This window comes from Lactuca serriola, chromosome 8 (genome assembly GCF_051521515.1).
Source record: "Lactuca serriola cultivar US96UC23 chromosome 8, Lser_US96UC23_V15, whole genome shotgun sequence".
NCBI classification, from domain to species: domain Eukaryota; kingdom Viridiplantae; phylum Streptophyta; class Magnoliopsida; order Asterales; family Asteraceae; genus Lactuca; species Lactuca serriola.
In genome coordinates this window covers 28,390,947-28,461,763 of record NC_136415.1, presented here as the reverse complement: position 1 = coordinate 28,461,763, position 70,817 = coordinate 28,390,947, and the positions used below count along the sequence as shown (strand labels likewise).

Here is a 70,817-nt window from a genome sequence, read left to right as displayed (position 1 = left end):
CGAATGTTCCTCCAATTCACTCAAACCAAGGCTCTGATACCAACTTGTAACACCCATAAAAATTCAAGTCAATTTTAACTTTTAAAAATATTTCAAACCATTAAACATTACAAACTTGTTTTCAAAATGTATCATATCAGAGTATCCCATAAACAAATTTATAAAAAGTGAGGAGTTGTACGATCACGCCTTAGCCTTGCCCCGATCCACTGATGTACCTGAAACAATAAACTGAAACTGTAAGCCCGAAAGCTTAGTGAGTTCCCCCAAAATACTGATACACATACAGTCCACATAACCATGTCAGCAATATTATTGATGGGTTTTGAGCATTCTAACACTTCCTAAGTGTACATGCAACCCTAATAAACCTTGGATCTATGTTTTTCTAAGATACATGCAAATAATTATTTTTCCAAGGTTCATATCCTAACTAGCATGGCATGGGGAACATGAATCAAATAAAGCTAGTATAAATACTTACCTTGTAGTTGTAGTTGATTGCTTGGAGTTTTAGAGCCTAGCACCAATAGTGTGGATGCCTCAAATGGAAATCACAAATCACCACAAACTTGGAACTTTGAGAGAATAGTCACTACTATCTTGAAATCGGCCCTCTTGCTTTACTCACCTCAACTAGTGTGATTTCAAGAACCAAAGCCTCCTTTATATAGTGTGGTGGATTAGGGTTACATCCATGTAAACCCTAATACCCATGTCTCTTCATTTCCATGAGATCCATGGGTTAAAGCTCCATGGAGTATCCATGGACTTTCCATGCAATCCTAGCCCATTCCAAATAAGCATTAGCCCACACTATATAAATATAGAAGCCCATATTTAATTAGTAATACTTTAGATCATTAAATAATCCTAGATTAATTATAGATCAATACTAATTAAATAATATGATCTTATATTAATATATTAGAACTTATAATATATTAATAAATCATAACTTATACTATTCTCAAAAGATTATCCATAAATTGTTCAGGTGAAGTGCAACCCAAATGGACCATGCCGGGTCGGGTCAAGTACATACCAAATATAGTTATGGACTTAGACACTATATCCAACAGTCTCCCACTTGGATAAGTCTAATAACTATAGTTGCAAGTATGACTTTAGGGACCGATCAACAATCGTAGCTCTTTAAACTCTGTTGAACTAGAATGTGCCATTTTAGATAAGTGATCATATAATCCTCTGTTCTAGATATCAGCCGAACAAATACATGGAACATGGTCTTACTTATTGTCCAGCATTTGTTTCCCGATTTCCGATTTGTTTGACAGAGAACTTAACTGAACACATCAATTTAGTTCTGACCGGGTCCGGTACATAGGTCAAAACAAAATCATCGAAGGGCCCAAATATCGCTTCTAATCCTAGAAGGAACATATATACTTCGACTCATATGTTTGTTCTACTACTCATTGAATTATACACAAAGGCACGTTTTATAACATCGAGTTACCAATGCATTTTCGTACAATCAATGCATAACCAACTCGTAAGTAACAAATCATATCTCTAGGTTTGAAGACTTATATGATATTACCGTCTCACGATCACTCGAGATAAATTCCATGAAGTGATTCCAGTGAGCGTGGGTTGAGTCCAATGCTCAGAACTTATGAGCACTCATAATTGTTGTAGCTATGTCCAACACCTTAGACCTCTGCAACCAATCATGACAGTCTTGATTCATACCTACTTCCGACATATGACCGACTGTGGAGGTTTAAATAATATGATATACCAAACATAATTATTCTGGAAGTCAAAACATGCAAAAGAAATATAGTAAACGATCGACAAGAGATAGCAACACTTTGCTCATAAATAAAACACCTTTTATTCATCATCTAATGTCAATTACACTTTACAAATTTCGAGATTATCTAACTATTAAAACTAATATCATCCTTCAGCCCTATGCTCCGAGCATGTTGGAGATGCTTAGCCCGAGTCAGTCCCTTCATGAGGGGATCTGTTGGGTTCTCATCCGATGATACCCTCTTTGCCACGAGGATTCCTTCTTCTATTCGATGTCTAATGAAGTGATATTTTCTGTCAATTTGTCTAGATCTTCCATGATCTCTTGGTTCCTTGGCTAAGGCAACCGTACTATTGCTGTCACACAAAATCTCCATTGGCTCCTTTATAGCTGGTACAACTCCAAGGTCTCCGATGAAGTTCTTTAGCCATATAGCCTCCTTTGCTGCCTCGCTTGCTGCTATATACTCCGATTCACAAGTGGAATCAGCCACTGTCTCCTGCTTGGAACTTTTCCGAGTAATTGCCCCTTCGTTTAGGGTAAAGACCCAGCCCGAATGAGAGCGGAAATTATCCATGTCAGTCTGAAAGCTAGCATCACTGTACCCTACAATTCTCAAGTCATCACTCCCACCAAGGGTAATGACCCAGTCCTTAGTCCTTTACAGGTACTTGAGGATATTCTTTACCGCAGTCCAGTTTGCATTGCCAGGGTTCCCCTGATACCTGCTAACCATGCTCAAAGCAAAGGCTACATCAAGTCGAGTACACGTCATAGCATACATGATCGATCCTACAACTGAAGCATAAGGTAGTCGACTCATTTCTGCTATCTCAGCCTCAGTACTAGGGCTTTGTGTCTTACTCAATCTGGCGTTACTCTGAATGGGTAACTCACCTTTCTTGGAGTTATGCATGTTGAATCTTTTCAACACTTTTTCCACATAGGTGCTTTGACTAAGTCCAATTAGTCTTTTACTCCTGTTTCTCTAAATCCTTATTCCTAGGATATATGCAGCTTCACCAAGGTCCCTCATAGCGAAACACTTCCCAAGCCAGGACTTTACTTCCTGCAGGGTTGGGATGTCATTTCCTATGAGTAGTATGTCATCCACATACAGTACCAAAAAGCTGACTATGCTCCCACTAGCCTTGATATAGACACAAGATTCATCTTCACTCCTTGAAAAGCCAAATTCCTTGACTTTCTCATCAAAGCAAAGATTCCATCTGAGAGGTGCCTGTTTCAATCCATAAATGGATTTCTCGAGTTTACACACTCTATTGGGGTACTCTGTACTGACAAAACCCTCTGGCTGAACCATGTAAACATCTTCAGCCAACTTTCCATTAAGGAAAGCGGTTTTGACATCCATTTGCCATATTTCATAGTCATGAAATGCAGCAATAGCTAACAGAACCCTAATAGACTTAATCTTGGCCACTGGTGAAAAGGTCTCATCATAATCAACACCCGGAGTTTGAGAATAACCCTTTGCAACCATTCGTGCCTTATAAGTGTGTACATTACCATCCATGTCGGTCTTCTTCTTGAAGATCCATTTGCACCCTACTATCTTACGATCAGGTACATTGTCAACCAAGTACCAAACTTGATTGTCATACATGGACTGTATCTCGCTATCCATAGCCTCCTTCCATTTAGCAGCCTCAGGGCCTGCCATGGCTTCCGTGTAGCTGTTAGGCTCATCCAGATTTACCAGTGTGTCATCACTGACAAGTGTCTCACCTTCTGCAGTAATATGGAAACCATAATAATGCTCAGGTGCATTCCTAACTCTGTTGGAACGCCTCAGAGGTATAGATTCTTCAGTTGGCTCAACAAAAGTTTCCTCCTCAGGTTAAGGGCTAGGGTTTGAGGTTCCTCCATCACTTGACTCTTGAATTTCCTCAAGGTCAATTTGCCTCCCACTGTCTCCTTGACTCGTGAATTCTCTCTCTCTCGAAAGAATCCTCTTCTTGCTACAAAGACCATATTATCACTGGGTCTGTAGAAGATGTAGCCAAAGGATTTATGTGGATAGCCGATGAAACTACACATTTCGCTTCGAGGTTCTAGCTTATTGTGAGTCTCGCGTCTCATGAAAGCCTCACAACCCCAAATCTTGATGTGGTCTAGATTGGGAACTTTTCCAGTCCACATCTCATGAGGTGTTTTGGCAACCTTCTTTGTAGGGACTAGATTAAGGATATGGGCAGCAGTCTCTAAGGCATACCCCCAAAATGAGAGTGGTAGCGAAGCTCGACTCATCATGGAACGAACCATGTCCAACAAGGTCCGATTGCACCTCTCAGCTACACCATTCAACTGTGGTGTCCTAGGAGGTGTCAATTGTGAGATAATCCCACATTCCTTAAGATAGTCAAGGAACTCAGTACTAAGATACTCACCACCTCGATCAGATCGAAGCATCTTAATGTTCCTGCCCAACTGATTCTCCACTTCTTGCTTAAACTCTTTGAATTTCTCAAAGGTTTCTGACTTATGCTTGATTAAGTAGACATATCCATATCTACTAAAATCATCAGTAAAAGTCACATAATACCGATTAGCATCTCTTGTGGCGGTTCTGAAGGTTCCACACACATCCGTATGTATGAGGTCCGACAAACCTTCACCCCTAGCACAAGTGCAGTAAAAGGTGACTTTGTCATTTTACCAAGCAAACAAGATTCACAACTATCATCTGACTTTAGGTCAAATGACTCCAAGACTCCATCCTTTTGGATTTGGCCTATGTGTTTCTTGCTTACATGTCCAAGACGACAATTCCATAAAGATGCTTTGTCTAAGCTAGTGGAAGAGTCAATATACAATACATTATTTCCTAGATTATCTACAACGGATACAGTTTCATACACGCCATCACAAGGTAATGCTTTAAAATAATGAACATTATTAAAGAAAGCATCAATACTACCATTATTATTATCAAAATAAAAGGTAAAACCTTGTTTATACAATGCATGAAAGGAAATAACATTTCTTGCCATTTCTGGCGAATAATAACACTTATTCAAATCTAATGTAAACCCACTATTTAGCACTAAGGAATAAACTCCTATCTTGGTGACAGGTGATGTTTTCCTGTTTCCCATGATCAAGTTTATCTTTCCCTACTCCACATTCTCACTTCTTCTTAGTCCCTGCAAATCACAACATATGTGAATACCACAACCGGTATCAAGGACCCAAGACTTAGAATGAGGTGAGTTATTAGACAATATAGTGTATATACCTGCATGGTTGAGTTTTACTTTCCCATCCTTCACATCTTGCTGGTACTTTGGGCAGTTTCGCTTCCAGTGCGACTTTTCATGACAATAGAAGCATTCAGCCTCATTAGGGTTAGCAGAATGTAACGCCCGTAGATCAGGGCTAGTCAATTTAGAGACGATAAGCATCAAAAAATGACTTTTTGATAGAAGATTATTTATAATGAATAATCTTAACTAAGTTGTAGTATATTTTATAAGGATTCCGTACATATAAAGAATGTCGAAATCCGACTTATAACGAAGAAGTTATGACCTGTCGAAGTTTCGCGACAGAACCGGCACGACACAGCGCGACGTAAAAACCGAATTTACGTTAGAGCGATATTTAGCCTTAGCAATCTAAAAGAAAGTCGTAGAATATGTTAAACCGTGAGAGTGCATAAAAAGAACGTCCAAATCTGACTTCGTATGAGGAAGTTATGATTTTTCTAAGTTTCGACTTAGCGGTATGCAGCCCGAATACTCGATTTGAGATCGAGCGGTTTTTAGCCGAAACAATCTAAACGAGAATCGAAGATCTCGTTAATTGTAGTGAAACGATAAAAAGATAGGCAAAAACGGACGTCGGATGAAGAAGTCATGAATTTATAACGGAGTTTTCCTGTCCCGGCCTACTAAAATAATATAATAAAAATAAAGTCAAAATTAGACGACGGAGTCTAAACGAAAGTTGTAGAGCGTAGTCTCACCTACGCGTGGATATAAAGAACGTCGAAAACAGAGTTCATATGAGGAAGATATGTATTTTTGAAGTTTATTAAATATTTTCGATATTAAATTTAATTATAAAATTTTGATATTATCCAAGGGGGGGAGTCACCGGGCTTATCCAGGTTACGCCCAGCGTAACCTAAGATTACGCCCAGCGTAATTCGAAGTTCTAGACCCTATAAAAGGGAGTCGAGTGCAGCCGATTCATTTGCTCATTTCTCTTCTTTCTCTCGCGTTTTGCATCGTTTTTCGTGCAAGAATTATCCCGAAGCCCCGATATCATTCCCGAGCCCCGAAGCAAGTCCCGAGGCCCCGAAGATCTCGAGAAGTGAAATTCCCGAGCCGAAGCTCTGCCCGCGAGGAGCCCGGTTTTTGTAAATATCGTCCAGATCTACCGAAGAATACTACTTTTAGAAGCCGTAGTGCTGTCCGATCATCTTCTGATCAAGTGAGTGTGTAGTTACTTTCTTCTAATGCATAAATATTAACTATTTGCTATGAAATACGTGTTATGTGTATAATATAAAGTTGTTTATATGTGTGGGTGTATAGTCCCTTTCATAAACACGATTTTAATACAAGTATTGTTTGAAAGTATATGTTTGGTGTGAGTGTGTAGTTACTTTCTTCTAATACATAAATATTAAGTATTTACTATGAAATATGTGTTATGTGTTTATATATTGGTCTTGATTTGAAGGGGGTACCTAATCTCTTTCAAATGCACGATTTTATACAAGTATCGATTAAACGTACTAAGTATATGTGTTATGTGAGTGTATCAATGTTATCTTCTAATCTCATAGATATGATTTATTCTCTATGAAATATGTGTTACGTTTATGTGCCTCATCTTTTATCTAGAATGTGTTTTGAATGAACATACTATACAGGTTTTAAACTATGTCTAAAAATGTATATTTTATCTAATAAAATGTTGGGTAGAACATGGGTAGATAGTTGTCTTGTGATAAAAGGATGATATGCATCGATGTCATTGTAATCCAGTCATCTAGCGGAATTTAGATGACGACCACGGACTTTTCTAGACGGTCCAGTGGAACTCTAGCAGGCTCATAACATGTAGGTGTTAATGAACTTGGGTGTTCATTCGCTGTATTCCATCCCCCTCATGGTTGCCTTATTTGACTTATATTGCTGAGGAAACCCCGAAGCATGTGTTGTCTCCCCGATGAAATATTCTTAGACTAGGTCCCTTGTGTTAGTTGTCTTAGGGACGTAATGTGAGAATAACGGGAATGTGTAATTGGGTTATTATCGGTTGATGAAATTAAATTAATTATTTATTGTGGGTTGAAAACCCTATATGCTCACCAGGCTCCCAAGCCTGGCCCACTCAGTTTTCTTTGCATTACAGGTAATGACACAAGAGTATAAGTTGGTGGACTTGACGAGAGATTTTGGAATATAAGGTCTATTTTATACTGTTTATGCTTTTGGTCTGTATCGAAACATGACATCCCGAGGTTTTATTATTTAATGAAAATACGTTCTCTTTGAGAATCATTTTGATAAATTTTATCATATTTTGTTTGGGAACAAATTCCGCAACTCTTTAAATCAAAGGATTACTCTGAAATCATTTTAAAAGCATAAATTAAACTGGTCTTTTCTGGCCGTGAAATTGGGGATGTCACACAGAAGGAGTGACAGAACCTTTCTTGGTTTTGCTTGAAGAGGAGCCTTCAAGGGTCTTACCCTTGGTACCCTTAGAAGGGTTCTTTCTCTTCTTCCCTTTGCCATGCCTGATTGCCAAGACATTGGCCGCAGTAGGAGTAGGAGTAGGAGTAGTAACAACCGACTTACCCTTTAGACCACTTTCCGCGGTCTTCAAGAGTCCCTGAAGTTTACTGAGGGTGACTTCTTCCTTGTTCATGTGATATGTCATGCGGAATTGATCATAACACGATGGTAAGGAGTGCAAAATGATGTTTGTTGCTAACTCCTCGGGGAAGTTCACATTCAGCTTCAGTAAACGGTCCACATACCTTTGCATTTTCTGCATGTGGCCCGTGATGGGTTCACCATCCTTCATTCGGGTTGTTATCATGGAGGAGATTATTTCATATCGCTCTTGACGAGCACTCTGATGGTAACGGTCCAGCAAGTCCCGGTGCATCTCAAAAGGATAATAGTCCTCATAGGACTTTTGGAGCTCGGCTGTCATGGTGGCCATCATGATGCATGCTACTTTTGTAGCATCCCTTTCATGTACCTCATAATCAGCAAGCTCTTTAGGAGTAGCAGTTAGCTCGGATACCTTTAGCTCCTTGTCGAGAACCTATTCTTTGTTCTTATACCGAGTGACCATTCTGATGTTCCTGATCCAATCAGTAAAGTTGGATCCATAGAAGATGACTCTCCCACAAAGATTCACGAGAGAGAAAGAGCTAGTAGGGTTAGAGCCAGAAGCATTGTTATTGGAAGACATCTAGAAAGAAGAGGGAATAGATTAGATTAGATTTAGAGATAGTCCTTAATAAAACAACCAAATGTAGTATTAAGGCTAGGACCCAACACAATATTTTATAACTTAGAAGAGGGATGCCATAATCTAAGCTATAAGATATTTGAAGGTAGGTGAATGACGATTCACCAATTTCCACCATGAAAAACGAAATTTTAATTAGGTTTTAATTAGTTTAGAAACTCCTAGATTCTTTGAGATTCATTGAACTTTCTTCAATGGCATGTTTCAATCTCGAGTGTGCCCTTCAGGTTTTGTAACTGGGATGCCGAGTATCACAAAACAAAGTGTGAAGTAACCATGCAAATTACTTGGTACCCTTAATGTACTACCCCTCAATCGATGTGCCGGTTAACCACACACGCTCCATCGGTACTATGATAAACATTAAGTCACCCTTCACCTACCTTGTTAAGTTCAAGTTAGTGTGTCGGTTAACCACACACGCTCTACTAACGACTTAAACAAAGTGTAAAGTGTAATTCCATGGATTAGCACCTTATTCACATTTTTCCTAAAGTAACTAAGATTGGGAATTTAATAAAACAGTTAGTTACTTTATAATTATCATTATACTTTTAATGAGACCCGTTCGGCTAACGACCCTCCACCAGTCAAGCAAGCAGTGGGTGAGAGTGGACACCCATTAAGTTGCCATTTTATAGGCAACAACCTTATACCCATCTTATAGACTAGCTTCATGAATAAGGCATACTAGCGGTAAGACGACTTTAATCTTATACATATATATATATATATATATATATATATATATATATATATATATATATATATATATATATATATTAACTTATAATATTATAAGTATAAGGGTTGAATTTTAACTTTTAAAATTTGAAGGGTTGGAACTAAAGTTTTTAATATGACTTTACTTGTTCCAAAATTTGAGGGCAAGTTTTGTAAACTTTCAAAACTTTTCATTTCTTGTAACTTATGAGTTAAATAGAGTAATAAAAATGAAGACTTTTCATTTTTCTAACTCTTGAGTTCTTTTAATGGTTTTAATTCAAGTGTGACTCTTGGTTTTTCATAACTTGAGGACAAGTTATGGACTCCATTAAAACACATTATGATCAAGAATTAAACTACCAAGTAGGTTACAAACAATTCCTATGATCATCTAATCTTCATAAGTTCAAGAACATGAATATGAACATTTCAAGAATCATAAATTACTCATAAATCTTGTAATTTTTTATTATAGCCATTGTAAATGGATTAGCATAAATATTACACCATCTAAAACAAGTTTTATAACACCAAAACAGTTTAGGTTAATGTTTCTAGTCCATTTCCAGCAGCAAAAGTCGAAAATCTGCATTCTGTGGCTCCTACTCGTCGAGTGCACGAACCTACTCGCGGAGTAGGATGAAGATACACATGAACTCGGCGAGTCCCCCCATGGACTCGGCGATTTCATCAGCCAGACAACAAGTTTTTCGACTTTTTCCAATATTTTGCATCAAGCATCAAACAAACAAGCCTAGGCTCTGATACCACTGATGGGTTTTGAGCATTCTAACACTTTCTAAGTGTACATGCAACCCTAATAAACCTTGGATCTATGTTTTTCTAAGATACATGCAAATAATTATTTTTCCAAGGTTCATATCCTAACTAGCATGGCATCGAAACATGAATCAAATAAAGCTAGTAGAAATACTTACCTTGTAGTTGTAGTTGATTGTTTGGAGTTTTAGAGTCTAGCACCAATAATGTGGATGCCTCAAATGGAAATCACAAATCACCACAAACTTGGAACTTTGAGAGAATAGTCACTACTATGTTGAAATCGGCCCTCTTGCTTTACTCACCTCAACTAGTGTGATTTCAAGAACCAAAGCCTCCTTTATATAGTGTGGTGGATTAGGGTTACATCCATGTAAACCCTAATACCCATGTCTCTTCATTTCCATGAGATCCATGAGTTAAAGCTCCATGGAGTATCCATGGACTTTCCATGCAAGCCTAGCCCATTCCAAATAAGCATTAGCCCACACTATATAAATATAGAAGCCCATATTTAATTAATAATACTTTTGATCACTAAATTAATCCTAGATTAATTATAGATCAATACTAATTAAATAATATGATCTTATATTAATATATTAGAACTTATAATTTATTAACAAATCATAACTTATACTATTATCAAAAGATTATCCATAAATTGTTCGGGTGAAGTGCAACCCAAATGGACCATGTCGGGTCGGGTCAAGTACATACCAAATATAGTTATGGACTTAGACACTATATCCAACAATTATAACATAACAAGCTGAACAGGATGCATCGGGTCCACAACTTACAGACTGGATTACCCCTTGGGCCCATAGTGTGAGTCTGGATTGCCTTGTAGGCCCACAGCTCACATCTGGCTTGTCGTCGAGCCCACAGTACGAGTCTCTCTTAGCCCGTAACTAGAATGCTCCCGGGTTTGTTGGATTACCACACGAAGCAGTCTCACCTCAACCCATCCCACATAACATATCAACATATAACATAACCACTAAGCATGCAGATAAACATATAACACAGGTAGTCCTACATATCTACCTAACTGGCATAACCACTGAGCATGCAAATAATCATATATCAACACAGGTAGTCCTACCGATCTACCTAACTGGCATTACCACCGAGCATGCAACATTAACTTCATACACAACATACTAACACTGCTAGGATAACATATTAAATGGGTCGGCCTTGGTGCCTTAGATCTCTTAGTATAGTGAGGATAACTCACATTGCAAATGTCGGCTCGGTAACTAAACTCCAACTCTCATATCACGACCGCAACCTCCACCGCCTATTATCATAATAGAACCCTACTCATAAGTTCTCAACCTTTCAAGGTACCCCATAAGTCAACTAGTCAACCCCTTGTCAAAGTCACAGTCAGCAGTCAAGGTCAACAGTCCATGTTGACCCCTACTCGTCGAGTACCCTCGGCTACTCACCGAGTTCCTTGAGATACTCGTCCACTCGCCGAGTCCCTGAAGTGACTCGTCGAGTTTCTAAGCTTTGCGATTGAAACCCTAAGGCCACTCCTCGATTTTTCCTTTTGCAACTCGACAGGTTCACACGCATTCATCAATTTGGGGAAACATTAGCCGACTCGCTGAGTTGTTCATCCAACTCGTCGAGTTCAATGCCGATCCTCATATGACTCGCCGAGTTGACTACGTGACTTGCCGAGTCCCTCTAGCCCTTTAACCGTGAAAACACTTTTTAGGCCATGCTAAGGCCCCAAATTGCAGATCCAACTTCCTTAGGCATGCTTATCACGTAAAATTGCAAACGTTACGGGCATGCAAAGAATTAATACCCTAAAATGGCACAACTAAGCTTGCAATGAAGTCACATCCTTGAGAGAAGGCTCCTACTAGGCAAGGTTGATGGCTTTATGAATCTAGAAGCCAAGGGGAGTCCAGATCTGAAGTTACAACTTCAGATCTTGGCTTAAACACAAAAACCTTTTCCTAAACTTATGCACCAAAGGGTTTAGGAGAAAATGAGCCAAGGGAAAAACGATCTAATACCTTCAAGAGAGACCTTTCTGATGCAGAACTCGAAACCCACAAGTTCTTGCTTCAACTAGCTTGCTTCCCAAGTGATCTCTTCACCAAAACTTCCCTCCAAGCTTAAACCTCCAAAGAATACACACACACGAGTTAGGGCCTTTCTGGACTCTCAATGGACTGTAGGGAGGCCAAAGGAGGCTTGTGTTTATTTAAATAGGGTGCAAAACCCCGGGATTTAGGGTTTCATCTGCCAGCTCCTACTCGTCAAGTCCCTTCTTGGACTCGGCAAGTAGGCCACTAAACTACGAGGACCAACCTGCCGCTACTCGACGAGTAGGGCAACCAACTCATCGAGTAGACCTTGGAAACAAAAGAATTCTTATTTAAATCAATACTTGAGAATCGGGGTGTTACACATATTGATGTGAGTTAACTATCAAATGGATACGTTAAATCACATGCTACGAAGGTTAAATAATCTTAGAGTGAAGGATTTTGTCCTATTGCACAGCGCTTGTCTGAGTTTAACCTTTGTAGGGTTGAGTCTTTTAGTCGTAAGATTATTTAAGTTTTGTTACATTCAATTGTATTCATGAAGTGGTTATCTGAAACTAATATGGGTTCTTCAGCAACTGATGGCAGGGGAGGTGAGAATCCTAGGAGAGACTAGGAACTGCATTAGTGCAGTTGCTATTCTGTTTAGCGGGTGTTGGAAGTACTATTATGAGTAGGTCATGGGTTCCTTAGAGGACGCGGGATGAATCTTAAGGAAAATATGGATAGGTGTGGAAGGTAGTATTGGGCCCGTACTACTGGAAGCACAAGATCCATACTCGAATTGAGAGAAGTCACAAGGATTCTAAGGAGTTGGTTGATGGTAGATCACGTGGGTGATACCATGATTCATGACAATGATGATGTATCTGCTGATCTTTTGGTTATGGTTGTTTAAGAAGAGGATGATCTTGGTGATTTTTTGGGCTTTAGTGGCCAGTTCAGTTTGGGTTTGAATGGTGTGGACCTAGGTGAGTTAGTTGATTTTGAAGTCCCAAGGGCCTTGCTCAACGTAGTGCAAGTGGAGTCTCAGGACTCAAGAAAGAAGTGGTTGTCTTCATTGGATCGAGGATTTCGGTTTGAGAATGGGTGATTGGTAGATGGATTGGAATGTCACTATCTATCTAATCAAGCATAAGTCAGAAACCTTTGAGGTGTTCAAAGAGTTTCAAAACGAAGTAGAGAACCAATTTGTGCAGAAAGATCAAGATGCTCCGATCCGATAGGAGTGGAGAATATTTAAGTCTTGAATTCTACGATCATCTTACGAATTATGGAATAGTTTTACAATTGTATCCTACCAGAACAACTCAGTTGAATGGTGTGGTTGAGAGAAGAAATCGAATGCTATTAGATATGGTTCGATCTATGATGAGTCGAGCTACACTTTCGATATCTTTTTGGGGGTATGCCTTAGAGACAGCTGCCTTCATCCTAAACCTCGTACCCACTAAGAAGGTTGCTAAAATACCCTCTAAGATGTGGAGTGTGACACGTCCTTCGCTAGCACATATAAAATTTTAGGGTCGTGAGGCTTTCGTTCATCGCGAGGCGAATGATAAACTTGATCCTAGATCAGAGAAGTGTTACTGCATTGGCTATCCACAAAAGTCCTTTGGATATTTGTTTTACAAGCCTTCTAAGAACAAGGTGTTTGTTGCTCGAAGGGGATTCTTCCTCGAGAGGGATCATATTTCCAAAGAGGAAAGTGGGAGCCATATTGACCTAGAAAAGCTTCATGAGTAAAGTGAAAAAAGAACCTTTAGTGGATACTAACACTCAAACTGAGGTGCATCAACTTGTTCACAAACTTTGACCTGAGGCATAGTAGCTTGTTGAACAAAATGTTATATATCCACCTCTGTAACATCCATAAAAATCAAGATAAATTTAAACTTTTTAAAACCAACCCAAGTTCACAAATGTTTTACACTCATAGTTTTCAAAACAATTTCTACATCAAAGTCTCCCAAAATCATAAGTGAAAACATAAGGATGTGTACGGTTATGCCTTCTCCTTCCAGCAGTCATCTGAAGTACCTAAAACATAACCCAAAATTGTAAGCCAACGCTTAATGAGACCCCCCAAATACTAACACATAAACAGATAACAAATACAATAACAACAAGTCGGGTCCAATCAACCATCAGGTTGGAATACCCCATGCCCATCAACCATTGTGTTGGAATGTCAATACCCTATGGGTCCAGTCAACCATCAGGCTGGAATACCCCAGGCCCATCAACCATCAGGTTGGAATGACATTCTACAATGGTTCTTGTCATCCTCAGGATGGAATACCCTCGGGCCCATTCAACCATCGGGTTGGTATGCCCCCGGCATGTTGGCTTACACACAAAGCTGTAAATCCTTAGCCACCAACCAAATATGTGCACATATAACAGATAATCATATAACAGTCTACACACAATCAGACAGATCTACAGATCACTAAGCATAGCATCATCCTATAAACCACGATATTGATCTAACAGATCACTACAGAACAATAGCATACATAACATGATATCGAATCCAAAGGGCAGGCCTTGGTGCCTTCGACCCGCAAGTATAGTGAGGAAACTTACCTCGCAAATTAGACAAAGTTGATGAGGTCTCGAATCTGAATCTCAGCTCTCTAACCAACACCTATTCCAACCAAATGACCAATCTCCATCAAAATCCCAAAATTTCCCAAAATACCCTTAAGGTCAAACTTGGTCAAAGTCAAAGTCAACTAGTCAAACCAACTAAGTCAACCCAACCGAGTCAACTCAACCGAATTGACCCAATGCGAGTACGCGGGGCATACTCCGATGGTATGTTGGGCGTATTCCGTCTTCGCATGTTGACCACCATCGGGGTGGTTGATCTTGTACACATGGCATACTTCAAGTACACGGGGCGTATTCCCAGGAACTTCAAAACCCATTAAGTGATTAATGGATTAAGAACTTACGTCCATATTTCATATCCAAGGCTAAAATACACTCAATAGCCATAAAGATTACAAGTTTATGACTTTGCATGCCCATTAAGTGCTTAACTCAACTTCTTTATCCATTAAGACATTCGACAAGATGAATGGAGCAAAAGCAACCATTTGAAACCCATATTTATGACTCAAGACCCTCCCAAGGGTCTGAAAGGACAACTTAATGGGTCAAGAACATGTTTTTTTTTATGAAACACCACATTTGGGACAAAAAGAACCTAAAACTAACCAAAAACATGATCTACAAGAAACTACACCAAGTTCAGAACTTGATACCTTAAAATGGTGCCAAAAGGTGATCCTGGATCTAAAGAGCTTTACTCCTTCAACGTGGTCTCCTCTTCCTTCCTTCTTCTTCAAGAGCACTAAAACACACACATATACACACAGGCTTAAAAATGGCTCCTCAAGATGATACTACGGTTGCAAACACATATGAGAGGGTTAGAGGCAGTTGAGGTGAAGGAAATGAGGCCATAAGGGTGCTATACGAGCCACACCCTAAAGATTAGGGTTTCCTCATCTGCCAAGTATGCCCCGCATACACTAATGTACGATGAGCATATTATGGCGCACCCTAGTATGCTCAACATACACACGTATGCACGGCGTACTCCCTCAAGGCCAATATTACGAAAATGCCATTAAGGTCCTTTTCAATACATTTCTTGAACTTTGGGACTAAAATGCAATATAAATGAATTAAAGGGGTTAAAATCATAAGTACCTCACATTGGAATGTTACAAACTCCCCTTTGCAAGTCCAATAGAGTTTGTCTTCCTCCTAAGTTCTATGCTTTCCATATAAGCATAGAAGGAGACATATTGATTAATGATCGTACACTGGTTGATATGGATGAGCCATCCAACTATAAGGAAGCAATGACAGGACTTGAGGCTTCCAAGTGGAAGGAAAGCATGGAGAGCGAGATTCGGTCCATGTAAAATAACTAAGTTTGGAATTTGGTTGATCCTACACCTGGCACCAAAACTGTTAGGTGTAAATGGATCTTCAAGAAGAAGACCAGCATGGATGGGAATGTGCACACGTTCAAGGCTAGGTTGGTTGCAAAGGGTTATACTCAAACTCAAGGGATTCATTATGAGGAAACTTTCTCAGCAGTAGCCAAAATCAAGTCTATTAGGATATTGCTTGCCATAGCTGCTTTTCAGGATTATGAACTATGGCAAATGGATTTGAAAATTATTTTCCTTAATGAAAAACTTGCAGATGAAGTGTATACGGCACAACCTGAGGGTTTCATAGAGCCAAAATATCCAAATAGAGTGTGTAAGCTTGAAAGGTCCATATCTGGACTAAAACAAGCGTCTAGCAGCTAGAACCTTTGCTTTCACAAAAAGGTCAAAGATTTTGGATTTTCAAGAAGTGAAGGCGAGTCCTGGGTATATATCAAAGATAGTGGGAGTATTGTAGTCTTTCTAGTGTTCTATGTGGATGACATACTCCTTATAGGAAATGATATTCCGACGTCTCAAGGTGTTAAGACGTGGCTTGGGAGTTGTTTCACTATGAAGGATCAATGAGAGGCTACATATATACTTGGTATAAGGATCTATAGAGATAGATCGAAACGTCTAATAGACTGAGCCAGAGTACATACCTGGATAAGATCTTAAAGAGGTTCAAGATGAAAGACACCAAGAAAGGTTTTCTACGTATGCAACATCGCACCAAATTGAGTAAGACTCAATGTCCTAGTTCTAGTGATGAACAAGAAATAAAGAGTCAAGTCCCATATGCTTCTGTTATAGGATCAATCATGTATGATATGACATGTACTCGACCCGTGGACGTCTCATTTTCTCTAAGCATGGTGAGTCATTTCCAGGACAATCCAGGCGACAGTCGTTAGACAACAGTAAAGAACATTTTGAAACACCTAAGAAGGACAAAGGACATGTTCTTGGTACATGGGGAAAAAGATGTGTAACATCCATAAATTTTACACCAATTTTAAACTTTTTCAATCATAAGTGAAAGTCAAATAGCATTATTTACAAAAATGTTTTCAAATCAATATCCATCAGAGAGTCCCAAAATCATAACATAAGGATGAGGAGCGGTACAGTCACGCCTTCGCCTTTCCATGATCTCCTGAAGTACCTGAAAAAATAAACTGAAAACTGTAAGCCCGAGGGCTTAGTGAGCTACCCCCAAAATACCAATACCACACTGACAATGCCATATCAGTAACAATCAATCAATCAACATGAATATTGGCCATCGGCCTGACTCGACCGCCCTACTGGGCCTACAGTCTATCTAAATCAATCCCGAGCCTTCGGCATGACTAGTCCGCCTCGTGGGCCTGCAGTCTCCCCGAACCGCTCATAGGGTATGTTGGCCTTCAGCACAAAGCAGGACCGCCTCAACCCAACCAATCAAGCAAATAACCATGTGCACATATCTATCATATACTGGCATATACAAACATCAAACATGTCTATCACATTGATCATCAATCATAGAATTCTCTCGTAACTAGAGTACCGACCTAGCAGGTCACTAACATACCAATCCTTACGGATCATAAGAGCATAACATACTGTTTACCCTGATTCCGATCTAACAGATCATAACCACATGTAGCATACCATACAATAACAACTAAAGGTCCGGCCTTGGTGCCATAGACCCTATCGATATAGTGAGGATAAGTCACCTTGTAATTGTCGACTCGGAAGATACACTCCAACTCTCGGATCACTCGACACAGGCTCCACCACCTATGATCATAGTACAATATACTCATAAGTCCTTAACCTTATAAGGTACTCCATAACCCACCAGTCAACCCCTGGTCAAAGTCAAATTCCTCAGTCAAGGTCAACAGTCCATGTTGACCCCAACTCGCCGAGTACCCTCGGCAACTCGCAGAGTTCCTTGAAGTACAATCCAACTCGCCGAGTCATTGGGGTGACTCGTCAAGTTCCTTCGATCCTCGTTCCAACTTTAAGGCTACCCATCGAGTTCCTTCCTTGCAACTCGACGGATACACACGCATACATAATACAGGGAAAACTCATCCGACTCACCGAGTTGTTCATCCCCCTCGTCGAGTTCACGACCATCTTCATGTGACTCGCCGAGTCAACTTTGCGACTCGCCGAGTCCATTCAGTCCTCTTTCCATACAGACTTGTTTTGAGCCATGCAGCGGCTCCAAATCATAGATCCAAGCTTCTAGGGCACGCTTATCACGTAAAGTTGCAAACTTTACGTGCATGCATGGCCTTAAAGGCTTCAAATGCCAAATCTAAGTTCTTAATGGGGCTTCATGCCCAAGAGGGACCTCAATCATAACCAAAACTGTGACTTTATGCTTCTAGAATCCAAGGAGGGTCCAGATCTGAAGTTACAACTTCAGATCTAGCCCATAGCTCATCATACCAACTTGAAAATCCATAAAAGCCCTAGAAACTCAACAAAAGGGAAAAAGGGAAGTAAGGATGGCACTTTTATACCTCCAAAGGATGCTAGCTGAGGTAAATCCTACTTCCCACGCCTTCCTTGCTTCAATTTCTTTGCACTCCTAGCTTTCTTCCTCCAAGATTCTCTTCCCAAGACTCAAACACCACACAAAGGCACACACACACACGTATAAGGACTCTCAGGACTCTCTAGAACTGTAAAGAGGCCCAAGGGAGGCTAAGATCCCTTTAAATAGGGGTGCAAACCCCGAGATTTAGGGTTTCATTTGCCAGCTCCTACTCGTCGAGTCCTAATATGGACTCGTCGAGTAGGTCACTTAACACGCGATCCCATCCCGATGCTACTCAACGAGTAGGTCAACCAACTCGTCGAGTAGAGCTTAACCCAAGAAATCTTATTTAAGCAATACCTGAGAATCGGGGCGTTACAAGATGAGTTGAGAGTTGCAGGTTATACAGATGCGAGTTTCCAAACTGATAGGGACAAATCATGTTCACAGTCAGGAGGGGTATTCTTGCTTAATGGAGGAGTGGTCACTTGGAAGAGTTCCAAGCAGTCAACAGTGGCAAACTCTACGTGCAAGTCAGAGTATATAGCGGCTAGTGAAGTTGCAAAAGAAGGTATATGGTTGAAGAACTTCATTGATGATCTTGGTGTCGTTCCGAGCATCAAGGATTCTTTGGAAATCTTCTGTGACAAAGAGGGTGCAGTTGTGTTGACTAAAGAACCCAAGGACCATGGTAACTCAAGACATATACTTAGGAAATTACACTATGTAAGACATAGAGTCGAGGATGGAGACATTGTCGTGAGCAGAGTATCGTCAGAGGAGAATCCAACCGATCCGTTCATAAAGCCATTATCAAGGATCAAGCATGATAGTCATACTAGATTTATAGGCATTATATTTGCTTATGATATTGTGTAATTGTTTAGTTGTTTAGTTTGATAACCTTTGAAACATTTGACAGTATGAAATGTAACAAAATTGATGTTTATTTTGTGGAGACTTAATAAAGTGTCGGTGATGCTATAATATATGTTAATTTATTAATGTGTTTCACTTTTGTATGTTTAGAACCAACTTCCAAAGTATTAATTTACTCAAACCTCCACAGTTGGTCATACTCTTGGAAGTAAGTAGTGATTCAAGACTGTCATGAGTATTGGTGGATTGACCATACTGATTGGGCATAACATAGTGATTGCGCCAACACTCATGAGTAATTATAAAGATTTAAGTATTGGAACAACCTGTACTTAGAGATTACTTCATGGATATAGTCACAAGTAATTCTAAGATGATAATATCTTTTGTTCTTCAAACTAAGATATATGTGGGGTTTTCCTCTATGATTTTGTTATGTATTGGTGTACTCCAACGCTATCCGTAACTGGTAGCTATAAGGGGTATATCCATGTGTGAATTGATGAAATAGACAAAAGCTATGTAGTCAAAGTTTATTTGTCCCTTCTGCCTTAACAAGAGAAGCGATATCTATGGGCCCCTCGATGATTTGGTGCTGACATCATAAATACCAGGTCGGGTCCTGACTAAAATTAATGTGTTCAATTTAGTGGTCAGATGCAGTCGTCACAAGTCTCTATCGGGAAACATAATCTTGAATTATGAGATTGACCATTATCCATGTCTCGAATTCATACAGATATCATGAGGATGAAGGAATAACTGATCACTTATCTAATGATTGAAACTGATTAGATCAGAGTTCGGTAGATACAGTGGATGACATTCTCTCTCTTGATTATTTAGAGAAGTATTGGACCATATATAGTTGATGACTTGTCCAATGGGAGACCGTTGGAAGAGTGTCCAAGGTCATTAACTATAGGTGATATTTCTAATAATAGTAGGGTCCTCTTGGTTTGCCCTCAAGACTCAAATTAAGTAGAATAAGTAAGGAGTAATTAGTTTATTAATTATTATGGTTTAATAATTAATTAGAAACTAATTGGAAAAACAATTTGGGAATTAATTAACAGTTTAATTAATAGAAGGGTTGAATATCAATTAATCAATAGTTGATTAATCAGGAATACTCTAGAACCCTAGGAAGAAGGGTGGTGGACGAAAATTCCATTTGGATAAAGGAAATTTCTGTAATAGGGTTATACAATCCCACATGGGCTTGATGATAAAACCCTAGGATGTATCCAAGACTATAAATATGACCTTAGGGATTCATTCATGGCTTGATTTTTCGCCACTTCTTTCTCCCTCCTTGTGGAAGAACTCTCCTTATAGTTCATCCCCTCCCAATTATTTTTGATTCTACTCTTTTGAGTTCATTGGGTGTGAACCAAGAGAGGGATTCTGGTTTGGGTCCTCATTATCCAAACAAGGTGGCACGCACGAGGAGTCAAGAGCGAAGATCTTTAGCTGCTAAAGAGGTATGTGATTCTTCCTTTGTGTTTTTGGTTTTCTTAGGGTAGATGTAATAGTATGAAACCATAAATCCATAGGTTGCATGTACACTTAGGTATATCGTTGTTTCGATTTTTCCGTTACCCTCATGAACCACACCTTATGCTCTTAAGTGTGTCATATATAAGCGACATTATATATCAATATATCATTGAATTCAATTGTATGTCTCTTCCACCACCACCCTCACAACCTATTGAGGCGTAGGTTGGGGTGCCTAATCACTCATCGATCAACATACACATATTGTAACTTACTCAACGACAATCGTCTTTCATGATCCTCTAAACATCATCACATTGTATCTAGTTCCAATTTCATGTCCTAGTACATATTTGTAGCCAATATAGTCGTCAAAATTGTTTTTCCTCGTAACCTCCTCTAGGAGTTTCATGCCTATCTCTGCATTTCCATGATTGTCTATTATGAAAATGTTAACGCCATATATGTGTCGACAACTTGATTCAACACCAAAGAATGAAAGCATTTCAAGCTTGATATTCACTTTGTGCGAGACAAAGTTTCCACCGGTCATTTCAAGGTCATTCATGTTCTGTATCGATACCAATATGCTGACATGTTCACCCCATGCCTATTGTCTTCGTTATGCACTGAGTTTTGCTCTAACCTGGCAGGTAGTGGTATGAATTGAAAATAAGGTGCCTTTTGTGGTTGTTTCACGATAATACCGTTCTTACTGTCATGGCTTCTTCATAATGGTTTTCTAGCACCATATTTTTATGGTCTCTCTTGTATGTGTGTGTGTGTGAGAGAGAGAGAGAGAGAGAGAGAGAGAGAGAGAAAGAAAGAGAAAGAGAAAGAAAGAGTCATTTATATTGTTTATTAATTAAAATGTTAAAACAAATAGAAAAAAAAATAGAAAGCCAAAATAGACAACTTTTTTTAACATTTTGACCTACTATATCCACAGTAAAACCATGCCAAAAAACTAATTTTACAAATTGAAATTATTTTGGAACTCAACAAATTACAAACTAGACAACTACAGTTTTCTCTTTTTTTTTGACATAAATATTTTTTCATATATACAAATTAAAATATTAAAGAAAATAGAACTTCACTTTCACATATTTTAGGTCAATGTCTTGATGATGTTTCATTTATATTTTTATAGTTTGTTTCTTTCCGGGAGGTTTGGTTGCAGAAATCGCAAGTTTTTTGTATTGGGCACCAAAATCAATTGATAATACGATATATCGCATCATTAGTCCTCTTACAAAATTTTAAAATCACTTGTTAACATTATAACATATATAACTTTATAACAAACTATGTAGTATTGTGCCAAAAAAGTTGCATCTGAATTATATATAACTTTCAGAATTCAAATTTAATATCAGAGTTCATAAAGAAAAAAAAATAATAATAAAAAAATAAATAAAATAAATAAAAAAAAATAAAAAGACTATTAAGAGATGATAAGACATCATTGTTTTCATTTTTTTAAACCAATAGTAATATATATAAGTAAAAGAATATTATTTTTAAAGTGAAAAAGGTGTAAAAAAGAAAACAAAGAATGGGTCATTTTCCATGGGAAGCTGCAAGGCTGTGGGCATGTTAAAATGTCCAAGATAACCTCACCTAACCAAAGTCTAAACTGTAATATCCAAGGGCATTCCCGTCTTTACATTCGAAAAAAAATAGATATCCAGACAAGATCCACGCCATTGAGAAACAAGGGGCCCCGAAACTGACCGAGGGTCGAAAAAGATGTATTCAGCAAGAAAGTTGCCAAAAAGCAAACAATAAAAATAAATAAATAATCATTTTTTTTCTCTATATAAACCCCTCGCGTCTCCTGAATTTCCTTTCTTTCTTTCCGCAATCTGGTCATTTCCACAAGGTACACCTACTTTCTCTCTCTCTCTCTCTCTTTCTATTTCTATTTTTTTCATTTTTATTTAATTATTTGTCAAGTTATATTTATTATTTAATTTCATTTTCTTGTTCATGCTTTACTTGTTATGTAATTAACAAATGGGTTTTCTCTTTGATTCATTAGTCTGTGAGATTTGGGGATTTCATATCTAATTCTTGTGTTACTTTCTAACAATGTGGAATGCATGTATTTGATGCAATGCCTTTTCTTTTTGACTTTTTGTTGAACTATTGAAGAGCAAATTCTGTTAAAAGTCAAAAGCAAATCCCTAAGATACATCCTATATTAGATTCAAGATGGTTTTCGAGGACATAAACACTTAATAAAACATGATTTGTGAGATCTTTTGATTTTTAATTAGGAATGTCGGTGGGATCTTGGTAAATTTGGAATTACCGGTGTTCTTTCTATCAGTGAATGTAATATCATATCCTTCCTCAATTGAAAAGATAGGGAATTCCTTAATTAAAATTAATTATCAGATCACATATCCGATCAAATAAGATGTATTTTTCCCTTATTTGTTTTACATCAATTATATACTCTTCTTTTTTGCAGATTTATAGCCATGAATAGCTAACGAACGAAATCTTGAATACGTTTATTCAAAAAATGAGGTGAAAAAGCATTGTTTTTTAATACCTGTAAACATGATGGAAGTCGACACTACAAGTTCGATGGTGAACAATATTATGATGATGGAAGTGGATACTGGAAATTCTCGGCCTTTAGAAGTTTCTACACCTGTAAAAGAAGGAAGGAAGCATCCGGAAAACAAAGGAAGTAACACCACTGTATTTATTAACCATGGTGGGTGTTTCTTTTATGAGTTAATACAGAAAGACCATTGCTTCTTTTCTCAAATATCTTTTATGAATCAATTATTTGATTTTGTAGGTTTGATTTCTTGGAACGAGAGCAGACGAAAATGGATTGGGGATCAATCTCAAAGATCGCAAAGAGAAAGAACGCCAGAAGATCCCGTGATAAGGTTTAATTTGCGTTCCAATTTGTTTTTTTTTTTCCCTAATTTTTGGTACAACGTCGAGTTTATAGGTCTAATTTTGACTTTTTTTTAGTTCAAAGACTAATTTCAATCTCAAAAGTCAAAATTGATAACGTAGCTCAAGAATTCAAATGCAATTTTGTTTGCTTTATCCACTCATGGGATTTGATTGTACTGCAGCTGGTCAACGACTTATGAAGATTTGCTTTCAAATAATGACCGTTTTCCTGAGCCAATCCCTTTATCGGTAATAATTTTCATTTTCACCATTCTTTCATGAAATCAAATATCATGAACATTGCAATGTTTCATTTTTCACCACAAATCAAATACTTTTTCTTCAATATTGCAAACATCTTGCCTACATTTATGCAAAAACGAGTATTTTAATGTCAAACTATTTGGCTGTAATGAAAATTTAAGTCTTGACTATTTTGATTTATTGTAACAACGAACACCCTCTTGGTAAAATCTTCTCCTCAAGCCAATGCATTCAAAAGTCAACTTTGTGTTGACCGAACAAAAGGGGATCTAATTTTTGTTATGTGGATTTTTTTTTTTTTTTTTTTTTTTTTTTTGCAGGAGATGGTAGACTTCTTAGTTGATATATGGCTTGACGAGGGTTTATATGATTAGATGATCAGTTGGATTTTACCATAATGTTCAAAGAAACTTGGATGAGCATTGTTCTTTTATCTTTTGATGATTTTTAGGATCAATTGTAAGTTAATAGCATAAAAAATTGGCTTTCAAAAGCTTAGGAGGGACCAAGAAGTAGCTTTGTAACAAGATTTCATGTACTTATAGTATAAACTTCTTAAGGTTTTTGCTATTTATTTGATCCTTGGTAAATTGTAAGTCAATTTTGCATAAGAAAATGATAAAGATGGACATTTTGTTACACCGAAATGTTAAAAAATAAAAATAAAAGCATGTGATGTATATGTAGATCAAGAAAACTTTATTTTGATAAATAGATATGGCAAATGTAAGATCTTAAACAATGAATTTGTTTTTAAATGATTTTTCAGATAGCTTGAGCAAGGGGTGTTTCAATTGATATTGGAGCATGAGTTTAAGGTGATGGAGATGGCTTCTGTGGATTGTCAACGCAAAGACAATCAAAGAACCGATTATGTAGCAAACAGGTTTACAAACCACGAAATAAGGTGGTGGAATAATTTGAAGATATCTATTGGAAGGCGTGTTGTTGAGAATTTAACTTGGGATGAACTACTAGAGAAGATGAAAGAACAATTATACACAGCTAGGTCGGTTTAGAGCAAGGGCAAAGAGGGCATTGGCATAGGGCTTATTTTTTTAAAGGGCCAATTTTTTTTAATATTATGTTCAGGACAGCTTTTGATGAACGTAGAAACACAAAAGAAAAAAAAAAACTTTGATCTCTTTTATATATGTCAATCGTAATTTATTCTTAAATGTTAAAACTTAAAAAGAATTAAGAGCTGAAATGTAGGAGTTAGATAAACAAAATGTTTTTCAAAAATATAATAACAAACAATCTTTCAAACTCATATTGATAAAAACTTAGTGAAATCAAAAACTAAAACCCTAAAAAGGTTTACGATTTTTGTGGACCGTCTCCAAACCCTTCGTCTGCCCTTCGTCTTCCAGTTTTGAACTGTTGCCGGCTGCCGACTCACTGTTCTAGCAGTCTCCGATCTCCGGCGATTGCAATATGTTTTGAACCGTTCTTGGTGTAAAAAATATGGACTTGTGGTTATGGTCGTCTCCCACATCCTTGTCTTCGATCGCGTAGCATACCCATGTCTCTTAATCGAACTGAAGACTGACGGTCGCCGACGTTGTTGTAACCTTCGTTGCTTCTACTACATTTGAATATTTTGTAGGTAAAGCTCTTTCTCCTTCTGAATTATTTTGTAGGTAAAACTCTCTCCTTTTGAGATTTGTTAGATTTCTTTTGGGGCTTTTTATTTATGCACACCATCCTATCACACTCCATTTTATTTTGACCTAAGATTAATCATCTTTTGACTGAGTTTTATTGACTATATTTTTCTACATTAAAGACTTAAACTCATCTTTTTGTTTTTATTATTGCACGTCTTTTTTATTTTATTTCTTTATTTCTTTTTTATTTATAACAATAAGATAGTTTTCAACAATAAATATTAAAGTTATGTTACTATTTTATTTTGTTTCCATATATTTAACGTTTTACTAAGTTTTCAATAATTTTATTACTGCATCTCTTTTGACAAAATTTGGAAAACTTAACTTTTTTTTATTATAATAAAACGCATACTTTAAAAAAAAATAATAGACTTAAATTATATAATAGAAATATATTTATTATTAGGTTACATGTAAAAGAATAGAAAAGGTTTATATGATTTTTAATAATAGTTTTAATATTTTCTTTTTGAAATGATATATATTCAGATTTTTTTATTTTGTAGTTATTATTATTTTATTTTGCAAATATGTCTCTTAAATTTATTTTTATAATATTTTTATTAATATATGTGTTTATTAACATTATAATTATGGGCTTCTAAAAATACAACCAATTTTTCTTAAAACACATTAAATGACAAACACGTTTTAATATGTTTTTTTATGTTATGTTTTTTTATTTAATGTTATGGTGAGGTTTTATACTGTATTTTTATTTAATGTTATGGTGAGGTTTTATACTGTATCGTTTACCGTTACAAAAAAAATAGTTTTTTATTTTAGTTTTACTTTTTAATGTTTTTTTTTTATTTTGGTAATTATAATCATTAATCTGTACGAAGCATTAAAAGATAATTTAGAAAATAATAAAGTTCGTAAAATTTAATTGAATATTACAAAACAATAATAAAGTTTGAAAAAAAAACTAATGATTTGAACAAAAAAAATTCAAAAACTTATTTTCTATATAATTTTTTTTTTTCAGTTTTAGATATTTTAGATATGTCAACTTGTTTATACTTTTATTTTTTAGTTTTAGAACACACACACACACACACACACACACACACATATATATATATATATATATATATATATATATATATATATATATATATATATATATATATATATATATATGGTGTTGCTAATAAGACATCCTTTGGATACCCTATTGACCATTTTTTAAAAAGTCAACATATAGTTAACTACTTATAATCAGTTTTTTCGTAAAACAATACAATTTCAACAAATAAAAATATTTCAAAATTAAATTAGGGTGTCTATATGGTAAAATGGGGTGTCTTAACCATTAATTAAGTAAGAGAGAGAAAATTATTTTTTTCAATGATGAGTTAATTATGACTTTAAATAGGCATAATAAAATAGAGTGGAGTGTCTACGACACCACCCTTTTTTGGTCATGAGCGTAGAAGCAATTTAATTTAACGGGTACTTTATATGAAAAGTCAAAGTCTAGACCTATAAACTAGAATGGGAAAATGATTTATCAAGGTAATTAACTTTTTCGTATGTTCACATTTGGGTAACTATCTTTTTTTTGTACACATCCAGGTAACAAACTTGTTGGAAGTGTTCACATATGCCCATTATGACCTGCTATAGCAGATTACATCCTAGATGTGAACACTTTCAACAAGTTCGTTACCTAAATGTGTACAAAAAAAATAGTTACCCAAATATGAACAAAAGAGTAAATTATACGAATAGTCCCTGTGGTTTGGGGGAATTTGTGTTTTTGGTCTCTAACTTATTTGCACATAAACATATAATCATATAACAATCCACATCCAATCAAACCGATCTAGCAGATCACATAACATAACCTCATCCTAACAAGGATACCGACCTAACCGGTCACTAGCATAGCATCATCCTATATACCAGGATACCGACCTTAACCAGGTCTCTAACATATACCATCCTAACTACCAGGATGCAAACATAGCAAAGCAACAACATAACAACAATACCCGGATTACAATCCGATAAAGGGTCGGCCTTAATGCCTTAAACCCTGTTGATATAGTGAGGATAACTCACCTCGCAACTGTTGACTGAAAAGGATAAGATCACGCTACTCCAACCTCCGACACGAACTCCACCACTGATCAATACCAAAAGACTGAACTCAATAAATACCCATAATTACCAAAATACCCCTGGAAGTCAACTGGTCAACGCTTGGTCAAAGTCAAAGTCCTCAGTCAAAGTCAACCCTCCTGACTGACTCTACTCGCCAAGTCAACCCGCTGACTCGTCGAGTCCCCATACTCTGAAACTCCCATAACACGAATCAACTCGCCGAGTTCCATAACTCTGAGTCTACCCGTACTCAACTCGCTGAGTCATCCCTTGACTCACCGATTCACAGCTTAACCAGAAAAGGTTAGGACCTCACGACCAGACTCGCTGAGTCCAAGAACAGAATCGCCAAGTCCAAGGCTATCTTCAACCAACTCGCTGAGTTGTTCTTCCAACTCGTCGAGTTGCAGCCCATCTTCATGCAACTCGCCGAGTACACCCATGTGACTCGCCGATTACCACTAGCTCTTAACCCATACAGAGGATTTCCAAGCCATGCAGGGTCTCAAGTCCATAGATCTACTCTTATACAAGCCATCCATCACGTAAAGTGGCAAACTTTACGTGAATCCAAGGAGATCTAAGCATAATACACTCTTAGCTAAGGTTTGGGACTAAAAGGCTTCATCAATAGCTCTTGAACAGGGACTTTATGCTCTTTTGGATCATCAATACTCTAGATCTGAGGTAGCAACCTCATATCCAACCTCCAAACTCAAGATAGCACTAGATAGATTCCCAAAAATCCCACAAATGATTGATCTAGATGGATAACAGCTCAAGCAACGAATCCTTACCTCCAAAGAAGACTCTAACAGAAGAATAAGCCAAAACCTTGCAAAGCCCCTTGCTCCAAGCCTCTTAATCTTCAAATATTTCTTCAACAAACACTCCTTCAAGATCCAAATGCTCTCTAATTCTCTCACACACGAATATTAGGGTTTCTGGACTTCAAGGGAGAGCAAAGAGGTTGGGGAGAGGGTATTATGTTCTTTATATAGTGCTCAATCCCTAGGATTAGGTTTTTCTCCACATAGCACCAACTCGCCGAGTCCAGCTGCCGAATCGCCGAGTTGGCCACTTAACACGCGACCAAAATCGCGACCCTACTCGCCGAGTCCACCCATGGACTCGCCGAGTTGACCATTCACATTTTCACTTTGAACCCTGAACTTGCACTCCTGAACTCGGGATGTTACTTGTATGAGGTGAGTTACCTTCCAGTAAGGGTGGGTCTAAGGCCACAATGTCGGCCCACCAATGAGGAGTATTTAGAAGATAATTGTCTTTGTGATAATTTATCTTGGTCTGGTATGCGTACTGGTTATGAGTTATATCTGTATGATATGTTACATGATAGGGATAGTGTCCCTGATAGTGGTCCTTAGGACCAAAGGGTAGGTCAGTATCCGGATATGCCAGACTGTGTGCTTATATCTTGCTATTGTATGCTAGTGGTAGGGGGTGGAATAGTCCCCGGTTACCGGTTGAAAGATACCGATGGCGATTACCGGTTGAAAGATACCGATGGTATTGTATGGTATGTGGTATGATGGGGGAACTCACTAAGCTTTGTGCTTACGGTTTTAGTTTTTGGTTTCAGGTACCTCTTCGTCTAAGGGGAAGGAGCCGGTGGCGTAGCATGGCATCACACATATTTGATTTTCCGCATGGTGTTTTCTGGGATTGTACTCTGATACGTTATTTGCTTATGATGTGGGTTGAAACATGATACTTGATTTTATGAGATGACGTGTTGATTCAATATTTTCTAGTGAACGTTTTATGAACAATTTAATTAAAAATGAAATTTTTGGACTTGAATTTTGGGATGTTACAAGTTGATATTAGAGCCCTGGTTTGAGGGATTCGGACACGCCCTCGGGGGGGTGTCTGGACTCAAACTAAGGGGCTAAAAGATTTTTACAATAAAATGGTTTTCTAAGGATCTAAACGAAAGGATTTTAAGAAAGACAAGGTGTGTGATGTGTGCGACCGGTCGGGCTCAAGTAAGTTTTCCCCAAGATACCCATACATGTTATGTTATGCTATATGGCTTTGATTCAGAATTGCATGCTAGAATAGGACTAAGGATATAGGAAGATGCCTTGTGTTCCTGATATATGATTCTGATAATTGCATGCTAGTTAGGGCTAAGGATCTAGGAGGATGCCTTATATGCCTGTTGTATGAGCTGTATGCTAGGACTGTTTAGTCAGCAGTAGGATGACCTGTATAGGTTATGCCTGATTTGGTTACTCGATGCACGAATGCTGCTTGCTTTGTGCTATGGGGGTTCTGGCTATTTCCAACTAACTAAGGAGCAGATATGTAACAGTACCTACAAGTTAGTTAGGGGGAAATGGTAGGGGCTCCTGGTGCAGTTGATGGGGGAGGGTAGGTCGGAGAGTGCCCTAGGGGAGCCTAGGATGAGGTCAGTGGAAAGGGTATCGGAAAAAGGGACTTGGTGAGGTCGAAGCAATCCTTGAGGAAAGTACAGGTAGATGTGGAAGGTAGTATGGGCCCGTACTACTGAAATCAGAGGACTTGTACTCGAATCAAGGAGGGCCTAGATGGAACCAGAGACCTTGGAGAGTGAGTTAGATCTCTCGAGTATATGTATGATCCAGACGTTTATGCGTGTACTTTCAGCATGGTGACCACACGTCATGGGACAGGGGGTTCCGGATCAGGATCGGGATCAGGCTCGGGTGCGGGATCCGAGCAGGTTGATGACTGGCTACATGAGTTTATCACGTCTGAGATCACGAGAGGCATCCTTGAGTCGACCCCTATCATCTTCGGGTCGATCAAGGAGGGGATTGTTAAGCTGATGGAGGATCGCCTCCGATCATTCAGGAGTGACATGGCATCTGGCCAGTCGTGATCTCGCACACTGTCCTTTAAGGACTTCAGGGACAGTGGTGCACCGGATTTCCATGGGGCGAAGGACCCCATTGCTGCCAGACGATGGATTGCGGATATTGAGTCCGCACAGCTGACCATCTTCTACCCCGAGGGGTCGAAGGTGAGATATGCAGCAGGATGCTTGCGAGACAGGGCCAGAGATTGGTAGCAGTCTGTTGGTGACTCATTGGGAGCCTCGACTATTGAGGCTATGGCTTGGCCGGACTTTGTGACCAAATTCAAGGCGGATTTTGCGCCGGCTGTGGAGCTTCAACAGCTGGCCAGGGGGTTTTTGGATATGAGGCAGACTACGAAGACTGTGGCGGAGATCACCGCCAAGTTCCGGGAGAGGGCATTGCTGGTGCCCCAGTATGCGGGTGATGAGGATATGAGGAGGACCCGCTACCATGACATGCTACGAGCTGACATTCAGGAGCATGTTAGTTTTTCAGCTTGCCCTACCTTGGATTCCATGATTACCAGGGCTATGGAGAGGGAGATTAATCTGGAGCACGTACAGAAGAGGAAGGCAGTAGAGGGGCTGACGACCGGGGCTTCAGGGAAGAAGCCCAAGGGATCTGATGGTAGGCCGAAAGGCCAGGCAGGACGGGACCGCTGTGGAAAGTGCGGTCGGTCACATGAGGGAGCTTGTCGCACTGGGTCGGGTTCGGGCTACTATAAGTGTGGCAATGTGGGGCATTTCGGCAGTGATTGTACTGCCCCGCCCCTGCGGTACAGATGACAGACCTAATTTGCTTCCATTACAATCAGAGGAGCCACAAAAGGGCCAATTGCCCGAGATTGACAGCAGCGTCAGCAGCAGTACCATCAACGATGCCGGCCTCAGGGACGGTGCGGGTTACAGACGGACGAAAGGTCAAGACATAGGCTCTAGTGGTGAGGAGCCGAGCATTTCAGCTGACAGCCGAGGAGGCACGCGCTGCACCCGATGTGGTGACGGGTATGATTATTTCCCTCTGATTTACGTATATAATGTTTGTGATATTTATATGTGCTTTGTTTAGGATCGTTCTACGTGAACGGCATCCCAGTTCAGGTATTGTTTGATTCGGGTGCTACCCGATCATTTGTTTCTCCTGCGCTTAGCAAGAAGTTTTCTGAGTCTTCGGGCATGTTGGATTGCCCTCTAGAGGTCGAGATTGCGGACGATCGGTCCGTGCGAGCATCTGAGGTCTTCCGAGATTGTGTGCCGAGGTTATTTGAGGAGCGCTACTTGGTAGACTTGGTTCCCATTCCATTGCGTGGGAACAAGGTGATTATAGGCATGGATTGGCTCAGCCCTAATGGGGCAGTGATCGACTGCGTGCAGCAGTTGGTGCGGGTCATGACCCCAAGTGGGGGAGAGCTGGTGATTCAGGGCGAGAGACCACAGCGAGGACCAGCTTTATGTTCAGCAGCGAGAGCTAGGCGTTACCTCCAGCAGGGTTGCGCAGGCTATGTCGCGAATGTTATGGATACCCGGGAGACGGGTAGGGCGACGGTGGACGATGTACTTGTGGTACGAGAGTTTGCGGACGTATTCCCCGAGGAGTTGCCTGGGATACCTCCGGAGCGACAGGTGGAGTTCAGGATCGACCTAGTCCCTGGTGCGGCTCCGATAGCCAAGGCACCGTATCGGTTGGCTCCTCCTGAGATGCAGGAGTTGTCTACATAGCTGCAGAAGCTGTTGGACAAGGGTTTCATTAGACCGAGCAGTTCACCCTGGGGAGCCCCGATTCTGTTTGTGAAGAAGAAGGACGGGTCGCATCAGATGTGTATAGATTATCGGGAGCTGAAAAAGGTAACAGTGAAGAACCGTTACCCACTTTCGAGGATTGATGATCTCTTTGACCAGTTACAGGGAGCATCTTGGTTCTCCAAGATCGATTTGCGTTCAGGTTATCATCAGATGAGGATCAGAGAAGAGGATGTGCAGAAGACCGCGTTTCGGACGCGCTACGGCCATTATGAGTTCGTGGTGATGCCGTTTGGGCTCACCAATGCTCCTGCCGCGTTCATGGACCTCATGAACCGCGTATGTAGACCGATGTTAGAACGGTCTGTGATAGTGTTTATCGACGATATCTTGGTTTACTCCAAGACGCGAGAGCAACATGAGGAGCATCTGCAGGAGGTTCTGGAGACTTTGAAGAGGGAGAACTTGTATGTTAAGTTCTCCAAGTGTGAGTTCTGGTTGCGTGAGGTGCAGTTTCTTGGGAACCTTGTCAACCAGAGCGGGATTTCGGTAGACCCGGCCAAAGTGGAGGTCGTGATGAGTTGGGAGGTTCCGAGGTCTCCATCTGAGATTCAGAGCTTTCTAGGATTGGCAGGCTACTATCGGAGATTCATTCAGGACTTCTCCAAGATAGCAGTTCCGCTCACCCGACTGACTAAGAAGTCGGTGGTGTATCGCTGGGGGCCTGAGCAGCAGGCCGCATTCGAGGCATTGAGACAGAGGTTGTGCGAGGCGCCAATTTTAGCCCTGCCATAGGGCATGGAGGATTTTGTTGTGTACTGCGATGCATCCATCGCAGGTTTGGGCGCGGTATTGATGCATAAAGGGCATGTCATCGCCTATGCATCGAGGCAACTGAAGCCTCACGAGGCGAACTACCCGACGCATGATTTGGAGTTAGGGGTTATTGTTTCACCCTCAAGATTTGGCGACATTACCTCTATGGGGTTCGTTGTACGATTTACACGGATCACAAGAGTTTGAGGTATCTCATGGACCAACCAAATTTGAATATGAGACAGCATTGGTGGCTTGATGTGGTAAAGGATTATGATTGTGAGATCCTTTACCATCCGGGGAAGGCCAATGTCATGACCGATGCGCTTAGCCGCAAGGCAGCGCCGATCAGGGATATCTGTCTGAGGATGACAGTGGTGACTCCGCTTCTGGAGCGGATCCGAGAGGCTCAGCAGGAGGCTATGAAGGAGGAACATCGGAAGAGTGAGCGGATTATGGGGCAGGTTTCCTCTTTCGACTATGATAACCGATGATTATTGACTCTTCACCATAGGGTGTGGGTCCCTTATCATGGAGGCGTGCGCCAGGTCCTGTTGGAGGAGGCGCACAAATCCCGATTCTCCATTCATCCCGGGGCGACGAAGATGTATACGGATCTTCGTCTGGACTATTGGTGGCCCTGCATGAAGCGGGATGTGGCATGGTACGTGGAGCGGTGCTTGACCTGCAAGAAGGTCAAGGCCGAGCATCATATACCACACGACAAGATGCAGCCGTTGGATATTCCGTTGTGGAAATGGGAAGACATGACGATGGATTTTATCACCAAGCTTCCCAGGACCGCGCGTGGAGTGGATTCGATCTGGGTCATTGTCGATCGATTAACCAAGAGTGCCCACTTTATCCCGATTTAGGAGAGCATCTCGGCTGAGAAATAGGCCGATATCTATATCAGGGAGGTGGTGGCGCGGCACGGAGTGCCAGTTTCGGTGATTTCAGACAGAGATGTGCGGTTTACTTCCAGGTTTGGATAGAAGTTTCATGACGAGCTGGGTACTCGTCTGCATTTTAGCACCGCTTTTCACCCACAGACGGATGGCCAGAGCGAGCGGACCATCCAGACTCTAGAGGATATGTTGCGGGCATGTGTTTTAGATTTCGGAGGTAGTTGGGATACCTACCTCCCGTTGGTGGAATTCTCGTATAATAATAGCTATCATGCGAGTATCAACCGTCCTCCCTTCGAGATGTTGTATGGGAGGAGGTGCAGGACCCCGATATGTTGGGGCGAGGTTGGCCAGAGGGTAATGGGGAGCACCGAAGTAGTGCTCAAGACGACAAAAAAGATTCAGCAGGTCCGGAGAAGGCTTTAGACTGCTCAGAGTCGGCAGAAAAGTTATGCCGACAAGCGTCGATCAGACCTGAAATTCCAGGTCGGGGATATGGTTTTCCTGAAGGTGTCACCATGGAAGGGCGTCATCCGATTCAGGAAGCGGGGCAAGTTGGGCCCCAGGTACATTGGACCCTTCAGGGTTGTAGCTCGGGTGGGCAAGGTGGCATACCGGCTGGATCTACCAGCCGAACTCAGTCAGATCCACAACACTTTCCACGTCTCTCAGCTGCGAAGGTGCCTGGTGGACGACTCACCAGTGGTACCTTTGGAGGACATTCAGGTTGATGACAGCCTGAATTACATCGAGCGGCCTGTAGCGATCCTCGACCGGAAGTCGAAGGATCTGAGGAACAAGAAAGTGGAACTCGTGAAGGTGCAATGGCAGCACCGTAAGGGATCAGAGTGGACTTGGGAGCCAGTGGACGAGATGATGGAGCATTACCCCGAGCTGTTTCAGGATCGAGCAGCAGACTTCGAGGACGAAGTCTAAAATAAGTGGAGGATATTTGTAGCACCTGGTTCTTGGTACGTATTCTCTTATTTAATTCCTTGTGCATTTTTCATCTTGGCCTTGGACTCAGCGAGTCAAAGGATCGACTCGCCGAGTAGAAGCGGGAAGGGGCACGGGGTTTAAGTTGTGGACTCGCCGAGTCGGGTCCCGAACTCGGCGAGTAAGTTGCTGTGTGGACAAAACCCTAATCCAGGAGTGTGCACCCTATTTAAACACTCTAACTCGGGCTCCCTTGCCCCTAACACTTCCAGAAGAGCTGTAGAGCGAAACCCTAGCCCCCATATTGTTCTTGTGAGTGATTTTGGCTTTGTGAAGGAAGTTTGGAGCTTAGAAGAAGAAGGAGAAGGTTGAAGGGTGCAAGGAGGGGAAGTAGATCCGAAATATACTTTGTGAAAGGCTTCCATTCAGGTAGAAAAGTTCCTACCTTGATCTCTAGTTCATTTGATCCCCTTTTGTCCCTAATTTGTGGGTTTTAAGCCCAAAAACATCAAACTCTATGTGTTTATGCTCTATGTTTTGAAAGGACTTCAGATCTGGGCCTTATGGACATCTTAGAAATGTAAAGTTTTTGTGGTTGAAGTGATTGAGGTCCCTATTTAGTGTTTGACCTCATAAAGAGCTTGGATTTGCCTTTTTGAGCTTATAGGGCCATGCATGCACGTAAAGTTTGCAACTTTACGTGATAAGCATGCCCTAGGATCACAGATCTATGGTTTGGAAGCGTTGCATGTCTCAAATTTGGGTTGTATGGGAAGTTGGTCGAAGGGACTCGTCGAGTCCCAAAGTAGAACTCGGCAAGTTCTATGAAGATGGTCTTAGACTCGGCGAGTTGGATGAACAACTCGGCGAGTCTTATGAAGATTGCCTGGAACTCGTCGAGCTATTTTTCAAACTCGGCGAGTCATATGAACAGTTACTGAGTTAACAGGGGTTTAAGTGTAGAAGGTCCAACCCTTCGTCATTGCTCGCGGAATTAGCAATTTATCGAGTAGCAATAGCCCCAGAAACCCAAATCCTCAATATGGATGCTCTGGTGAGGATTTGGAAGCGAATAGGGGATCTGCTCGTGGGACTCGGCGAGTTGTTCTTCAAACTCGGCGAGTCGGATGAGTTTCCTTGTGGCTTTCGAATGGGAGAAGAACTCTTCGAGTTGTTGGCCCAACTCGACGAGTAGGGTCGCGGATGGGGACGAGTAGAGAGCGAGGGACTTGGCGATTTGATAACCCAACTCGGCGAGTCGGGTCAACTGGAAGTTGACTTTGACTTTGACTTGACTTGGTTGAGGGTAAAATGGTCATTTTACCCTAAGAATAGAGATCGGTTTCTAACCGAGTGTTTGTGGGGTTTGTAGCCGAAGTATTTCTGGAGCAGCAGCGGACGGAGGTTTCCCGCACTGATTATCAACAACTACTTATATGAGGTGAGTTACCTTCCAGTAAGGGTGGGTCTAAGGCCACAATGTCGGCCCACCAATGAGGAGTATTTAGAAGATAATTGTCTTTGTGATAATTTATCTTGGTCTGGTATGCGTATTGGTTATGAGTTATATTTGTATGATATGTTACATGATAGGGATAGTTTCCCTGATAGTGGTCCTTAAGACCAAGGGGTAGGTCAGTACCCGGATATGCCTGACTGTGTGCTTATATCTTGATATTGTATGCTAGTGGTAGGGGGTGGAATAGTCCCCAGTTACCGGTTGAAAGATACCGATGGCGATTACCGGTTGAAAGATACCGATGGTATTGTATGGTATGTGGTATGATGGGGGAACTCACTAAGCTTTGTGCTTACGGTTTTAGTTTTTGGTTTCAGGTACCTCTTCGTCTAAGGGGAAGGAGCCGACGGCGTAGCATGACATCACACACACATTTGATTTTCCACACGGTGTTTTCTAGGATTGTACTCTGATATGTTATTTGCTTATGATGTGGGTTGAAACATGATACTTGATTTATGAGATGACGCGTTGATTCAATATTTTCTAGTGAACGTTTTATGAACAATTTAATTAAAAATGAAATTTTTGGACTTGAATTTTGGGATGTTACAAGCTGATTGCTTGAAATTTGAGATCCTAGCACCAATAATGTGGATGCCTCAAATGGAAGTCACAAATCACCATAAACTTTGGAAACTGGAGAGAATAGTAGCACACTCTTAGAAATCGGCCACTCCTTAGTTCTCACACACAAAACTAGTGTCATTTCAAGTGCCAAGGATTCCTTTATATAGTGTGTGGATTAGGGTTACCTCCATGTAAACCCTAATACCCATGACCTTTCATTTCCATGAGATCCATGGGTTAAAGCTCCATGGACTTACCATGCAAGCCTAACCCATTCTAAATAAGCATTAAGCCCACACTATATAAATACAAGAGTCCATATTTAATTAGTCACACTTTTGATCACTAAATTAATTCTAAATTAATTTTAGATCAAGACTAATTAAATAATATGATTTCATATTAATATATTAGAACTTATAATATATTAATAAATCATAACCAAGGTTCTAAATAACGTAAGGCGTGACTTGGCGGCAATGTCAAGCCTCAAGCTTTGTCGAGCCTTGGCGAGTCATGACATTTGTAAGGCGTGATTTATGACGGCAATTTTCTTTATAATTATTATTTTTATATGTATTTTCAACTATTATTCATTTTTATACACATATATGAATTAAGGCGGCGTTTTGGCAAAGCTTGGCGGCAGGTGCAAGCCTTGGAGTCGTGGCGCGCCATGGCGGAGCCATGACGAGCTTTTTAGAACCTTGATCATAACTTATACTGTTCTCAAAAGATTATCCATATAAATTGACCAGGTGAAGTGCAACTCAAATGGACCATGCTGGGTCGGGTCAAGTACATCTCAAATATAGTTATGGACTTAGACACCTTATCCAAAATCTTTATTAGCATGAGACTTGATACGAGTTTCTTCAGCAATCAGCTCATGAAAAAGAATCCATTGAGGGACAGGGAGAACGATGGAGAATCGTTCCACATAGGCCTTCAAAATCAAAACGCAATGCTATAAAAAACTAAACCAAACGTTGTTCTTCCCTTTTAGCAATATAAGACTCAAAGTCTTTTAACTCTTTAGATTTAGTAAGAGCCAATTGATCCCACAAATCAGACATAGCAACATCAAAATCTTGAATACTCATATCATTTTGCTGAAGGGCACGAATGTCATATTCTAACTGATATTGTTTAGCAAATTTTGACTGAGTATACAGTTTCTCCAAATGATTCCAAATTTCCTTTGATGTGTCATATTTAGCCAACCGCATACCAATAGACCGTGTAATAGAATTGTTAATCTAAGTAATGACTTTGAAGTTATCAGTCTCCCAAGTATCAACCAACAAATTGAAATTTCCAGCTTAAAGCACTGAAGGTTTGGCTTTAGTCCTAGTGACATTGCCCCACATATTCTTCCCACGAAGGAAGTTCTTCATAACATAACTCTAATAAGTGTAATTATTTCCATCTAATCGAGTACTGATTTACTAAAAGGAATCATCCTCTCCAGTCATGTTGACAACAAATAAATAACCACAACGATAGACAAGCAATCAGAGAACAAGAACAATAAACCATCAGAAGCAGCCAATTGAGCAACAAGAAATTGAACAACAACAAACTAACATCAACAAGTGATTACTAACAATCAAACGAACACCCACGCCACAGATGACTGTTACAAAATATTCTAACATATCAAACCTCCACTCCGATACCATAATAATTGAGCCATATTCCTAGGGATGTTCTTTTCGACATATTTAGGCGCGCTGGGGTTTCTGCCAAGAAAGAGGCACTTGTGAACTTTCTGATTGACTCATTGGAAGGAAGATCAACACTAAGACCAGCTGATGTTTTAGTATTTGGATGGGCTAGAAGGAAGCATGCATGTATGGATTTAACAAGGGTTTCCCCTCTTGTAGGCTTAGGAGGTGAGGTTTTCACAGTGGAGCAAACTGTTTTAAAAGTTGCATCATGCAAAATGACAAAACATGAGAAAACGTGCATGGAAAATCAACACACGTTTATACATTTTGCATTTGATACTTCCGGTTTCCTTGTGTCAGAAGCTGTGAAGCTACTCCATAAAGTCCAACGGGTCATGCATAGTAATGTTATTACCCTAAGATCTAAAAATGTTTTTAAAAGAATTAGTTTTGTCATCCAAAAAGGGGTTGCGGCACAGCTTATTGCTCGTTTACTCGCTACATTTATGTAAAACTTTCTTCTTTAACATGTTAACATAAATAAAGTGGAGAAAAAAAATACAAGTTAAGACAAAAATCCTAATGGGTTAAAAGATAAACATATAGGGTAACAAGTTAGGATTATGTTATTTTTGTCTTTTTTTTCTTCCATAAAATATGATTGCTATGCGTAGTGAGCCTTAGATATAATTATGAAAGGGAAAATGACTTAGGAGGGTAACTACTTCTTATCCATGTTCACATATTGACAACTTTTTTTTTTGTACATAATAAAGCAACTAACTTGTTTTAACTGTTTAAATTACACCCATATTACCGATTAATACATGTTTTAACCAGTAACTAAAAGGGAAAATGACTTAGGAGGGTAACTAACTATTATCCGTGTTCACATATTGACAGCTTCTTATTTTTTGTACATAAGAAAGCAACTAACATGTTTTAACTGTGTAACATCCCAAAAATCATGACTAAAAATTTCGTTTTTAATTTAATACTAAAACCATAATTGTTAAACCATTAATTTAATACTCCGGCATCGGGCTCCGCTCGTCATCAGGCCCCGCCTGGCATCGAGCCCCGCTCGGTATACAGATTTGTCTCTCTTAGGCCCCGCCTGTCTCCGGGCCCCGCCCGCTAAACACATGCAATCATATAACATGCTAACACATAAAAAACATACTCTACTGTATCCATGTCCTAAGAAACATACTCTGCTAATAATAAGATACGAAACATCGTCCGTACTCGGCTAATGATGAGATACGGGACCTCGCCTACACTCACCTCCCTACCAGGCACATACAAGTATCACACAGACAACAAGTATAATCTAACATGCAAACATTCCTCGGGCACCCGCCCGACATCGGACCTTGGTCTGGAATAACATACTAGCATACAGTGCCTAGGGCTAACCCCCGGGTCTTCCTACTCATAGACTACATGGGCTGACATTGTGGCCTTAGACACATTCACACAGTGAGGAGACTCACCTTGCACCGCTGAAGCTCTGGCTGGAACTAGCTGAGTACGGACAAAGTTTCGTATCTCATTATTAGCAGAGTATGTTTCTTAGGACAATGATACAGTAGAGTATGTTTCTTTATGTGTGGCCTAAGAGAGACATATCTGTATACCGAGCGGGGCTCGATGCCAGGCAGGGCCTGATAACGGGCGGGGCCCGATGTCGGAGTATTAAATTAATGGTTTGACAATTATGGTTTTAGTATTAAATTAAAAACGAAATTTTTTGGTCATGATTTTTGGGATGTTACACAGTTAAAACAAGTTGGTTGCTTTCTTATGTACAAAAAATAACAAGTTGTCAATATGTGAACACGGATAATAGGTAGTTACCCTCTTAAGTCATTTTCCCTTTGAGTTACCGGTTAAAACAGGTATTAACCGGTAATATTGGTGTAATTTAAACAGTTAAAACAAGCTAGTTGCTTTATTATGTACAAAAAAGAAGAAGTTGTCAACATGTGAACACGGATAAGAGGTAGTTACCTCTCCTAAGTCATTTTCCCCGATTATGAAAATATGATTGATATAGTGTAATTTCAAAAATATGATTGATATAGTGTAATTTCTTCCCAAAATCAATCTCACGGGATATCCCCAAAATCAAACATTGACGATTAGGGGTGTTCGTTTGGATGGATCGGTTTGATCAAGTAAATCCAAATTGATTTCGGTTTTCAAAACATGAATCTGAATTGTCCAATCTAAATTCAAATCCGATCCGATTCGATCCAATTACAATTCGGTTGGATCGGTTTTTATAATTCGGATTTCAAAAACTGAAACATTTTAAAATGAAATAAAATTAGAATATTACCCAACTTTACACAAGAAGCAAAAACAAATAATTTAGTTGTGATTTGAAATTTATAAACAATTAATAAGAAGATATATTATAGTTAAATATTTTATAGATACAAAACTTTCGAAATAAAATGCATATTAATGTTTTTTTTATCGGGTGAAACGTTTTGAACCTTTTTAAAAAAATGAATTATAAAATTAATAAATAATTGTAAATATATATTATAAATAGATAAATAATAAATGTTTATTCAATTTTTTTAGACCATTAATTCTTATTTTATAAACCAAAACCAATCCGAAATCCAAAATAATAATTCGGTTTATTGTCGATAATTCGGTTTTATAAGGTACGACGACCTATGACTATTGATCGATTGACGAAGAATTTAAGCATCGACAATCTTGTTTAGCAGAGGGTGTACCTGCGAGATTTGCTCTTGGAATCGATTTTGCGCACTCGAACGGCGATTTAGGGTTTCGTTGAAGGCTCAATCAACTTTTGCGTTCGAGAAATTCAATCTAGATATTTACCTACTTTCCGTCGAAGCAGCCACCTGTGTTCAAGTAAGTTGCTACTTTGAAGCCTGACCATGATTTGATGCTTTAGTTGCTGCGAAAATGGGGAGATACAGCGACGACGACGAAGACGAAACATTTTACTACAGATATTCCTCTGTTGCACCCCAACCACCTTCTTCCACTTCCGATAAAACCCTAACAAAATCCTCCTCGTCTAGTGGTGGTAAGAGTGGAGGTTTAGCCCCATCCAAATCCACGGTGTACGTTAGCAACATTGATTATAGCCTCACTAACTCCGATCTGTTCACCATCTTCTCTACATTCGGTAAGGTTGCCAAGGTCACAATCCTCAGAGACAAGGTCACTCGGGAGAGCCGTGGTGTTGCTTTCATCTTGTTTGTAGCTCGTGATGATGCTGTAAAAGCAGTCAACGGAATCAATGGGAAAATTCTCAATGGTCGAACATTGACTGCTTCCATAGCTGCTGATAATGGTAGGGCTCCTGAGTTTATTAAAAGAAGAGTGTATAAAGACAAGAGCAGATGCTATGAATGTGGAGAGGGTGGACACTTGTCGTATGAGTGTCCAAAGAATCAGTTTGGGCCACGGGAGCGTCCACAGCCATCAAAACGGGGAAGGAGAGAGGGTGGTGGTGGTGGTGGTGGATATAGGCGGAGCAAGGAGGAGGAAGGGGGTGGGGACGATGATGAAACTGGTGGTGATCCGGTGTTTGAGGATGATAATTGGGCGTCAGTGGTGGATAATGGGGCTGATGAGAGGTTGTTGGGTGGTAGGGATGGGAATCAAGGTGAAACCATGAAGAAAGGGAAAAAAGAGAAGACAAAGAAAACCAGTTATTTTAGTGACGAAAGTGACAAAGAGGATTGATTTAAACTTAAAGATCATGATACACATGAAGGTATGAGTTTTCTTGTTCATAAGATGTACTTTCATTGAACTTAAAAGGGTTAAATGCAAGAAATAGCAATGTACTTTTTATTTTTATTTTTCCTTTTTACAGTGTTGTGTTTCATTTATACTTATTACCGCAGTGTAAATTAGAATTATGTTTTGTAGTTTGAGAAATTGACTTAATCATAGTCTAGTGATTTAAATTATAATAACATGACACAAGTTAACAGGTTTTGAATTTTGATGTGGCAATATTTAACCACTTTAGGCATACATACATCAATCATACATGATGAAACATCCCTTAATAATTATGATCTCAATCAATATCCGATGCATCATGTTTGGTATTTGGCATATCAATGTAACATATTGAAAATCAATATACTCTTGGATTCTTTTAGTTTCAACATATCAACTCACAATCAAGTTCCAATGTATCTTGATATCTCTAGCTTGATTCTCTTGATTTCTGCATCATATAACAAATGAATTAAAACAACTAATAAACACACAACAAATGTATAAAAGTGGTAAAAAGGAATGAATAAAAGTTGAGATACCATCATCTCATGATCTCCCATGATCTCTTCTATCACCTCTTGTAGTGGTTTATTAGCACTATTGGGTACAACAGCTGCAAACACTGCTCCTGCTAATTCTGTGTACACAATACATATACAACAATATAAATATATTTACCTTCCAACTAATTTTCCACCTCAAAATTGACACAAATTCTTTGGTTTTGTTGATAATCTTGATTTATAATAGAGAAAAAGGTGGAAAATGTAAAGAAATTCAATGAAGTTCTGAAATGTAGATGTGTTTTATTGCAATTTATCAAGAAAAGTCAAAGTGCAATTGGTTTTGACTTCAAAAGTCAAATGGACACTCTCAATGGCATTGATTGATGGGGAATGAAATACAATTTTAGCCAAGAATTACCGGATTCTGGAAAAGCATCGATGAACATCATCATCTCCTCTCCTGTAAGACCAGATAAAAAGCATATCCTTGGAAGCGATTTTGCAATCTGTGAAAGGACAAAGAATTTGATCTAAACTCATAAATTAAGATACAATAAAACTTTAGGATACAACATAATACATTAAAGAAATCAAATAATGCAAATGACAACATTATCTTTTCCTACAATAGATGAACCTTTGAAGCTTCAAGGTTTGGCTGTTTGGTATTTACAGCTTCCCAAAGAGACCCCTTCATCATGTCTTCAGTGCAAAAGATAACCTAAATTACACACACACACAAAATTGATCAAAATTTTGTCCAAAAATGTCAAGAGACCCTTTGATTTGTGGACTAAATGCTTCATTTTAGCCTAAAGCTTCAAAAAAATAAAACTGTTACCTCTACAAATTCACCATCCAACTCTTTCAAAAACTTCTGTATCTGCAACAATGAACACTTCAATTCTGTAAGAAATAGGTGTATCATGTAAAAACTGTGTTTTACAAAAGAAAATAGATCAATGGAGTTACCTTCACAACCTCATCCACTTGAAAACCAGTCAATAACATAGCCTGCAAATGCCAGATAGACAGTTATGGATTTCTTATCTTATTCGATCAAGCATCAGATATATAAAAAAATAAAAATAAAACACAATACTTATTTTTAGGTAATAAATGGTAAAGAACTAAGTCACTAACCACAACTTACTGGTGGACCAAAAGTAGGATCATCGGGATTTAGAGGAACAAACTTTGAATCTTCTATCAACTCAGAAGGAGGTCCTATAACAACATATTCAATTTATAAAACTCTGACTAGCGATAACATATTGAAGTAGAGATCAATTTCACTAGCAAATCGAGAAGGATACTGCTATAACAAGTTGTAAAACATGCTGTAAACAGTGGTATTATGTGACGCAAACCTTCAGGAGCTGCCTTGAGGAGGTGCTTGAGCTTCAATCCATGGTGGTGAGTGTGCGTGATTCGAGTCTGAAATGATGAAGAAAATTTGAAAACATTGGAAGGCAGAGATCGTTTTGAGAGATTTGAAAGTTCAGAGTAGCTCTGAACCCTAGTTATGAAGGCTGAAAAAGAAGCCATTTGAGACACGATGATGAAGATGACGATTCTCTCTCTATCTTCTTTATCCCGTTGCTGTTGGGTTTATGGAGGAATTCGTTTTATCGCATTTTCATATTTGATCCTCTAATTATGTCTTAGTTGCCAGATTGTTCAAAAGTATATGAATAAGTCGACTACTTTGACTTTTTTGAAGATTCAAATATCCGATACAAGTTTATTAAAGTGGTGTTTGTTTTTTTTTTTGCCAAAAAAGAAATTTTTTTAACCTATTAAAACTGTTTGTTTTTCAGAAGACTACAGACATAAAAAAGTTTTATTTATCTCTTTTTCAAAAAAATAAACAATAAAAAAAGTTTTTTTTATTTTGGAAGATGTTTTCTAATTTTTAACTTTATGTCATGTTTTTAGGGGAAAATATCGGCAATAGTCAAAAAATAGGAGGTATTTTCAAAATATAGACACAAAAAGTTGGATTTTCGGATATAGACATGGATTCCGCGGAGCTCCGCGGAATGGCAAAATCGTAAATAAATTACTATATTAAAAAAATAATAATAAAAAATAAAAAAAACTCAAGATTCATTTCGCGGAGGTAGCTCCGAGGAATGGAACTTCAGTTTTTTTTTTTTTTTTTTTTTTTTTTTTTTTTTTTTTTTTTTTTAACATCGATTATTCGGGATTTATATTCATTCCCCAACTTCATAATCTTTTCTTTAAAATAATTAGTTGGGGAATTAATATAAACCTCGAAGAATCGATGTGAAAAAAAAAAAATCTGAAGATCCATTCCTCGGAGCTATTTCCGCGCAATGAGTTCATTCCTCGGAGGTAGCTCCGCAGAATGGATCTTGAGTTTTTTTTAATACACTAATTTATTTACGATTTTGTCATTCCGCGAAGCTTCACGGAGCTACCTCCGCAGAATGTAGGTCTATACCCGGAAATATCCATTTTCATGTTTAAATTTAAAAAATAACCCCCCCCCCCCCATTTTTTTTACTATTACCGGTATTTTCCCTATTTTTATTTCCACCACCGATGTCACCATCACGCAACACCACCAAACAACCCCTATACAAATTAAAACCAACCAAATTCCCGGGTTTTTTTGGTATTCCGATTCTAAAACTTGAAATTTGGTTTCATTCTAACTACTTTGACATTTTAACAAAATATGCAACACCACATACAAGATGACTAAATAATTTATTTTATTACTTAGAACTAGATTGTGATACAAATACAAATTAAATCTCTCTATAATATCACTCGTTTCTCAACCTAAACTAACTTACTCTAACCTAATCAATGTAAACTAAGTTAGTTTACTTGATCTAAAACTCAAAAATACAAGAAATATGACAATGGCTACTAGAGTTTGATGTAGAGAAAAGTATGTGATATCTAAAGATAAGTTGCTCTCTTAAAATGAAACAACCCTAAATCCAGCTTATATAACACACAAAGTGAAACTGGGTTAACTCATACGTCACTTAGGATCCCTATTAGACTAAGAACATGAACTTCACAATTTAAATATTTAATCCAACAGATATCAACATGAACAAGTTCAATCCTTTAGTTTTTTCACAACATACCCTTAACATTCAGCACACTCACAAAACCTACACAAAAAAATTAAGTTAAACAAAATCTATACAAATAAAACATTTATTGTCAGATCGCAATTAATATGAGATGATACTCATATTTCAATAAATTTTCGGATCTAGACCCATTTTACATGGATCCCTTATACCGGTTGGGTTCTGAATTCCACTAATAGCTTGATTCGGTTTCCGAGTTGTTTTTGTTATGTTAGTAATTTTAGTGTTATCAATATATTTTAGTGTAATTATTATTATCGTCGAGACATACCTGATTTAGTTTACTATCCAAGACTGGAGGTGCGGGGTGCACACTTAGAGTGTTAAATGTGAACTTGGGCATACGATGGTATGGGGGCAGCACCCCTAGGTATAGGGTTGCAAGGGGCAGCTCCCTGGAGGGATCTAGGGGCAACATCCCTTGCGGAGGCTAAGGAGCAGATCCCCTAGCGGTGGCGGTGGTGTAACCAACTGATGACACTATGATGATGTGTGCATCAGTTGTGTCCTTTAACTACCTTCTTTTGGATCTAGGGTCAGCCCCCCTTGCGAAGTCTAAGGAGCAGATCCCCTAGCGATGGTGTAACCAACTGATGGCACTATAATGATGTAGGCATCAGTTTTGTCCCTTAACCACCTTCTTCTAAGGGCAGCACCCCTAGCGGTGGTGTAACCAATTAATGACATCATGATGATGTACGTATCAGTTGTGTCCCTTAACTACCTTTTTTTGGTGCCAATTTGGTGTAATCAACAATTAACCACTTTCATTCCTTGTATAAATGCAAGATTAATGTTATAGGAAAAAGGGTTGACAATTTATATATATGAAATTGATCTTTATCAACTCTCTGTCTCAATAACACAAATCATCATAATGTATTGTGTGTTTTATGTTTTGGATTAAGCTTGTAATCTAAATTAGATTTTGTGGATTATCTCACTTATGAATTTGTGTAACCTAGGGGTGAGTATTTGGATCGGTGAACCGGACCGGACCGGACCGTTTTTTTTACCCCCGGGCTGGTTCTCGATTCTAGGAATTCATCAAAACCAGTCTGGTTTTTTTTTCCAGTCCGGTCCGGTTTTTACCAGGTTTAGAACCGGTTGGACCCGATTTAAAAAAAAAAATTGTAATTTGTGAAAATTTTCAAACAACCATAACTCATTGGTTTTAAGTCGGATTGACACGTGGTTTTTTCCAACACCTAATTTACAATTTGTAGATAAATTTAGACAACAATTTTGAAGATTTTGGTATTATATTCAATGAGTTACAGTCTTTCAAAGTTGAGCTATCAAAGCTGAAAAAATTTCAGCTTTTCAGCAACATTTTTAAAATTTTGTAATATGTGAAAATTTTTAAACAACCATAACTCATTCGTTTGAAATCGGATTGACACGCGGTTTTTTCCAATGTTTAATTTACAGTTTGTAAATGAATTTAGACTATAATTTTGTTGATTTTGGTATTATATTCAATGAGTTACAATCTTTCAAAGTTGAGTTATCAAAGCTGAAAATTTTCAGCTTTTCAACAAGATTTTTAAAATTTTGTAATCTTTGAAATTTTTTAAATAACCATAACTCATTCGTTTTAAGTCGGATTGACCTGCGGTTTTTTCCAACATTTAGTTTACAGTTTGTAGATGAATTTATACTCTAATTTTGTTGATTTTGATATATTATTCAGTGAGTTACAATCCTTCAAAGTTGAGCTATTAAAACTGAAATATTTCAACTTTTTAACTATTATTTTAGACTATAATTCTGAATTTTATGTATCTTTGACAGATAAATCATATGAAAATGATCTTGGTGAACTTGATTTATATGTTATTTGCTTTTATTTGAAAATTTAATTTTGCAAGTTATAATATTATAACATCAAGGTAGATTAGTTATGCATGAAACAGAAATGTAATCATTTTTACAAGTTGTATCGTATCAAACCCAACAACATATTCGTTTTAACGAGTTCTATCAAACCCAAAACCTTATTTTAACGACTTGTACTCTATGCAATTAAAGTTGTACCGGTCCAAACGGGTCCAAGAACTGAAAAACCCGGACCTGGACACGGACATGACTCATCCAGTCTGGTCCACGGTCCACAATATTCTCCATAACCGGTCTGGTTCGGTCCAAATGCTCACCCCTAGTGTAACCTCAGGTTATAAGATACGAATTATAGATTTCAAAAAAATGATATAATCAGATCCAAGTAATATTCAAGTGTTATTGTTAATTCCGAAATACATTTTCTAAGAGGTGCTAGCTCCGGTTGCATACCTACATAAGATGTCTAAGAACGTGAATGCCTAGATAAGTGACCGAATTGATTATTATTAACTGTTCTCTCCAATAGTCTCTCCAATAATTTCATAATACGACTAAGTGGCTTGATTCCTTTATACTTCATATTAAAATAATGTTATGTAAAATATTAGAAGATAATATATTATACGTAAATTAATTTATATAATAATTATCGTTTTGCGAAGACCCTTCGATCTCTATCTATCGGTACATGGGTACATCTATACCAAACATTCGCCTGCCCCAAATTGGATTTCGCCAAGAAGAGTCGGAAACTATATATGGTTTGAATTTCGGAAGTGCGATTTGAAAGCCATAGATGGATGAAGAATCTGAATTTGCCTGATTTTGAACGTTGATCATCGGTTTTGAAGAGTATTTACCTGCGATATTAGAGCTCTTAATTGACTTTGCGCACTGCAACGGCGATTTAGGGTTCGTTGAAGGCTGGAGCAACTGTTTCTAGCCTTTGAAGAGATTGATTCTCCAAGTTCACTTTTTAAGGTCTGCGAAGCAACGATCTATGTTCAAGTAAGATGCTTCGTCAAACCTTAATCTACTTTGTCTGTTCTTATCGCTAGGGTTACTTGATAAAAGCCTTCTTCTAAAACCTTTATCTTGTTAATTTTGACATATTGTTGTGTTTGTGTTTTAACTGTTTCTTGTTAGTGATGATGATGCACGATCTGCCCTCACCAACATGTATGAGTATTCACCAGTAGATGGGTTTGTAGAGATCTCACAAGGGTTGGGAGACATGATCAAATCCTTAGCTAATGAACCCTCAATGGGCCTTTTCTACATTCAACAACACACTCACAATGCTGTTCCAAACCTCGTAAGCATCAATAAAAACATCATGACCAAATCCCGCGAAATGAGTCTACACACAGAAGATTCAGAGGATTCAATCACAATGCTGAGATCAATGAAGGAATCTGGATTCCCTATTGTTGATGACATGGTTAAAGACATCACAAAATCTTTAGCTATCATGTCATCAAAACAACCGAAAAAAGGGTTGTTGATTAGTAACAAATCTTTTTCGGGAACAACAACAATGTCTGGGACTGGTAGTTATTTATCATCTGCTTTCAAGTCTGCAAAATTAAAAGCAACGAATCTGAAATGGGCTTCAGTTGAAACCTCGGAATCATCAATGGAGGAAGAATTCCCTGTATCAAGTGAGAATGGGAATGAAGATAAAGATGAATTGATATTGAATCTGTCAAGGTCTGAAAAGTTTGATGAATTTAAAGCAGATAAAGAGGCCAAACTGGAGGAATGGTTAGGAGGTAGTGATGATTGATGAATAAATAAAGTTTGTAAATTTAAAATTGTTGTAATAAACAATGGCTGAATCGTTTTTTAGAAAGATTATGTAAAGAGAATGCCCAAAACCTAAACCTGTGGTTTTCATGTCAAGTATCATGTCATGGATTCCGTAGGAATTGGAATATAAATTTTTCATCATTAAATTCTGTGACTCAACAGATTTTATCATTCTTTGAAATAAACGCAAAGAATCTAAATTTCATTTCTTATCTTTTAGTTGGGAGTTGTCAACTAAAAATTTTGTCTATCTTTTTCATGTTTCATTGGGTTTTATAACCTAAATCACTTTTATGATTAATTTGTCCTTACTTGTTCTTTATACGCAATTGACCGTTGATGTTGGCGCTTCCCTCGGAAAATGATGATGTCAACAAATTAGGTCACGCCAACAAATAAGGTGAAACATCATTATTTCAAACAGACATCTAAATAATTAAATAAATACCCATTACAAAGTAAACAAAAAAAAAATACATCTTTATCTAAAACTCAAACATCTACACAAGTCCCGTTTTTTTTTTTTACAACATTTCACCATCTAATTCTACTAAATCCCAATCATGTGAAGCAGCCCCAACCCCAACACCAAGTCCCTCAACATTCGGAGGATCAGAGGCAGAGGCAGAGGCGCTAAAATTACCAATCAGCCCTTCACCCACATTCATATTTACACTTGGAATCGACTCATTAACCACCAATTTGGTCATTCCACTAACACTACTACCACCTACTTTAACTTCCACATCATTACCCCCAACCCCTTTAACAGGAAGCAACAGATTATTGTTTTTCCGCAATATCTTCGCCTTTCTGAAACACAAAAAAATTTTAAAAATAAAAAATAAAAAAATCAAACAATGTAACATAACATTTGGATGTAAATACAAAAAACCAACCTCACCAACTTCTGCTTCATAGCTGATTTCGGCTTCAAGGTTCCTTTTTCATAAATAAAATACAAAAATGTTAGTCCTTGAATATCACCGCCAGTGGCAGTATTGTAAATACATTTAAAAAAAAATTATCAAAGAGTTCACCAGATTTAACAGTAACTGCAGGTTTGCTTTTACTTCTTTCAGCCTTAATTTGAGAAATAACATCATCAGCACCAGGTCCCAACCCTTTCCTTCCAATCAATTTCACTCCAAGTTTTTCAATCAAATAATTCAACCTCATTTCATCACCTCCTTTCACTTCCCTCAGTTCCAAAACTTGTTCCCTTGATAACAAAGTATACACATGAACCTCTTGTTGCTGATTAAAATGCGATTGCAACTGTTGGAATATTAACTTATTGGAATACAACTGACCTTCTTTCCAACTCTCTTGCCCTTTTTTCACAAACCCCACACGCAAAACACACATCGCTCCCAAATCCTTCTTATTATAAATAACCGAAAAACTCCCGAATTCCAGATCCGGCTCCCGAAACAGATCCGCAAGAACCGACCCGCAAACATACGCGTTTTTTGACGGGTTTTTCTCGATTTTACCCCTGAGAGCTCGATTGGTGTCAAAATGGTAAATATTAGCAGCTTCTCTTAACCCGCTTAAAAACGCGCCATGCATGGTTGCAGGGTAACGTCTCGTGGTCGCCTCACCAGCGAAAAAAAGCTTCCCGTCCCCTACGCTTTCTGCTAAAATGTCGTAATCGTCCCCGGTGGACCCCACCGCAACATTTGAATACGACCCAAGAGAAAACGGGTCGCAACCCCATCGTGTGCACACAGTTTGTATCGGTTCCGGGACTTCGATCCCTTGTGGCGAGTATATGCCACGTAGGATTTGGAGGATACGTTTCACCGCGTCAGTGGGTGGCATGCTTTCGAATGAACGTGCAGCTTCACCTGCCACTAGAGCCATTAACACGGGCCCACCTGCTACATTTGCATAGCTGTAGAATAGAAAGAATTCGCCACGTGTACTTGGGTTCTCGGATAAATGCCCAAACATGTCCAAATCGGTGCCCCAAAAGGGATTAGGAAAAAGCATTGCGACTTTGTTTAATAAACCGAATCCTAATCGTTTGATTCCATCTAATTTTCTTTGAGGTAATGCAGGGGTGAATTTAATGAACCCACTTTTTAAAACCCCAAGTGGAACAGTGCATAAAGCAATGTCTCCTTCAAAAACTTGTCCTCCATTCACAGCAACTTGTACTCCATCACTGCTGTAACGAATAGAATTTACTGTTTTTTCATAAAGAATCGGGACGTTTTCGGCTAACGCATGGACCAATCTCCAGTTGCCACCTGGCAAGAAACAATGGTCGCCTCCCATGTCATACGGGTCATCTTGATCCCAAAATGCTAAAGAGAGTTTAGAGAGTAAACCCGCGTTTGCATATTCTAGATTAGCAAGATGCCAATTGAACAGACTTGTTTCTTCTGAATTTGAAGAGTTGTTGTCGACTTCCCAAAATGTTTCCAAAGCTGCCCCTAGAGAAACATCTTGTGAGACTTCACCCATTAGCTGTCTAAGCTTGCTTGCTTTGTCTAGGAGTTGATTGAAAGCTATTTCAACTTTGGAATCAGTTTTGGAATCTACTGGTGTTCCATCTAATCTATAGAGTGGACATTTATCGCGAATTTTATGAAGAGGATATGATAATTGTCTGGCTAAAATCCCAAGAGGGTTTCCATGTGTACCTGTTAAAACACTTCCTCCTAAATCAGCAGCTGCAACTTTATTTCCTCCTTCCATTTTCCTGGTGTAAACTCGTCCACCTGGACGTTTTCTTCCTTCCAAAACTGTAACTTTATACCCAAATGTCATCAGTTGTCTTGCAGCTGCAAGTCCAGAAAGACCAGCACCTATGACTATTACATTCCCTTTTGTATTAGCTTCAGCCAGAATTTTATCTTTGATCAATGGTGAAACCCCAAAATTGATGTATCCATGTGAGAGTAGATAGTTATATGCAGAATCTAAAAGCTTACTACAATGCGAAGGTACAACATCGAGAAACATCTCTTTTGTTACCCAATTGAATACGTTCTCTCTCCATTTGGTGATGATATGGTTTCGAATCAGTATGTAATTGACCTGTTCGATTCCACCAACAACCGAAACAACTCCTGCGTCGATTTCTTCTTCTGTAAGTACATCCGCCGGAAACCCGGCGGTTAAAGCAATCAAAGCTTCGGATGTTGCTTCTTTGTTGATTACTATTATTTCATCGGATACACCTACTTGTGCTGCTTGATTTGATCCGATGTTAGGGTTTCTATCAAAATGATTAGAACCGAAAGAATTTTGTGTTGTTTGGTGATTGTTGGGAAATTCGGGAGGTAAATTGTATACCTGATTGGAGGAGAGAGTATCGTGTGGCCTGCCTCGTCTTCGTTTTCTAGGAATACCGAGTGTAAGCAAGTCGTTGACATTGCTAGGGTTTGAGAGTGAAGAATTAGGGTTTGAATTGGTGTCAGAGTGGGGTAGAACGATGGTGAATTGCAGAGGGTTGTGAACGTTAGGGAGGATTTGTTGTTGTTGTTGTTGATGGGTTTCGTTCGAGGGATTCATGGTTGGAAATTTGAATCGAAAGAATATATTTGATCAGCAAGAACTGATACCAGGCGCCATGGACGATGATGATACATTGCAATGGGCTACTGTTAAAAATTATATTAAAATATTCATATAATCTTATTGTAAATTAACATTTATTTATTTTTGATAAAAACGATATTTAAGTTATAAAGAGGGTTAACTACGTACCAATTCTTAAGATCAATTTATCAATCCATTTATGATACAATATAACAATCAAAATAAAAATATTATTAAGTTATGTTGTTTTAGATTATAACAATAAGACTCGAAAAGTCGAAATGCATAAATATAAAAGTATATTAGTATACTATAAAAATATATATTATCTTAAATAAATTATTATTATACGTGTCCTAACCAATTTAAAAAGTTACAATTATGATTATAAACTCATTCCTCTAATTTAATATTATGTGATTTTACATGCAAAATTGAAACAAACCGAATTATAATTAGATCATTTGTTTTAATTTGGTGTTTTATGAATTGATTATATACCTTTTTTTATCTAAAAATTGCAACGTGTGACTAGATACATAATTTAATGAGAAAATCTTAAAATATCTTTTATTATCCATTTTTTTTTAAAATTCATCTTAAATAAACCCTAATCTTAAGTACAAATCTTTAATGCAAAAATAAAGTGAAAACTGAATAAAGCCTACAATTTGATGGTAATCAGTCCAACATTTTAAATATTATGTTGAGCAAGCAATCAGAAAAAAAAAAATAATAAAAAAAAAACAAAAAACAAAAACATCATAGAGAATTAACATAGGAACCAAATATTTCTTTTATTACTCAACTATGTGAGTTGTTTGCTATTATGTTACATATGACCTAAATCATTAGAATAATATAGTTAGCGGGTGTTTGAGGGTGTTTTTGGAACTCTAAAAGTGTTTTTAGATAGAAGTGTTTATTTGTTTATAGTGATGGTAAAAATAGTTTTTTAAAAAGTGTTTGGATAAACTTTTATAATGAAAAAACCAATAAGTTAAAAAATATTTGGTTTAAAAAATGCTTTTTGAAGTTATTTTGGTTGAAAAGCCATAAACAGTTTCAAAAAGTCACGTTTTACATGCTTATTAAAAAGTGTTTTTTTGAAGCTTATGGAAAAGCTATTCTGAAAAGTGCTTTTGAGTTTGCCAAACACTTTTTTTTGACTTATTAACTTTTCCAAAAGCCAATAAGCACTTTTCAAACTCAATCCCAAACACCCCCTTAGGTTGCTATCGTGGATAGAAATAAAAAACCATGTCTATTTTTGTAAAGTTCATTGCTATATGGTATTAGTTTACTATGTAAAACTGTAAATTGGTTGCAATTATGATACATGTGACCTAAATCATTAGATTAACATAATTTTGCAATGGTTTTTTGTTCTATACAATAGACAACAAGTACAGTATTTTACACAATCAAGTTACAATATCATTACACAACTCATTGTTAATGTACATTATTTCATCAGAATGACTAAATTAACCTTGCACTATCCGTGTTGCACCTCTGCTTGAAATGCGCGATTCAATCTCAATATCTTCTTTGCCAAGCTACGAATATCATCTCTACTCGATTCCACCGAAATTCTGGCAAGTTGTTTAACTCCTCCACTTGTCACAAAATCCCTAGTATTATCCTCTGAAAATAAATACCAAATTAAAACACACATATACCAATGTTTTTATTTTTTGTGGGTCCATTCATAAAAAAATAAGAAGAAGAAGAAAAAAAAAGTGTGTTACCATTTTGTGCTAAATGACAAAGAGCAAGTTCAATGTGACGGCGGGTTGATATTGAGGAAGTATTTGAGTTTGCAAGCAACCATGAAAGGACACCATCATCCATTAAAAGAGAACGACCTTCCTTGTGTCCTTTTGATTTAAAAAGTAACCAAAGTTAAGTTTAAACTGAACAGAAAAATTACATTTTTGGTCCCTGAGTATAGCTGAGTTTTTCATTTTTGGTCCCAAAAAGTTTTCTCTTCCTATTTTGGCCCTTATTTGCAAACTTGGTAGCAAAATTTAGTCATTTTACTTGGAATAGCAACCAAAAACGTTGCAAAAACCCCACATAAGGACCAAAACTGAAAAAATCAGGTATACTCAGGGACCAAAAATGTAAGAAATTTAAAACGAAAATTATGTAATATTGTTGACCTTGAGTTATTGCTCGAGTTTCACATTTAGCAAAATTTGCTAATCCCCGAGCCACCTGAGCGATGACATCATTATTTCCAGATCTAACCATCCCCAAAAGTGCTCTAACACCTCCTTGTTCAATCAGCAGTAAATGTAACTTTTCTGTTATGGTAAAAAAAAACATGTCACTTATGAGAATAAAATGAGGCAATAATTTATATTCTCTGAAATTTGGAGATTACTTAATTACCATTTCCACATAAATTTGCAATTGCTCCAGCTACCATTCTGAGAGTTTGAGGATCATCTGTTTTTGATGATGTATGTGCTAGTAAAGCAGCACCTCCTTTACCCATAATTAATCCTTGATTCAGTTCTACCAAAAACAAAAGATGATCTTCTCATTCAGAAAATGGTCAAAAATATATATATAAAAAGAGGTTTAAGGGAATACCATTCATTGCAAGATTTGCAATGGCTCCAGAAGCAACCCTAAGTAGCGTTGTATTCTGGGAGGTTCTTAATAGAATCAGCAGTGCATCTAGACCACCTTCTTGTACAATTTTTTCCTGATTTATATCTGTAAGAATAATATTTTATATTTTAAGAGGATTAGATTACATAATACACAGATAAAGATCATTCAACAAAACCTACCTTCAGCAGCAAGATTTGCCACCACTTTCACTGCGTGTGTTTGGACATCTAAATCAGCAGATTGCAATAGTGCCAATATCTTTTGAAGCCCAACTATAATATACAAAGAAAAAAGTAGTTAATTTTCCGTAATAATTTAGAAAAAAAAAGGCTTTCAAGATTTAATCTTGAAAAGTATATGCAAAAACTTGCCTTCTTCACATATCTTAGCTATAGTGGTACGCTGAAAAGAATTTGATTCTCTTGATTTGTTTGAATTGTGTAGACCCAAGGGGGCCCCATTTGTTGATCCTTGTGCAATATTTTCTTTCATGGAAGGTCTCTTGTCCTATTAAAAATTTAAATATAATCCCCAATATATCCAACATGGAAAATATATATATTTTTTTTAAAAAAAAAATACCTCAAAGTCATCCTCGCTTTCGGGTACTGCATTTTTTATACTACTTAGCTCTTTTTCAACTGCCTTCCTTCGTTTCTCCTCAAGTGAAAGGGCTTCTCTTACAGTGAAAAGTTCATTGCTTAATTTATCCTACAATAAAAATAAAAAAGGTGTCATGAATCATGAGTAATTTATCATTTTTTTTTCCTTCACATTTTTGTTACCTTCTCTGATGATAAACTTTTATATTCTGTTTTCACTAACTCAAGTTCATCAAGAGCTGCTTCATGAAGCTGAGACATTTCTTGTAGTTCCTTTCTGAGAGTGTCAATCTCCTGCAACCAAAGAATAAATAAATACAACTTAGAACCCTAGTTAAAATTGGAAATGTTGATTTAATTTGAAAACTTACTTGTAGTGAACTATGATGATCACTTGAAGCTTTCTTTAATGAAATCATGTCATCTTCCAAACCAACATATCTTTCATGTTCATCCTCCACTTGTATAACCAGCTCCATAATTCTTTTCTCATACATCTGAGTGGTTTCTGCAAGTGCCTTTTGGTATGTAGAACATTCAATCTCATATTGCTATTAGAAAAACAAAAACAAATAGTTATAATAAGCTTTGCATCTTTAAAAATATAGGTAATAATACCAACATTATTTACACTTTTAAAAATGTAACACAAACCTCCATTGACTTTTCATGACCACTTAGTAGATTTTTCATTGAATTTAACTGTTGGTCAATGTTGTTTGACCTTTCTCGTTCATCATCTAACTGTGACATTAATTCGGATATTTTCTTCTCATACATTTGTGTTGTGTCTGCAAGTACTTTCTGGTATGTTGATGTTTCAACCTCGTATTTCTACTAGCATTCAAGAAATAATTTTAAATATTTGTGGCAAAAACTCAAAAATAAATAAAATTATAGCTACTTTTTATTACCTCGCAATGCTTCAAGCTTCTTTCTAGACGCTCAACTTCTTTACAAACTATCTCATTCTGATCTTTTTGAAAATTCAATTCCTTTAAAACATCTTTCATTTCTAATTCCAGTTGAGATTTATCCTTCTCTAACACCTGAATCCAAATGTAAAAAAATTCAGAAAGGTCAAAGGTTTTAGAAATAGTGAGTCAACTTCTGGAAATATGCCAGAAAGAGAGAAATGTACCTCACACCTTGCAATTAATGACTTTTGAGCTTCCTCAAAGCTATTTTGGCACTCTTTAAGATTATTCTCCAATCTTAATGTGTTGTCTGCTTTGGATTTTTGTTGTCTGTCCACCTCCTTTGTGAGTATATCAATTTGATTCTCAAGTTTATGACACAAACTTTCATAATCAAACTCTTCTTTTAACTTTACATAGTTTACTACTTTCATGGCCTGATAAACCATATAAGTGTCACAAATTAACAATCATCACAATGCAATTTTATAATCATAAAAATGTAATAGTAAATTAGTAATAATAGCATTTGGAACGCCAACTTACCCTTTGCCCAAACATTATGGTGCTTGCAGTTTCTGTATGGTATCTAGAAGATGGCCCAATTGTTACTATTAGAGATGTTCTTGCAGAGCCTGTTTGGTTTCATAATTTCATTAGCAAGAAGTAGGTAGATACAAAAGAACAGAAAAGCACTCATAATTTGATATAAGGGTTTGTTTTTTTACTTAATGAGCTTAATGGGTTAAGCACTTAATCTGGAAAGCTACATATGGTTGTTTCTTTTTTACTTAATCTGTACAAACAGCTTAATGAGTTAATAAAGAAAAGCAGAATTACCTCCAAAAGAGTCACGAAGCAATCTTGTTAGCTTAGAATCTCTTGTTGGTATATGAGGGCTATTTTCAGCCAATGCATTTATACATTTTCCAAGGGAACTAAGAGAAAGATTTATAAATTTTGTCTCTTCAACCAAGTGACCTTCACTCCCTGAAACATATAATTTTCAGAAAGTGGTTAATATTTATACACCAGATTTAATAAAAGTCGAGTATTTGAGGTCATATGCAACATACCAGATTTGTCCAGGCGTTCAGAACCTGCAAGATCAACTATAAGCAGCTTGCTTTTTCGAACAGTTGGTATCACATGGCCACCAACTAACACACTTGTATCATCTTTCCCTTGAAAAGATGTGTTGTTTTCTTCTTTATCAATAACAGATCTTCTAACAGATACCATAAGAATTGCATGGCTACGAGAAGATTCAGTGTTCATTCTTGTGTTTGCTGCATGCCGATTTGCTTCTCCAATTTGTAGTAAATGCAAAAAATGGTCAAGATTTTGAATCTTGACAACTGCTGCACCAGGCACTGAGACTTCCCCGTTTTTTGGATCATCAACAATTGGAATGTTGACTTTTTCTGGAGCAAGTAAATCTTGAACACTTTCCATATAGATCTGTTACAAATTATGTGTCAATTCTTTGAAGCTGATCTAACAGATAAACAATGTGTAGATAAGTAACAGGTAACAGAAGAAGTATAAATCACCTCTTGATAGAATATCTTTCTATGAAGTTACTACTTATGGTATGTATGTTCATAATAAAAGTTAAAGCAATAACTAGATCTTAGTAATACCTGTAGATAGGACATTTCCACACTATCAGATGCTGGAGATGCACTAGCAATGATGTCCTCCAAAGCCCTAACCATAATTCCTCTCTCAGATGCATCATCCTTTCCCAATTTGCCAAGTGTATAAGTTTTGCCAGTTCCTGTTTGACCATACGCCATAATTGTTCCATTATACCCATTCAACACACCCTGCACAAGTAAATACAAGAGCTTTGATGATGACATATAAATATGTGAATACAGTGTTCAAAATATTGGCATCTGTCAAACAAACATGATTAAGTTTTCAAAAATCAAGCAATGTTCACTTACCTCAACTACAGGTTTTGCTACTGCCTCATAGACACGCTTTTGAGAAGCAGATTCTGTAAATACTTCATCGAATCTGTAAGAGTCGGAACTCCAATTGTTTTTCTTCAACTTCAGTTTCATAAGCTGCTTGAAAGAAAGCAATCATTATTCATTCATAGTTCAAGAAATTCAGAGGACACTGTTGTTTATAATGAAAATTGGGGAAAATAATATTCTGGTCACCTCAGGTTGAAGTTCTACACAGTCGAAAAAATCAGCATCTGAAAGATCCTCTGTGTTTTTTGGTCGTAGTCTAATAGCAACTCTCACTCTTCCAGGTTCTGCGTATTATATACAAGCAACACTCATAATTCGTTCATTGAAACAAATGGAGTACATGTCAGACGAAATAGAAACCCTTATATGCAAAACTCAGCAGCAACTGATACATTTCTAAACACAAATCATCACGCATTTTCCATTTCCATTATCATCCCCAAAAGTACACGAATGGAAGTATAACTAAGTGCGAATGCGCATGAGGATAGATAAATAGGAAGTACCTGCGTCGTCGTCGCTCTGCCGAGTGTGAGAACGAGAATTGGGGGTAACAGAACGTCTGGAAGCGGAAGAAGACGGTGTTTTAGAGCGAACGGAGGGAGCACCTCCGCTGCCAACAGTTCTAGCAGAAGGCGGTGGCGTAACATGCTGTTTCTCATGCTTACTACTACCATTGTTCAGCATTCTGACACCGGAAGCCATTAATTCTTCAGTCCTCGATTCTGAATTTTAGAGAGAGAAATCATATATATACATGCATACCTGGCAGAAGGAGTGAGGCCGGCACGATTGTAACAGTGTGCCAAGCATAAACAATTACTCGTGATTGTGACAGGGAGAGAGAGAATATTTGCCCGTTGAAACTCCGGCCGGCCGGCTGGACGGCGGTCGTGCGTGTGTGGTGTGTGGTGTGTACGTTCCCGCCTTCCATTTCTATGGGGGGCCTTTGTCGTTTGTATTATTGTTGTGTCGCTTTCCCCCCTTTCCCCTTTACCAAATTTAGCATCACATTAAAAGCTATGTTTATCCAAAATCAGCTAACCAAGGCCATTAAATGGTAACTAAGAATTTGGTAATTGGTAACTAGTAATTATAACTTGTATGGATACTTGTATCACATATTTGTAATTGTAACTTTTATATGCATATAAATTATAACATATGAGTTTTTATTTAAAATAGAAGCTGAAACTCATAATTACGAATGAAATTTTGTATTTAATTTGAGTATTTTTTGATTTTTTCTTCAAAAGTTAAAAGTTTCTAAAAACTCTAATAAAACTAGTTGTCAAACGTATCCGCATTCAAAACCTTTTAATAATTTGCAACAAATATAAATTATAATTATTTATGGAGTATTTATTACATCGAATGTATAAATTTTGATAAGAAAAAGTTTCTCATATCATCAAAACCAATTAGTGGAATGTATTTACTTGAAGGTAAAGTGATCACTTGTAACAAAAATATATTATGTATGTTAAAAAAAAACTTTTATTACAGCATTATATTTGAAAAACTAAACCGTTGTCCTTGCTTTTGATCTTTAAAAGCTCATAATAAATTCAATTTACAAAAACCAAATCAAAATATTTAAGTTTCTCAAATAGAATAACTTATCCAATGCTTCTATGACTATGATATTTTAAAAATATAAAATAAAATGAGATATAATATTACAAATGCTAATGTAGTAATAGATGACATGTATGTATGTAGAATTATTCATGGCAATAATGGAGGGCATGTGATGGTGAGTATCAACCTCCCCACCCACATGCTTAGACTGTGTTGCCACCTTGGCTTTCATTACCTTTTTACAGGTAAACAAGATGACTATTGACTATTGAGACCAAGTACCATAGATATTTTTATTATTAAACAAAAAGTTTTAAGTTCTATTTTTTTTTGGAATTATTGTCCTTTTGATTATGTTGAAATTTTGTTTGATTTAATAATAGACGACAGTAACCTTAAAATCTACACGTTATTCGGTGAACAGACTCTACAACTCATTGTTTCATAGAACATTGAATAATATATAGTTTAAAACATTCTTAAATTATTGGAAACAGTTTAAAATAATACATATTACAAGATCCATTTTTTTGTGTTTGATATTGTTGAATAAATAATGAAAGTTTAATATACGGAAGAAGGTTAGAACTTTGATTTATTCTGGCATTAAACATTTTGATAGGTGAATACATGTATATTTCTAAATTAATGTGAATGCATGTATATAAAAGACCTGACCTATCTTCTTAATCTTCATCTGAATGATTAATGTATAATATAATACTACAATCAATCAGATAAAATCATTGTGTAAACTTTTAAAGGTTTGAAATCAAACTGAGTGATGAAAGACATATGATTATATATGTTTCCCATCATAAAACTGAGCATTCTTTGACGACTTAAAAGATTGAAGAAAACGCGTTGCAGTCTGAAACTCTTCCTTCTGCCTCTTTTTATCCCAACGATGTTCATCCGCCAATATCTTAATGACACGTGGCAGTGCTCTTCCTGCTGCATCAGTATCCAAAAAAGCAAGCCGTGATCTCCTTGCGATAAAATCAACCGCAGATTCACAGTATTCATTTCGTGCACAATACGCCACCTCAGCTTCAAGATACGGGTACCCGTGGGCCAACCGTTTCCCCAAATTCTCTTTCTATTAAAAAAATAATATAATATTTCCAAATAAATTTTGAGTAATAAATCAGCAATAATGTAGTGGTTAACTAGTTATAGTCTTATGGATGATAAGTATGAAAATTTTCAAAACCTGAGCTATGGAAGCTACTTTTTCAGCCATGGTGCCATAGGAATGGGACAAATGTTTAGCAGCTGCAGTGTCCATAACTCCAGGAACAATTTTCCCATTATGTGCAACTTTCATCCGTACGTATTCTTGAGCTAGAACTGTGAAAAACGCAGGATCCCACCCCTCTCCTCCCACAAGTCGTATATTTGATGTCAAACTCGTGTTTTTCGGGTTTAGATTCCCTGACTTTATAGCTGCATCAACTGCATCTTCAGCCATGCTGAATTTATGTTAAATTAGCACCATTTTCACACAACACAACCTTATCTTAAAAGGGTTGTTTCGTCTTTTTACTAAATGACCATTTTACCCTTACTAACCTTCGATATGTAGTCCACTTTCCACCAGTAATGGTGACCAAACCAGGAAAATCTTCACACACAACATGATCCCTTGAAATGCTCTCAGTGTTCTTTGCATTTGGATCGGTTGCCAAAGGCCGGATGCCACTCCAAGCAGACAAAACATCCGCGCGCCTTACCTATATAAACCAATAAATAAATCAATATCAGAAGAAAAAAATATATATGAAAAGAAAAAAAAACGAACCTTAACGTTGAGATAATCACAAATGGCATCGAGTATGAATTCAATTTCGTCTTCATGAGGTTCCGGAAGCATGGTGATGGAGGTGTTGGAATCGGTGGTCCCCGCGACTGTTCTTCCGAGCCATGGAAGCATGAACACAACACGGCCATCTTTTGTTTTTGGGACAATCAAACCCATTCCTTCCGGAGAATAGTAGTCGGGGAGAACTATGTGGACCCCACTGCTAGGACAGATCATCGGTTTCGCATCTTTATCAGCTAGCTTACGAACAGAGTCGCAAAAAGGTCCACCCGCGTTCACTATCACTTTCGCATATGTCTCAAACTCCGTGCCTGTAAGTGTTCAGTCAGAATTTACTATTTTTTAAAATTAAAATAAGAAAAAAAATATATATATGTTTCACCAGATAAGTTATCGCGTATCCTTGCTCCTATAATCCGGTCCCCACCATCTTCTTTAATCAAATTTACAACTTCAGCATGATTAAGAACAGAAGCACCAGCTAAAGCAGCAGTGCATGCTAATCCAACATTGACACGTGAATCATTCATTTGTCCATCATAATAGACAACTGTGCCTTTCAAGCTTCTGTCTTTACCCTTTCTTGCAAGTGTAGGGAAAAGTTCAGCGGACTCCTGTGCAGAGTAATATCTAGAAAGATGAAGGAGGCGTCTTCCTGCTACCAGATCATACATTTTCAACCCCACCCAGTAGTATAACGCCTCAAACCAGCTGAAACATGGTGTCATGCAGGGTAATGCATGGCATAGGTGTGGGGCGTTATCTATAACCTGTTTTCGTTCCTCTAATGCGTGAAATACCAGCTTTAGTTGCCCATAATCTAAATTGAATACTGCTTTTTCCAAGTAGCGAACACCTAAAAGATATATATACAAATGAAAATTATTTATAACAGCAATATGAAGAAAACCTAAAGCCACATGTTAACTGAAATTCTTCTTAAAACCTACAAACCAATTTAATTTGCCTTCAGATTGGGAAAAGTACAAACAACCCTGATCTTGCAGCTTTCAAATAATTATGTTCAACACCAAATCCCCAATTTCGCAGCCATTAAATGGCTATACAGTCCCCATATATGCTTGTATGTAAACAGAAAATCAGAAATATGATTCATCATATTCCAGATCAAGTAACGTCATAAACCCCCATACTCAACCGTCTTCATCAAGGTCATTATTGCCCAACAGATGTATGCATTAACGCATTACAACTTGTGGATAACATTAATAGCATCCAAACCCTAAATAGGGGACTGCCTTGATAGCTTTTAAATCAACTACAATAATTTTGGGAACTTATTGGAAATTCATGATCACATAATCGATTCATACTCACAAGTCACAACCCAGTGGATACCAAAGCAAACATAGATGATCATAACTATAAAAAAATTCAAAAACCACAATACGTACCTCCGTGAATTAACTTGGTGGAGCGGGACGACGTTCCAGAAGAGAAGTCATCTCGTTCCACAAGGCCAACGCGTAGTCCTCTGGTGACCGCATCAAGAGCGACGCCGCATCCTGTAGCGCCTCCGCCGACAACAAGAATGTCGAGCGGGTTAGAAGAATTAGCAGCGATCAGAGATGACTCCTGTAAGGTACGAGAAGGTATAACCGCAACAGGGTCTGTGATCTTCCTCCGAACTGCCTCTAGCGCTGTACCACTGCCATTCCGATCATTAGAGGATACGTAAGGATCACGTAGTGCTACATAGGAGCCGCCTACAGCGACGGCGAGCGAGGCAGCCGTGACCCCTACGCGCCGAGCGCGAAAAAAACTGGCCATGTCCTCTCTCAGAGAGCGTGATGAGAAGGAATGGAGGATGTTTTTGACTTTTTGGTGTGGCTCTTACCTTGTGATTTGTACTTTTTGGTGTGGCTCTTGCCTTGTGATTTGTATAAACGCAAAAAATGGGTGTATGTGCCTCTTAAATTATCTTGGATAATGTTACTTTTTGCCCAAGATCTTGTCCAATAAATTATAGGTTTATTTTCGTTTGGTCGTTTTTTTAAGTTCGCATTCTACACCCGCAAACATTGAAATTTTATATCACTAAAGCCATTTTGTGAGTCAGTCGGTAAAAAGTTTATTATGTTGACCACGTGTGTAAACATGTGCTTTTTGTAAATAATAAAATAAGGCCAAAATTGATTTCCCCAATAGTTTACAATATTAACATCTTACAAATACTATAAAAATCACAATATAATCGATTCCTGCATTTGTTTTATTCGATTCGGGGGCTACCCGATCTTTTGTATCTCTTGCGCTTAGCAAGAGGTTTAACGATGTTTCGGGAGAATTGGATTATCCACTAGAGTTTGAGATTGTTGATCACCGTCCGGTGCGAGTGTCAAGGGTTCACTTGGTATGCACTTTGGAGTTATCAGTGAGCAGTATCCGATTGATTTGGTTCTTATTGCACTGCAGGAAAGCAATGTCATTATGAGGATGGATTGGTTGAGCTCCAACGGGGCAATGGTTGATTGTGGGCTTCAGTTGGTACGTGTCCGAGCCCCAAGTGGGGAAGAGTTGGCGATCCACGATGAGGGTGCTCAACGTGGACCAACTCTATGTTCGACAGCAAGTGTCAAGCGTTATCTTCAGCAGGGTTGTTCCAGGTTTGTGGCATACATGATGGATACTCAGGGGAAGGGTGAAGTGACCGTGGATGATGTACCAATTGTTCAAGGATACCCGAATGTGTTCCTGGAGGATTTTCCGGGAGTGCCTCCAGAGAGGTAGGTGGAATTTCGGATTAACTTGGTTCCAGGTGCGGCTCCGATACCCAAAACACCTTATCGGTTAGCACCTCCAGATATGCAGGAGTTGTCTACATAGCCAAATGAGCTATTAGACAAGGGATTTATTCAGGAAAGTAGTTCACCTTGGGGAGCGTAGATCCTATTTGTGAAGAATGATAGGTCGCATCGGATGTGTATCGACTACTGAGAGTTGAATAAGCTAATGGTGAAAGAACATTTACCCGCTCCTGAGGATTGACGACCTTTTTGATCAGCTCCAAAGTGCATCTTGGTTTTCCAAGATTGCTCTACGCTCGGGTTATCACCATATGAGGCTCAGAGAGGAGGATATGCAGAAAACAACCTTTAGCACTCGTTATGGTCATTACGAGTTCGTGGTGATGCCCTTCGGGCTCACCAATGCTCCATTCGTGTTCATGGACCTCATGAATTGCGTATCCAGGCCTATGCTGGACCGGTCAGTGATTGTGTAACATCCATAAAATTCGAGCCAATTTTAAACTTTTTAAATCATTTAAAAAGCATTCAATTAGTACAATTATTTTTCAAAATATTTTAAACATCAGAGTTTCCGAAAATCATAATCTTCAATCGAGGAAGTGTACGGTCACGTCTTCGCCTTCCCACGACCATCCGCTGAAATTGAAACAACAAACTGAAACTGTAAGCCCGAAAGCTTAGTGACTAACCCTCAAAATACCAACGCCATACCGATAATCATATCATATAAACATATAAGCAACAGAACAGCCATGCATCTCGAGTCTACAGTGTGACTGGTCCGCCCGTATCGGGCCTTCAGTCCACCTGGTCCACTCTCTGAGTCTACAGTATGACTGGACCGCCCGCACCGGGCATTCAGTCTGTCTGGCCCACTCTTTGAGCCTCGACACGTTTGGACTGCCATCTCGGGGCCTTCAGTCTATCTGGACCGCTCGCCGGGCCTTCGGCCTGACTAGGTGCCCTTCTGGGCCTGCAGTCTATCCGGTTCGCCCTGGGTATGTTGGCCTACAACACGAAGTAGGACTCGCCTCAACCCAACCCCCATACCAATCAAACAATCATGTGCACATAAATATCATATGCTAGCATGTATATAACAAATACTCATACTGATCTAACAGATCACTAAAACAGCAGTCATCCTATAACCAGGATTCTGACCTAACCAATCACTAACATAACATCATCCTATATACCAGGATACCGACCTAAACCAAGTCACTAACATAATACCATCCTAACTACCAGGATGAAGATCTAGCAGATCAATAAACATATCAAGCAAATACCTGGATACAAATCCGATAAAGGGTCGCCCTTGGTGCCTTAGACCCTGTGGATATAATGAAGATAAATCACCTCGCAATGTCGGTCTGAACTGAAGTACCCACTCCCGAAGTGTTGTCACGCCAAAAATCCCAAACTATCCAAAATAACAAATGTTGAGTCAACATATGGGTTATTAATCCTGACTAAGGGTCCATATAGTCCATTTTGTCTTTTCTCTAACTTGGGTCAAGGCCCAAAACCAAATCCACGATCCAAAAGTCCACATATACAAAACCTATTATTGGCCCAAATTACCAAATTGGGCCCGACTACCTAATTGGGCATAAATCCAAGATCCATTATCAAAACTTGGTCCAAAACCAATTATTCAGAGAGTCTAGCAAAGCCCAAGCCCAGCTACTCCAAACACAGCCCATAAACCGAAGCCCAAAAGACAAAAGCCCAATAGAGGAATTACTCGGGGCGTACTCTCCTGATGTTGACCACCTTGGGGTGGTTGACCCAGTACGATGGATGTACTGGATTTACGCGGGGCGTACACGCGACTGAACCAAAACTCTCCTAAGTGCTTAATGGCTTAAGCACTTAAGCCCATATTTCAGATCCATCGACCAAAAGAGTCTGGGAACCATAAAGTCTCAAACTTTATCAATTGGGACGTCCAAAAAGCTCTTAATTCAAGGTCTTAATCCATTAAGACCTTTCTACTACATGCATGGGACATCTAAAGCCATTAGGACCTCATTTTTACTACTTAAGACCTCTACAAGAGTCTGAAAGGACAACTTATCTTGCCCAAAATGCAACATACACCAAAATGTGGTTTTGGGACAAGAAATGGTTCCATGAAGCTATAATAGCTAGATCTAGAAGAAATAGGCACAAAGGTAACAACTTTATACCTTCTGTAGCTCCCAAAGCAGATGATGAACCAAGATCTACAAGCCAATCTTCCTTCCTTGACTCCTTGATGCACAAGCTTCTTCTTAAAGGCACAAGAACACACTTATAAGCTCAAGAATGGTCACTAGGAAGCTAGGGTTTTCTCAAGACGGCTAAGGGAGGTGTGGAGGCTGAAAGAGATGAGAGGGAAGGGTCCATAAGGTGCTTAAATACTCCACAAACCCTAAAAGTTAAGGTTTCATCCTGGCATACGTACGCCCAACGTACATATGCATACGCCCAGCATACTAGGGCGCGCCCTAGTACACTTAGCGTATCACATGTACGCCCAACATACTACTTAAACTCCCAAACTTACCATTTTGCCACTACGGCCTCCTTTTGCCACTCCCTTCTAAACCAAGGGCCAAAATGCCCTAATTAAAACCTGAGGGATGAATTTGAAGTTACTGGAAAAATAGGATGTTACATATTGTATTTATTGTCTTATTGATGATATCATGGTCTATTCCAAGACCCAAGATCAGCATGATGAGCACCTGAGGGATGTATTGGAGACTTTGAGGAGGGGGAAGTTGTTCGTGAAGTTCTACAAATATAAGTTTTGGTTATGTGAGATTTAATTTATGGTACACCTTGTCAACCAGAATGGTATTTTGGTCGATCCGGCCAAGGTTGAGGCGGTGATAAGATGGAAGGTTTCGAGGTCTCTGTCCAAAATTTAGAGTTTCCTTGGATTGACGGGTTACTATCAGAGATTCATTCATGATTTCTCCTGATGCGACCTTGCTCTGGTTTTCTCCATGAACTTCTCTCGATCGTCTAGCTATCACTGCAAGATCACAAAAACAGAGGTCGTCAGCCGCTTTCCGGGAGGGGATCCCGGAAGAACGCTCCGACGGTCAAGTTAGAGGGTATTTTAAGGTTTGTGCGTATTCTCTCTATAAAGCTTGGAGAACTTACCTCGTAGGTCTGGGAGCACATCCTTTTATACCTAGTGCTCCTGCCTGAGCCATACCAGACAGAAATCGCTTTTGGGGAGACAGGATCAGAGGCGCTGACTGGAGGGTCGTGCGCCTTCAACCGCTAGAGCGCTCTCATTGGCTCAGACGATAATGCTCTGATCCTCCTGCTTGTTTCCTGACCGTATCTTTTGTCTTGGAGCCAGGAGCGCCTCTTGGCGGGCGCGAGCCTTCCGCCTGTGCGCTTCGCTCCCGGGGACGCCAGCGGGAGCTAAGCCTGTTGGGCTGAGCTTAGTTGGCGTGCCCGGCTCTTGGGCTAGACACGGTTCTGTTATGCTGCCCTAGGCACGCCATCAAGTCCCCCAGTCCAGTAGCCGTAGCGTTGCAGCGCTAGTTACGGCGTTCTGGGCTTAACTAACTGATGCGTGTCGTTTTTCTTTATCCGCCACTCCGTCTTTAATGGCGACATGACTGCGCGATATGACTGGCAGTTACATCACTGTGCCAGACATTTAAATGTCTCGCCTCTTCCACTTCCTTATTAAGGGCATTTGCACGGTTTCTCTTGCCTCATCTGTTCCTACTTTTCCTCTTTGTGTTCATCTTCCATTTTTCATTCATGGCAAACCTTCCCGGAATCATTTCATCCGCCGCCGAGTATCGCCAGTTGGATATCACTTATGGTTTGTCTTCCTTGGAGGGTGTGGAGTTTCCCTCTCCTGGTTCCAGCATCTCTTCCCCTCCCCTTGGTAAGATTGGGGTTTATCTGAAAACCCTAGACGCTAGTATACGCTTTCCGCTAACGGATTTTCAGGAGGAGGTCCTCCAGAAAGATGGTTGCAGCCTTCATATGTTGACTCCCAACGCAATTAACAAAGTGGTTGCGTTTGAAATGATCTGCAAGGCCAACGGGTACCTTCTGGATTACTTTGTCTTCAAGTTTTTCTTCCGGTTCTGTGTTACCGGAGATAAATGCACCTTCTCAGTCCGGTGAGGGGACACGTTTTAGTCCTCGACGGGCGCACCCCCAAAAACTGGCAGGATAAATGGTTGTGGGTGAATCAGGAGCTGGTTGGGAGTGGCCGCTATCGTGCCAATGTTTTCGCCAATACTGTCCCTAAACTCTTCCCCCACAACCAAGGTGTCGCTGACTACTTGAAGAGTGTGCAGGTATCCGCTGAAGATTACTCCGAGGCGCTTCTTTATGGGTTAGGGATGAGTCCCTCTTGGAGGCGATGTGGCAAAATGGTGGTGTTCTTCTCCGTCATTGATGGTGAGTGTTGTATCCCTTTGTTCCTTTTTGTCTCCTTATTGCTCTTGTGTTATTTATTTTCGTTCTGCTTTCCCTAGGTGTTGAGTCTATGGATGAGGTACTGTGAAAATGTTATCGAGGCAATTTGGAGTTTCGCGAGGTGGATTTGGTCGATCGGCTTCCTCAACCTCGCTGGATGGATCAACTTGCTCTAACCACTGCCCCTCCTGTTCTTCCGACAAGTTCATCGGTGTCCGAGGAGAATCCGATGCATGCTCGCCCCATATCTGCTGTCATGCCCCTGGGTAGCGTTCCTTCCTCCTCCATGGAGGATAGTGAAGACAGCAAGGAGGGGATCATCGTTGATGTCCGACGGATGCAGGCAAAACGAAAAGTTGTACAAGCCATGGGTGAGCCGGTTACTGGCGTGCCCACTGTTACCAAGCGTATACATACTAGGCGCAAATTTTCTCGCATGCTGAGTTCTATGAGTTCCATACCGACTGGTGTGGTGGTGATTCCTGATGACGACGCGCAACAGTCCGAAGGGATCGACAGGGCGACTGAACAACCCGTTATTTCATACTTCTCTTCTATTCCTTCTCCAAGTGTTTCGTTTGTTCCTTCAAAGCTTTCCCCTGCAAAAGGTTTTGGTGTCCCAGGACAAGCCGCAATCTCCAAGGGTGGTGGTCCTGGAGATGGTGTTTCTG

The 70,817-nt window shown here is 38.6% G+C and overlaps 7 protein-coding genes across 8 annotated transcripts; 3 read left to right on the top strand and 4 right to left on the bottom strand.

Annotated features, from left to right (window-relative positions):
- The first annotated feature begins 22,562 nt into the window (after positions 1-22,562).
- On the top strand, positions 22,563-24,526 carry LOC145070256 (zinc finger protein). The gene is made up of 5 exons (XM_079017193.1): positions 22,563-22,648; positions 23,243-23,494; positions 23,582-23,675; positions 23,871-23,937; positions 24,273-24,526. The coding sequence occupies exons 2-5, from the start codon at positions 23,335-23,337 to the stop codon at positions 24,324-24,326; spliced, it is 375 nt and encodes a 124-aa protein (XP_078873319.1). The 5' UTR covers positions 22,563-22,648; positions 23,243-23,334; the 3' UTR covers positions 24,327-24,526.
- Positions 24,527-41,563: 17,037 nt separating this feature from the next.
- On the top strand, positions 41,564-42,614 carry U11/U12-31K (RNA recognition motif and CCHC-type zinc finger domains containing protein). Its single transcript, XM_079015680.1, has one exon. The coding sequence runs from the start codon at positions 41,709-41,711 to the stop codon at positions 42,495-42,497; it is 789 nt and encodes a 262-aa protein (XP_078871806.1). The 5' UTR covers positions 41,564-41,708; the 3' UTR covers positions 42,498-42,614.
- A 126-nt stretch (positions 42,615-42,740) lies between these two features.
- On the bottom strand, positions 42,741-44,661 carry LOC145068683 (vacuolar acid trehalase). The gene is made up of 8 exons (XM_079015681.1): positions 44,422-44,661; positions 44,205-44,278; positions 44,024-44,065; positions 43,893-43,934; positions 43,689-43,772; positions 43,470-43,557; positions 43,085-43,182; positions 42,741-42,993 (listed from the first exon to the last, which is right to left on the bottom strand). Exons 1-8 carry the CDS (start codon positions 44,597-44,599, stop codon positions 42,973-42,975), a joined length of 627 nt encoding a protein of 208 aa, XP_078871807.1. The 5' UTR covers positions 44,600-44,661; the 3' UTR covers positions 42,741-42,972.
- A 4,048-nt stretch (positions 44,662-48,709) lies between these two features.
- On the top strand, positions 48,710-49,985 carry LOC145070637 (MEF2BNB-like protein). The gene is made up of 2 exons (XM_079017595.1): positions 48,710-49,038; positions 49,177-49,985. The coding sequence occupies exons 1-2, from the start codon at positions 49,031-49,033 to the stop codon at positions 49,814-49,816; spliced, it is 648 nt and encodes a 215-aa protein (XP_078873721.1). The 5' UTR covers positions 48,710-49,030; the 3' UTR covers positions 49,817-49,985.
- A 313-nt stretch (positions 49,986-50,298) lies between these two features.
- Positions 50,299-53,445, bottom strand: FLD (protein FLOWERING locus D-like protein). Its single transcript, XM_079013468.1, has 3 exons — positions 50,880-53,445; positions 50,739-50,781; positions 50,299-50,652 (listed from the first exon to the last, which is right to left on the bottom strand). The coding sequence occupies exons 1-3, from the start codon at positions 53,362-53,364 to the stop codon at positions 50,364-50,366; spliced, it is 2,817 nt and encodes a 938-aa protein (XP_078869594.1). The 5' UTR covers positions 53,365-53,445; the 3' UTR covers positions 50,299-50,363.
- Positions 53,446-54,731: 1,286 nt separating this feature from the next.
- Positions 54,732-60,471, bottom strand: MRH2 (Armadillo/beta-catenin repeat family protein / kinesin motor family protein). Of its 2 annotated transcripts, XM_079013597.1 has the most exons (21): positions 60,289-60,471; positions 60,030-60,211; positions 59,710-59,807; positions 59,488-59,610; positions 59,179-59,364; positions 58,612-58,996; positions 58,376-58,525; positions 58,082-58,170; positions 57,760-57,972; positions 57,533-57,667; positions 57,273-57,452; positions 56,990-57,169; positions 56,802-56,912; positions 56,599-56,727; positions 56,388-56,523; positions 56,196-56,288; positions 55,993-56,118; positions 55,789-55,914; positions 55,557-55,700; positions 55,143-55,271; positions 54,732-55,038 (listed from the first exon to the last, which is right to left on the bottom strand). In XM_079013597.1, exons 2-21 carry the CDS (start codon positions 60,208-60,210, stop codon positions 54,890-54,892), a joined length of 3,063 nt encoding a protein of 1,020 aa, XP_078869723.1. In that variant the 5' UTR covers position 60,211; positions 60,289-60,471; the 3' UTR covers positions 54,732-54,889. The 2 variants fall into 2 exon arrangements, with proteins under 2 accessions (XP_078869723.1, XP_078869722.1); XM_079013596.1 differs by lacking the exon at positions 60,289-60,471 and having other exon boundaries at positions 60,030-60,271.
- A 1,294-nt stretch (positions 60,472-61,765) lies between these two features.
- LOC145067294 (glycerol-3-phosphate dehydrogenase SDP6, mitochondrial-like) lies at positions 61,766-64,833 on the bottom strand. Its single transcript, XM_079014467.1, has 6 exons — positions 64,342-64,833; positions 63,309-63,782; positions 62,906-63,237; positions 62,677-62,837; positions 62,318-62,576; positions 61,766-62,203 (listed from the first exon to the last, which is right to left on the bottom strand). Exons 1-6 carry the CDS (start codon positions 64,715-64,717, stop codon positions 61,904-61,906), a joined length of 1,902 nt encoding a protein of 633 aa, XP_078870593.1. The 5' UTR covers positions 64,718-64,833; the 3' UTR covers positions 61,766-61,903.
- Between the last annotated feature and the right edge of the window lie 5,984 nt (positions 64,834-70,817).

Excerpts from the sequence above, each read along its gene's own strand:
- LOC145070256 (XM_079017193.1), top strand. The coding sequence starts at position 23,335 with ATGATGGAAGTCGACACTACAAGTTCGATGGTGAACAATATTATGATG. Across the intron at positions 23,676-23,870 it reads CCAGAAGATCCCGTGATAAG|CTGGTCAACGACTTATGAAG; the intron begins GTTTAATTTGCG and ends ATTGTACTGCAG. Across the intron at positions 23,938-24,272 it reads CTGAGCCAATCCCTTTATCG|GAGATGGTAGACTTCTTAGT; the intron begins GTAATAATTTTC and ends TTTTTTTTGCAG.
- U11/U12-31K (XM_079015680.1), top strand. The coding sequence starts at position 41,709 with ATGGGGAGATACAGCGACGACGACGAAGACGAAACATTTTACTACAGA.
- LOC145068683 (XM_079015681.1), bottom strand. The coding sequence starts at position 44,599 with ATGGCTTCTTTTTCAGCCTTCATAACTAGGGTTCAGAGCTACTCTGAA. Across the intron at positions 44,066-44,204 it reads ATCCTACTTTTGGTCCACCA|GCTATGTTATTGACTGGTTT; the intron begins GTAAGTTGTGGT and ends TGGCATTTGCAG. Across the intron at positions 43,183-43,469 it reads CGATGCTTTTCCAGAATCCG|AATTAGCAGGAGCAGTGTTT; the intron begins GTAATTCTTGGC and ends TTGTGTACACAG.
- FLD (XM_079013468.1), bottom strand. The coding sequence starts at position 53,364 with ATGAATCCCTCGAACGAAACCCATCAACAACAACAACAACAAATCCTC. Across the intron at positions 50,782-50,879 it reads TGCAGTTACTGTTAAATCTG|GAACCTTGAAGCCGAAATCA; the intron begins GTGAACTCTTTG and ends TTTATGAAAAAG. Across the intron at positions 50,653-50,738 it reads ATGAAGCAGAAGTTGGTGAG|AAAGGCGAAGATATTGCGGA; the intron begins GTTGGTTTTTTG and ends TTTGTGTTTCAG.
- MRH2 (XM_079013596.1), bottom strand. The coding sequence starts at position 60,228 with ATGGCTTCCGGTGTCAGAATGCTGAACAATGGTAGTAGTAAGCATGAG. Across the intron at positions 57,170-57,272 it reads GTCATGAAAAGTCAATGGAG|CAATATGAGATTGAATGTTC; the intron begins GTTTGTGTTACA and ends TTTTTCTAATAG. Across the intron at positions 56,524-56,598 it reads AAAGCGAGGATGACTTTGAG|GACAAGAGACCTTCCATGAA; the intron begins GTATTTTTTTTT and ends AATTTTTAATAG.
- LOC145067294 (XM_079014467.1), bottom strand. The coding sequence starts at position 64,717 with ATGGCCAGTTTTTTTCGCGCTCGGCGCGTAGGGGTCACGGCTGCCTCG. Across the intron at positions 63,238-63,308 it reads GATACGCGATAACTTATCTG|GCACGGAGTTTGAGACATAT; the intron begins GTGAAACATATA and ends GAACACTTACAG. Across the intron at positions 62,577-62,676 it reads AAGTGGACTACATATCGAAG|CATGGCTGAAGATGCAGTTG; the intron begins GTTAGTAAGGGT and ends ACATAAATTCAG.